The 52,813-nt window shown below is 53.3% G+C and overlaps 2 protein-coding genes and 1 non-coding gene across 15 annotated transcripts; 1 reads left to right on the top strand and 2 right to left on the bottom strand.

The window, feature by feature from the left end:
• Positions 1 to 3,711: 3,711 nt before the first annotated feature.
• TMEM63B (transmembrane protein 63B) lies at positions 3,712 to 29,043 on the bottom strand. 6 transcript variants are annotated; one of them, XM_010818208.4, is made up of 24 exons: positions 28,832 to 29,043; positions 22,417 to 22,739; positions 22,068 to 22,147; positions 21,745 to 21,783; positions 20,718 to 20,808; positions 19,041 to 19,078; positions 17,955 to 18,097; positions 17,805 to 17,856; positions 16,986 to 17,094; positions 16,342 to 16,412; positions 12,239 to 12,319; positions 11,653 to 11,776; positions 10,935 to 11,068; positions 10,717 to 10,854; positions 10,423 to 10,576; positions 9,057 to 9,163; positions 8,736 to 8,822; positions 8,497 to 8,562; positions 7,168 to 7,330; positions 6,476 to 6,581; positions 5,356 to 5,523; positions 5,016 to 5,131; positions 4,814 to 4,894; positions 3,712 to 4,525 (listed from the first exon to the last, which is right to left on the bottom strand). In XM_010818208.4, exons 2-24 carry the CDS (start codon positions 22,573 to 22,575, stop codon positions 4,340 to 4,342), a joined length of 2,493 nt encoding a protein of 830 aa, XP_010816510.1. In that variant the 5' UTR covers positions 22,576 to 22,739; positions 28,832 to 29,043; the 3' UTR covers positions 3,712 to 4,339. The 6 variants fall into 6 exon arrangements, with proteins under 6 accessions (XP_010816510.1, XP_005223518.1, NP_001157411.1 ...); XM_005223461.5 differs by having other exon boundaries at positions 22,417 to 22,599; NM_001163939.1 differs by lacking the exon at positions 28,832 to 29,043 and adding an exon at positions 28,226 to 28,336.
• MRPL14 (mitochondrial ribosomal protein L14) lies at positions 28,458 to 41,971 on the top strand. Of its 8 annotated transcripts, none has more exons than XM_059880428.1 (4): positions 28,458 to 28,571; positions 34,476 to 34,587; positions 38,616 to 38,707; positions 40,791 to 41,273. In XM_059880428.1, the coding sequence occupies exons 3-4, from the start codon at positions 38,637 to 38,639 to the stop codon at positions 41,155 to 41,157; spliced, it is 438 nt and encodes a 145-aa protein (XP_059736411.1). In that variant the 5' UTR covers positions 28,458 to 28,571; positions 34,476 to 34,587; positions 38,616 to 38,636; the 3' UTR covers positions 41,158 to 41,273.
• Positions 33,064 to 33,136, bottom strand: TRNAA-UGC (transfer RNA alanine (anticodon UGC)). Its single transcript has one exon. It is a non-coding gene; the product is annotated as a tRNA-Ala (tRNA).
• Positions 41,972 to 52,813: the final 10,842 nt, after the last annotated feature.

Below are 52,813 nucleotides of genomic sequence, written 5' to 3'. Positions count from 1 at the left end.
CTTTTATCTTGAAAGCCTCCTTGATTTCAGAAGCCACTGACATGGCATTCACCCTGTGCATCTGACTTCACGTGGCCTTCACTGTGCCTCTCTCCTGTTCTTATAAAGACACCAGTTGTACTGAATTAGGGACCCATCCTTTTCCAGCACGACCCCATCTTATCTAATTGTTTCTGCAATGACCCTATTTCCACATAAAGCCACATACTGAGGTATTGGGGATTAGGACTTCCATATATCTTTTGGGGGGATGACATTCAATCTGTAACATTCTTCTTGGCATGGTTAGGCCACTGGCATGCCTCTGAGCAGGCGACGGGGTGTTCCTGGCTTAACTCCATGACCCCTGGGGAAAGAGTCTGGTACCACGTCAGTCATTTTGGCCTATTTTGGGGTCCTTGACTAATTACTCTCCTTTCCATGTCAGTTTTCTCAGCTGAACTGTAAAAAGTTTGAATGAAGCAAGATATCCTGTCTTTAAGCTCCCATAGCATCCTAAGGTTTTTTTCATCCTGCCTTAGCTCCACTGTGTCCAGGTTGTGTTAGCTGGGGCAAGGGACATCCTGGCCATGGGCCTCACGCTTCTCGTCTATCAATTGGAATAGGGCTCCTCTGAGGACTCAATGACAGGTCCATCTCATTTCACTGAAGTTTGAAGATATTACATTTTTTACAAATTGAAAATTTGTGGCAACCTTGCTTTGGTCAAGCAAGTCTACCAGGGCCATTTTTCCAACAGCATTTACTCCTTCGGTGACTCTGTCATATTTTGGTATTTTGAACTTTCCACTAGCAAAAACATTACGACTTGTTGAAGGCTCACATGATGCCTAACATTTTTTAGCAAAAAAGTATTTTTAAATTAAGGTATGTAGATTTATTATTTTTTTTTTAGAAATAGTGCTATTGCACACTTAATAGACTACAATGTAAACGTAAGTTTTCTGTGCACTCAGTTCAGTCGCTCAGTCATGGCCGACTCTTTGCGACCCCCTGGACTGCAGCACGCCAGGCTTCCCTGTGCATCATCAACTCCTGGACCTTGCTCAAACTCAAGTCCATTGAGTCGGTGATGCCATCCAACCATCTCATCCTCTGTCATCCCCTTCTCCTCCTACCTTCGATCCTTCCCAGCATCACGGTCTTTTCCAATGAGTCAGTTCTTCACATCAGGTGGCCAAAGTATTGGAGTTTCAGCTTCAGCATCAGTCCTTCCAATGAATATTCAAGCCTTATTTCCTTTAGGATTGACTGATCTCCATGCAGTCCAAGGGACTCTGAAGAGTCTTATCCAACACCACAGTTCAAAAGCATCAGTTCTTTGGAGCTCAGCTTTCTTGTTGGTCCAGCTCTCACATCTGTACATGACAACTGGAAAAATCATAGCTTTGACTAGATGGACCTTTGTTGGCAAAGTAATGTCTGCTTTTTAATATGCTGTCTAGATTGGTCATAGTTTTTCTTCCAAGGAGCAAGTGTCTTAATTTCATGGCTGCAGTGATTTTGGAGCCCAAGAAAAGAAAGTCTGTCACTGTTTCTGTTGTTTCCCCATCTATTTGCCATGAAGTGATGGGACTGGATGCCATGATCTCAGTTTTTTGAATGTTGAGTTTTAAGCCAGCTTTTTCACTCTCCTCTTTCACTTTCATCAAGAGGCTCTTCAGTTCCTCTTCGCTTTCTGGCACAAGGGTGGTGTCATCTGTGTATCTGAGGTTATTGATATTTCTCACGGCAATCTTGATTCCAGCTTGGGCTTCATCCAGCCCTGGAATTTCTCATGATGCACTCTGCATATAAGTTAAATAAGCAGGGTGACAATATATAGCCTGTGCACGGGGAACCCAAATTTGTGACTTGATTTACTGTGATATTTGCTTTATTGTGGTGGCCTGGAACGGAACCCAGTTATCTCTGCGGTCACTCATAGAAAGTGCTAGAACAGTGCTAGACCTAGTGAGTGCTCCCATCTCTGTCTTGTCCTCTGGGTTGTGGATGCCCAGGAGGCAGCCTTGCCCTTCACTGTCACCGGTGCATAGTAGGTCCTCAGGATGGTGTGATGGAAGAATCAAGGGTGAGACGCCCTTTGCAGCCTCAGGGGACCACTGGAAACTGTGCCCCTGCTGGAAACTCAGCCAATTTCTGCTCATCCAGCAGCTGGCTGGTTGGTTTCCCCAAACCCTTGGCCCAGCAGCAGCTCCAGCCTCAGGACTTTGGGATACCCCTGGGGTATACATTTCCCAGGTTTGCAGGTCTGACAATCAGGACACACAGGGAGTCTTTATCAGGCTTTCCACTGTCTGCTGTCCTCGCTGTTGGCCATTTCTTGGTGACAGTCTGCAGGTCCTTGGGGTACTCATTTCTTCCTCCTTCTCCGCCTCCTCTGAGGTCTCCTCTCCCCTCTGGGAGTTCTTTGACTTGCTTTCTTGCTTTCTGGGTCCTGCTGGTGGGCAGTGGGTGGCAGGTGTGTAGGAGGATGCTTCAGGGCCTTTGGGGTCACCTGGTCATGCTCCCTGAGTTTACTGATGAGGAAACAGATTCAAAGAGGAGAGGCAGGTCCCCTGGGGACACACAGCGAGTGAGTGACAGAACCAGGACTGGAGTCCAGGTCCTCTGGCTCCTGTTGTATACGCTGTGCCCACTGTGGGCCTCTGGAGGGGGTGTGGAGCAGAATGCTCATGGGAACTTTGCTAGAGAAGGTGAATTTGAGTTGGATCTCAAATTCACCTCTAAGGTGAATGAATGAATGATTCACCCTCTAAGGAGGATGGATCAGCTTTGAACTGGAGGGTCTGTTGGGGGCACTACTGGGGAAGGGACGGATGGGCTGGGGCCCAGTTCACTGAGATGCTCAGGAGAACATTTCCAAGATCTCTCCCAGGCTGGTATCCTTGGGCAAACCCCACACCCTCTCTGCGCCTGCGTCCTTCCCTATAAAACAAGGAAAACCACACCTGCTTTGTAGGTCCTATTAATGAGCATAGTATTAATTACAGTTGACATTTATGGGGTGTTTACCTTGTGCCAGGCACTGGGCCAAGTGGGCACCTGACATATATTATCTCATACAACTCTCACAGCAAACCCACGGCTGACCTCACAGCAAGCTCTGAATAAATACTTTAAGAAGCATAGAACTCAGTTTAATTTCAGGCACATTAACCACCACTTGGTAAATGGCATCAACAATGACAAGTAAGAATGACAGTATCTGGTCCCTTCCCGTGGCCCTATTTTCTTACTTTTCCTCCACCAGAGCAGCCCGCTAAGAATCTCTGTTTGAAAGCAGCTGTCCTGGAATCTTCCTCCTCCAGGAAGACTTCCTGGACCAGCGTGGAATCTGTGGCTCTCCCTGGCCTTTCTCCCCTGAATTTCTGTCCTATTTGTGTGGGTCTTGGTGATTCAGAGTGTGGGCCTGGGTCCCTGTTCCCCAGTCTGAAAGGTCCCACAATCTCCTCAGGGCAGGTTGCAGAGGCAGGGTGGTGGTGAGGGGACATGGGTGCAAGGGGAGGGTGCTGGGGAGGTTGGCATGGTGAACACAGCATGCCCCTGCCACTACTTTCTCCTCTCCCTGATGGAGATGCCGAGACTACACACAGGAATCTCTTGCCCAGGTCATGTGGGGATGCTGATCTTGCAGGTCCTCCAGACCAAGAGAAGGTGGTTGGACCCCAGCCACGAGTCCAGGGCAGCAACACAAATCAGACACCCACCTCGGAGCTTTTCATTTTTATTTTAAAGGAAAAACAAAAAAACAAAAAAACCAGTGCAAAATCCCATTTTCCAGTGTCAGCCATGCCCACCCCCACCCCCAGGTCAGTCCCCCTGGCTCAGAGCTGGACTCTTTCCTCCCGCTCAGCACCCTCTCCCTTCTCATGCAACCCCCTAGGGGCTGGAGGCTCCAATTCCCTGGGGTGCTAGATCCCAGTGGGACTTGTGGGGAGGGGAGGTAAGAACTGGGGGGGGCAGCCCCTGGTCCGTCTGCCCCCACCAGGTCTCCAGCCATGGCACCAGGTATCCCTCTTGGCTCTCATTAACCCTTTCCTGATCATACTACTAGCCCAGGGGGGTACTGATCTGGGGGAACCCTGTCCACACCCCTCTTTGCCCCGGGGCCGGCTCGGGGCTCTCCTCACTGAGGTTGGGGGGGAGTTCCCACCCACCCTCCCTCCGTGGTGGGGGAGAGAGCGGTGAAGTCCCCAGGTTTAAATACCTTAATGAAAGCAGGGAATGGGGAAGGAAGGGGCTTTAGATCTAATAAATTATTAGCGTTTTGTTTTTAGTGTCCGTGGGGGGCCGGGCGGGCGGGGGCAGGGCGTGGCCGCCAGGGCCCTCCCTTCCCTTACTGGCGGATCTCGTTCTCTATGAGGCTGTCCTCACAAGACTGGAAGTCTGTGTCCGTGAGGCCGTCAGGCTGCATCAGCAGCTCCTCGTCTTGGGAGGAGGACGAGGGGGGCTCGTCCCCCGAGCTCCCGGGACCCCCGTCCCCGTCAACTTCTGAGTCCTGCAGCACCTGAGCGATGTATTTCTGAAGGGGGAGAAGGGGGCGGTGTGAGCGTGCCCTCGTGGGGAAGGGGGTGGGGGTGGGGGAATCTCCCGGCCCGTGGGGGGAGGGGCAGCAACTCTCCTTGGGCGGGGGGACATGGAGCAGAGCCCCCAGCTGGTGGAACCAGATTCCCACCCCATTCCCGGGCTCTGGGACAGGCTCCCCCTCTCCTGGATGACTGATAAGACACCCAGCTTCGTGGGGAAGCCATGCTTCCCCCACCCCGCGCCTGGCCATGGGTGGGGGGGGTGGGGGGGGCGGGGTACTCACCGCAGATTTGGGGACAGCGGCAGCATTGGGGGGCCGTCCATTGCTTCTGGGGTCCACGGAATCTGTCTCCGTGTGCTCAATCTTGAGGGGCCCGGAATGAATCAGTGGGTGAGGGGGGAGGCCCTTGCCCTCAGCTCCCCACCCCCCCACCCCCAGCGCGTGGGCTCCGCCCTGGGCCGCCTCCCTGCCCCCTCGCCCCTACCTTGTAGTTGTGGGCACTGAGGTATTTGAAGTGTCCGAAGCAGACGTGGCAGAGACAGACGACAATGGTGATCACCAGGACGACGAATGTGAACATGGACGTCGGGGCTAGAAACCCTGGGGTGGGGGGTGGAGAGGGCAGAGAAAGAGCTGCGGTCTCTCCTCCGGGCCCCCCTCCCAGGGGTTTCCTCCTGAACGCAGTCCCACGCTCCCATATGCTGCGGCTTCTCCCAGGCCCCCAGCCCGCGATCCCCCCGGGGCCTGCTCTGCCTGGACCCTGGCGGGAGTGTCCTCTGCCGCCAGCCCCTCCCTGGCCCCCAAGGGTGGGGGGCGGCCCTCACCCGTGCGCATGGTGGAGAAGAACAGCAGCCAGAAGAGGCAGAGGATGGGCGCGGCCACCACCTGGTTGACGGCGCCTGAGTGGATCTTCTTGTCCAGCTTGGCCGGCAGGTAGGCGTAGTAGAGATTGTACCTGTCTACCAGGTGCTTCAGCAGCATGTACATGAGCCCTGGGGGAAGCCACACCGGCCCTGACCTCGGAACCAGCGCTGTCGGGCCTACGTGTATCTGTCACGGTCTCTGGAGGGTTGGCCCCCTGCTTTTTCCGCCCCAGGCCCAGTAGAGAATAGAGCCCCAAGGCCCTCGCAGGACCACAGGACCCCAGCTTCCCCTGCTTCAACCCCTTCACTCTGCAGCCCCTCACCAGGAATTCACTGTTAGGAATCCACTGGCTTGGGTCAGCAAGCACCCTCCTGCATGTTGTTCTTTTCCTATCCCTGACCCTAAACAGAGGAGGGTAAGTCAGGCGGTAAGGTCTCTCTTCCTGGAGGTTGAGGGAACAGGACGTTTCAAATGGGGACAAGGTGGTTAGTTTGGGAGTCTGGAGCCTTCGATAACCAGGGAGGGTGGTGAACGGATTAGGGTGTTAGTGGGGGGGGAAAGGACAGATGGGGGAATGATGGGGGTGAAGAGAAACTTTGCTTAATTTTTTCAGAAAGAAGAGGGACTTGACGAGGTCACATGGTGCAGCTACAGCAGGTAAGGACCCAAACCCTCCCTGAAACCCAAAGGTCTTTCCTGAGTGTACAGGGCTGTGTACAAGTGTGCCTGTGGATCCTGTGTATGACTGTGTGTGCGTGTGGACTCCTCAGTGGGCATGTGATCTGTGTCCAAGTATACCCGCTTGCATGAAGGCACTGGTATGAGGGAATATGGCTGTGTTGGGGAGATGTGGCCCAGGGACCCAGCACACTGGCCGAAGCCAGCCTGAGCTGAGATGGCTTTACCCTCTGCCCCCCCAGGCCAAGCCCCAGACTGAGCCAGGGACCAGGCGGGAGGCCCGAGGGGCCGGTCTCCCAGCCAGGGCCCTGTCCACTCGGGTGGCCTGCCTTGCTAGAGTGGAGTGGGAGAGAACCTGGGTCCCCCCGAGCAGGGCCCAGGTCCCGGCGCGGCGGTGCCTACCGAAGGGCACGATGATGGGGCAGGTGATACTGTAGGTCATGACCACCGTGAAGACGCACATCATCCAAGCGTAGGCTGCGCCAAACTGGAACTCGTAGGCCTGATGCTGGGGGGGAGATGGGCAGGAGGGTCGCTCAGGGAGGGGAGGGGAGGGGAAGACTGGAGGGGCTCAGGCAGGTGGGAGGGAAAGGGACAGGAACTCTGGGGCCAGGAAAGAAGCTGGGGTTGGGAAGGGAACCCAGTGTCCAGGGCAGGGCAGGGCGAAGCTGATGGAGAGAGAGGGGCTGTGGCTGAGATGGAGGTCAGGGTGGGTACAGTGATGGGGCCTGGGGAGGGGCCTTCGAGGGATGAGGGTCTGGCGGGTTGGTGGGCCTGGGAATTGGATGCCCAGAGCCATCTGTGTGGGATTAGGGCAGAGGGACCCTGGGTCTAGATCCAGACCTCCCCCAGTTCCCATCACAGAACACTAGACTGTCAGAACTGGAGGGGCCTTCAGGGTTAAGCTACGCTATGTCACTGTACGCATGGGAAAACTGAGGCCCCAGACGGGAAGGGGAAGACTCAGGGCCACGCAACTCGGCTCCCCAGGTCCCGGCCCCTTGGGGCCCCCACACTCTAGCACGGCTGCTGCAGTTTCCGGTTGGGCCACCAGGGGGTGCTGTGCGGGCCGCGGCAGCCCCGGGCGGCCCTACCCGCTTCACGTTGCGCCTCTCGGCGGCCGAGCGCGCCAGGCAGAGCCGGATCATGTACATGAGCAGGCCAGGGATGCGCAGCAGGTCCATGGCGTTGCCGATAAAGGCGGAGGCAATGACGTAGTTCACGAAGAAGGCGCCGTTGTCCGGCAGGAACACGCACCTGCGGGCACCAAGTGCTCCAGCTCTGCACTCGGGGGACCCGGAGGCCCCCCTGCCCACTGCCAGCGTGCCAGCACCCCCAAGGTGCCTTTTTCCACATGGACCCTCCAGCTGAGCCCTCAAAGCACCCATGTCTCAGCGCCCCTTGAATGTGAACCCCCAGATGCCTCCAAAGTAAGCCGAAGATAACCTCAGTGTGTGTGAGCCCAGAGGCATCCCTAGAACTTGTGCCACATAAAGACCCCTGGAGAGAGTGCTCGAGACCCCTAAGGAGACCAGTGTTCAGGGGATGATTCTGGAGATCTCCACGGCCACCCCCCTCCCTGTGAGCCCCAGGAACACCCTGAAGGCTCCCTGCCTTAGATCTTAATTTAACCCAGAGTAACTCCCAGAGTATGAGCCTTCGACACCTCCAGAACTCAGCTCCAGAGACTCTCCCCCAGAAGTCTTCAGAGGCGGGGAGCCCAGGGACCTTTGTCAGTACCCATGACACCCCAAATATGAGCCCAAGGTGACTACAGATGGCCTAGAGCAAGACCCCTAGAGCCTGCTCCCACATAAACAGCCATGGCACGTGTCCCCAAGACCCCCTCACAGGGATTCCCAGGGAAGGGACCCCATAGAGAACTGCACAGTCATGCCTCTGGGTGACAGCCTGAGACTTCAGTGGTGTTCCCAGAGCTTGTGCCCCAGAAACACCCCAAGGTGTGAGCCCCCAGAATCCTCCGTGGTCATTCTGAGTGAGGTGTGAGCCCAAGAGCCTTCCAGAGAGACTCAAAGGGGTGGCACCTGAGACTTTCAGCACAACCAAGATCCGACTACAGACCTTTCCAAACACCCTGAGTGAAGCTCTAGCTCCCACGGTTAGTCCCAGGATACAAGCCCCAGAGCCCACCATAGAAACCCCCCTGAGTGTAGGCCCCAAAGCCCCAAATATACCCTAAGGGTGACCTCAGAATCCAGAGAGGTTCCCTACACAGACCCCTGGACATCCCATGTATGCACCCAAGACAGCCTGTTGCGGGGGGTGACCTTTGGGATGCCTGACCATGATATAAGCCCCTCTTCCTCTCCACCGCAGGGGTGGGGGCTTTGCTGCACCCTCCCATGGGGGAAATGCCCACCCCTCCAATCTGGTCTCCTTCCCTGGGGACCCTGGTCACTCACTCAAACCGGATAGCTGCCTCAGCCAAGAATTTCTTGTCAAAGAGCCAGCGGAAGAAGAGGTCCAGGCTGGGGAGGGGAGGAGAGGAGATAGAGGTGCTGGGGGCTGGAGTAGCCAGAACACCAGAGGGGAGAGAGTCCCATCCACGAGCTCTGAGGACGCGCCCCAGGCCTGGAGCCCCTGGCTGCTCCCCCTCTTGCCGTCCCCCACCCCAGCTCCCACCCCTCCCTCCGAAACCCACCTGCTCAGTCCCAGCGAGGGCAGGAGCAGCACCATGAAGAGGAGGAAGGTGTAGCACTTGTGCATGGTGGTCCTGTTCTCACCGGAGCTGGTGTGGGGGCACGGGGTGGGGCAGAGGTCAGGCAAGCCAGCCCCGTGCCTGCTCCCCCAAGCTCCTGCAGTCCCAGGAAGGTCCACTGGGAAGGAGGGGGCCTTCCCAAGGTGAGGATCCCAGTCACCATCCCTCCCCTGCCAGCCCTGGGACTGCCCAGGGCGTGGGGGGTCTGAAGGTGGAGGGCGTGCACCTAGGAGTGTCACTGTGTGGGTATAGGGGGTGTCTCACCGTGTCCAGTGGGCTTCAAAGAAGGCAGAGTAGTAGACGATGGTGGGGAGCAGGGCTGAGAAGCACCACAGCAGCAGGGTGGGGAAGAACTGGGTGATGATGGGGTTCTGCAGAGGGCAGTGGGGAGGATGGGTCAGGTAGGGGCGGTCTAGTGGGCCCAGCTGGCGTGGCTTACCTGCCCCCCTCCTCCACTGAGCCCTGGGCACCCCCCCAGCTCCCAGGGCCTCACTGGAAGTCCAGAACATTGGGACTTCCCTGGTGGGAAGTCCCACCATGCCTTGCAGTGCAGGGGTAGCAAGTTCAATCCCTGACTGGCGAACTAAGATCCCACATGCCTCAGAGGAACCAAAAGCCTGCATGCTCTGGAGAGCAAGGGCCACAACTAGAGAGTCCACATCCCGCAGCTACTGAGTCTCCTGCAGCACAACTCAAGAATCTGCGCACCGTAACGAAAGACCCGCGTGACGCAGTGAAGCTCCAGCATGCCTCAGCTAAGACCCGACGCAGCCAAATGAATAAATAAGCCCAGCACCTCTGGGGCAGGGCCACTGTACAATCCCTGCGTGAACTGTGTTAGTAGTTAGCATTTCTGAACACCTACTATGTGCCAAGCACTGATGATGGTCTTTTTTTTGATCATGTACTTTTCGTGTATTAATTCTTACAATAATGGTATTACCCCATTTTAAAAATGAGTAAATGGAGGCAAAATGAGATTCAATAAATGAGACAGTAAGAAGTATGGGTGGGGGGTGGATTTGAACCCAGGCAGCCTGGGTCTTATCTAGTATGCTCTTATCACCCAGTGATTTTCAAAGTGCCTTCTCATGAACTTTGAGGTTCCCAGGAGGCTTGGAGGCGGAGTGAGGACAGAGTAGCAGAAGCTCCCCCCTACCACCACCACTGCCATCTGAGCGACCTTGCTTTTCCACACTGAGTTTCATGTAAGATTTCTTTGGATAAAAGGCATCAGAATCCAAGTTTGGAGGCCAAGGATCTGGTCTGGCCCTTCACGCTTTGGCTGGAAAGATTGAGCGGAGAAGGACTTGGTTTGAGGTCACATGATTAATTAGGGACGGACCCAGGCTCTCTCTTCCTGGGGAGCCTCTCTAGGTGAGTGTGAACCGAGGGAGGCCTCTCCTGGTGAAAGGAGGCAGAGAGCCTGAGGACAGAGCACAGAGGGGTCTGCAGCCCACTGTCATGTGGGACCTTCTTAGCGGGGCTGGGCTGGAAAAGCAGGACAAGAGCTCGACTGGGCAGGAGGAAGACTGGTTCCACGCCCCTCACGGGCCCTTGGCCGGGGGGATCGGGGGCCTGGGGTCTGTGTCTTGGTGCACAGTGTTGGGGGCTGGGGTGTGGGCCTTACGTTGAGGTACTCCACAGGCTTGGTGACGTTGAACTTGTCCATGGTGGTGATGATGATGGCCGGGGTGGTGAGGAAGAAGAGCAGGATGAAGAGGACGACATTGATGACCAGGCAGCGGAGCCACCAGATGAAGCCGCGGATGGAGAGGTGCTCCCTGGGAGGGCAGAGGCGTCACTCTGGGGCTGGACACCTGACCGGACCCCAGAGATACCTAGGACCTCCGTCTCCTCCCAGCCCCACTGCGGCCCCTACTGGCCCCACAGAACCACCCCAGCGCCATCCCCCTCTGCTCACCAGTAGATGTTCTGGGGGTCGGGGGCGTAGGACACGGTCCAGTTGGAGATGTGTAGGGACTCGCTGCAGGACGAGGAGCGGGGCTCCCCGCGGCAGGTGCAGCCCTGGCACTTACACACGTTGAAGTCCTTCAGGATGCTGGGGGAGGGGGGCACGGTTACCGGGGACCCAGAGCCCCAGCCGGCCCCTCGGGGCTGGGGCGGGTGGGCAGGGCTCACATGGCCGTGATGGTCTCGTTGTGGAAGGTGACGAAGGCCATGCCGAGGGGCTTCTCGTTCACTTTCTCCTTCTCCCGCTTGTAATCCTCCTTCAGCTTCTGCTCCAGCTTCGTGTAGTACTCGATGGCCTCCACCTGCCAGGACGGACGGGTGAGGTGGGGCCTTGGTCAAGCCACCAGTCCCCTCCCTTCACCCAGAGGCCCCGCCCAGAGCCGACTGCAGCCTGGGCATGGCCTTAAGCTCTCCGTCACTCGCTTCTCCTCACAAGCACCCTGAGAGGTGGGTACAAGCGGCCCTGTGTTACAGATGAGGAAACTGAGGCACGGAGCGGTCCAGAAACTTGCCGAAAGCCACAGAGCTAGTAAATTCAGCAAGTTGGCCTCTTGGCTGACCTCTTCTGATTTGGGTTTTGAAAACTTGGTTGCTGTACGTATAGGGAACAGACCCAACAGCGGGACTAGGACGTCCAGGATGTAGGAACAGATGGGAGGGGTGCCCCTGCCGGTGGTCCTCACCCCAGCTCTGCTTCCTCTGGGACCTCTCGACCTTGGGGTATTTATGTGCAAGGCCTGCTTGTGTGTTTGGGTGTTCCTGAGATTGTGGGACGGGCCTAACTGGGAGATGCATCCGTCTCCGCTGTGACCTGCCTCCCCAGGACCTCCCACTCACCCTGGCCGGGGGGCCCTGAGACCTAAGCTGAGCCCAGGACGCCTCGTACCTGCTCGCAGCCGCGCACCACGCAGCAGCACAGATGACCACAGGGCTTGGGGTTGATCATGGTGGGGACATTGTCCTTGCTCTGGAGGTTTGTGAAGTAGAGTTTTCCCCGCTCGGCCTTCTTTCTGTGGGACCCAGGCGCCCGGTCACCCACCGCCCAGCTCGGTCTGCTGGAGGATGGGTAGGTGGCCCAGCTCGGGGTCATGCAGTCCACTCCCCGAGGACAAGAGCCACTGTGCTCTTGGGTTTGCTTAGGGTGCATGGTTCAGACATGTCCCCAGTCCAGGGTCTCCCCACCATCCCCTGAGGGCCAGAAGTTCTTCCCATAGCCTAAATTTCTCACACTGTAGTAGAGAAAGGGTACATCCTCAAATGGAGTTGGGGGGGGGACAGTGGAACCCCTTCCTCTAACCTCCAGGATTTGCTCTTTCCAGAGCTGAACTGACAAGCGCTCCAGGGGTAAATTAAAATCAGATGCCCTGGGAAACAGCTGGAAGGGGAGCCAGACTCCTGAGTGGCAGCCAAGATGCCCCCCACAGTGGGCAGGGGGCCCTCCAATGTTGCCCTCCCACCCCCAGCCCCACTACCTCTCTGCATCGAGGAACATCAGACGAGCCACGTTGTAACACGGGCGGGCTTCCAGAACCGTGCAGTTGGGGTAGGCCTCCCTGAAACATAGTCCAGCATCACCCTCGGCAGGGACCCCGCCCCCTGCTTGTCCCCAACTTTCCTCCATGACCCCATCACCTTCAAGACACACAGCCCCAGTTCAAGCCCCCTCTTTCTGAGTCTGCAAAGACGACAGCTCCCAAGAATAAAATTTTGGAATTGCTCCTCCTGTTCATCCGCGTCGGGGGAGTGTGCACAGCTAAGCCTGGGCACGGACGCAGATGAGAGCGCGTACTCACAGGGAGCTGGGGACACCACAGCTGTGGTCTGCTGCTTGTCTGGGGCTGGGGACGTTACGTGGACAGAAACTGCCTTTAGTCTTGGGTGTCCTCTTAACCCTGTTCCCAGGAGACCTGGTGACAGTTCAAGCCTTAGCCTTGACCATCAGCTGATCCTAACCAACCCACAGCCCCGGGCTACAGAATGGTCTCTGGTGCAAAAATGACCAGAGGTTGATCCTGAAACCTGACCTGAGATTGACCTCTTAACACTGACCAGAGACTGCTCCTTTATCCTGACCCAACTGACGCATAACCCAGACCCAAGACTGACCCTCTAACCATGAGCCCAGGTTGACTCCACCTTGACTTGAGACTGACCAGACTCTCAGTAGCTGGTACCCAGTAGGGCTTGAGGGAGGCTTACAGCCTGCGTGGAGGAACACTTCCGTTTTCATCCTGATCACACACTGCTCCTTGATCCTAATCCCTAATCTAGATAGAGGTCCTGCCTTTTTTTGGTTTGTTTAATATTTAAAGAAGGAAATACCAAGTGTTAAAGATGTGGAGACATGATTCTAATGTAACAAGATGGATCTCACAAACCCATGAGAATTTGGGAACTTAAATCTGGGATGGTGTCCTTGAAAGGCACTTCCTAGGAGGCTCTGGACTCTTCCCCTGACACTGGATATAGGATTAGAATAGTGGGTGCATGCTCAGTTGTGTCCGACACATTGCGACCCCATGGACTACAGTGTGTCAAGCTGCTCTGTCCATGGGATTTCCCAGCGAGAATACTGGAGTGAGCTGCCGTTCCCTTCTCCAGGGGAATCTTCCCCACCCAGGTATCGAACCCAAGTCTCTTGCATCTCCTGCACTGGCAGGCAGATTCTTTACCACTGCGCCACCTGGGAAGCCCCCTGATACTGCTGTTGCTCAAACCATTTTAGGTTCATCTTTGGAAGGGCTGTCAGCCCTGTGGCAGGCTAAGTCCTCATTTTCACCCAGCTAATCTCTAATCCCCTAATCCCTACCACGCAGGTTCCTTGATTTTGCACACAGGTTATCCCCTGATTCTTCTGGGATAGTCCTCCAATCCAGATAGACCCCAGGCCTGGAACCCAGACCCTGGCGGATACTGACAACTAGCAGGGCCTCCACAAGGATGAGGGCTGCCTCCTGCTCAGCACCATATACCCAGGTGCTGGGTCAACAGCCTTCACATAGTAGGTGCTCAATAAATACCCACTGTGCTGTGCTGAGTGGATGAGTCAATGAAATAATGCTCATCATGACACTAAAAACTCCAGTGAGGACTGCAGTCTCCCCAAACCCCCTGGTTATAGGCTGATCGCTAATTTTTTTACATTATTTTCATTTTTAATTTTTACATTATTTTTATTTATTTATTTGGCTGCATCGAGTCTTTGTTGCAGTGTAGTGTGAGGGCTCTCCAATTACGGTGCATGGGCTCAGTTGCCCCATAGCGTGTGGAACCTTAATTCCCCAGTGAGGGACTGAAGCTCCATCCCCTGAACTGGAAGGCAGATTCTTAACCTCTGGACCACCAGGGAGTCCCCCTGACTGTTAGTTTTACTTTATTTTTTAAAATAAATTTATTTATTTTAATGGGAGGATAATTAACTTTACAATATTGGGATGGTTTTGGCCAATCGGGCTGTTTCCTAAAGAATACAACAGACTGACCCCTGAAACAGGAATCTTGGACTGTGAGTTCCTCATGGACATGACTCAAGTCTGACTCTTCTTTGTCTCCCTGGGACAAACCACATAGTAAGTTTACGACAAACGTGTGCTGGATCCATGGATGCTCGACTCACAGGGTTCATTCCCTCAGTGCAGAGGGCTCTGCTTCAAGGCTACCCTGTCAGAGCCCTCGGTGCCCACCCCATCAGAGCCCCGGTGCCACCCCATCAGAAACAGCAACCCTCCATGACCCCGCCCTCTGTCCCTCTCCCTCCATGACCCTGCCCTCTGCCCCTCTCCCTCCATGACCCCCTCCTCTGCCCTCTCCCTCCATGACCCCTCCCTCTGCCCTCTCCCTCCATGACCCCGCCCTCTGCCCTCTCCCTCCATGACCCCTCCTTCTGCCCTCTCCCTCCATGACCCCTCCCTCTGCCCTCTCCCTCCATGACCCCGCCCTCTGCCCTCTCCCTCCATGACCCCTCCCTCTGCCCTCTCCCTCCATGACCCCGCCCTCTGTCCCTCTCCCTCCATGACCCCGCCCTCTGCCCCTCTCCCTCCATGACCCCGCCCTCCGCCCCTCTCCCTGCTCTGGTTTTCTTCTAAGCACCCACCCGGGCCTGCCAAGGTCATTTCTTTGCCATCTGGTTCTCCCTGTTAGAATATAGGCAGATGTGGGCAGGCTTCCTGCCATACCCCCAGGTTCCTGCTCCAGTGTGACACAAGATGCTCAAAAGAGACCTCTTATTGGGACTTCCCTGGTGGTCCAGTGGCTAAGACTCTGCGCTCCCAACGCGTGGAGCCCAGGTTTAATCCCTGGTCAGGGAACTAGATTCCACATACCACAACCAAGACCCCGTGCAACCGAATAAATACATAAATAAAAGAAAGGGTCAATTAAAAAAAAAGATACTTGTATAGACAAGTTACTAAAGGACTTGTCTATACAAGTTGACAGCTGACTCCATTTGGATGGTAACATTAAGATGTCACTTAATTCTCAGCACACGCTGTCCTTAATTTTGACCCAGGCTGCCCCCTAATGCTGAGTATAGCCTGAACTCCAGATGGGACCCCAAATTGTTCTCTCATACTGACCAATGATTGATGAGCTAATTATAGCTGTTGTTCTGTGGGAGGGCAGGACCTGTTTCTAATTGATTTATGTCTGGCACACAGAAGGTGACCAATAAATGCACGTTGAATAAAAAAGGGGATTCATTTGAAAACCCTGGTCACAAACCAGTCATTCTGTAACACAGGGGTCTGGGATCCGACTCCAATCCCATCCTGATCCAGGACAACAACTGACTGCTCATCCACGTCAACCGACCTCACTAAATCCTGATCCTCACCAGAGACCGAGCCCTGATCCAGACCACCAATGGCCCTAGTCAGGACCACCGGCCAACTCCTAATACTGTCCCCAGACCAATCTCTAAGCAGACCCTGGACTGGCCTCTAAAGCTGGCCGCCTCACTGTGTAGCCCTGAGAACTCAATGGTCTTGCACTCATTTCTGTAGTCCCCAGGCCACCACATGGACCTCAGCAGCACCTGAGAACAACTGCTGAGTGGACAGATGGACAGATGCTGTATACAGACTGTTCTGGCCACTGGCGGTGGATTTCCTTCACTTTACTAAGACAGACTTCTGGCTGAAAAGCACCTTAGAGAACATGCAGCCCAGCTCTCCTGGGCTCCCTGAGGATACACTGAAAACTGAGACCCTTCTCCCTGCCAGTCCGCGTGCACAGTCTCCAGAACACCACGCACAATTCTGAGAAGGCCACATCCTCAAGGGCCCGTGGACCTGGGGTCGACAAACCATGACCCAGTTCAAGCCAGGAAGAGGAAAGGCCCAGGGACTCACTTTTCAAGTATTTTTCCAGCTCTTTGAGGGACCTGAAGTCCAGCCCAACTGCTAGACCACCTTGGAGTCAGAGAATTCTTCCTTAGCATAACCCCTTACCCTGTACCACAGCCCCTGAGCCCCCCCGGAGAGAGAGGGGCCTCCAACGATGCTCTTGGAGCTGAAAGAAGGCAAAGAAGGGTCCATGGGTCCTGGGGTTGGGGACGGGGGGAGGAGCTACTCACTCAAAATGCTTCTTGATCTTCTCTGACTCTGCATATTTGGAGATTCCGTTGATGAAGAGCGTCCGCTTCACCTGGGGAGTGAAGGGGGCCAGTTTGTCTTCCTGAGGCTTGACTCTCAGAGAGGGGGTGGGGAATGGGGGAGCAGAGAGGGGCAGGTGGGTGGGAGCAGACCTCGGGATAAGCCAGGGGTGGTGTTTCTAATAGAAATCAGACAGTGAGCAGAGTGAAAGCCCCCTGGCCTCTTGCCCTCTGAGGGCTTATGGGGGCACGGAGTGGGTGCTACTTGCAAATCCTCAGACCCTGAGGCCCCAGCATGGTGGGTGGCATGGAGTGGGTGTTCAGTGCTGGTTTGCGGAATAAATATAGGAGAAGAGGGGCAATCACTCCACAGCCATTTCCTGCCCCAGGGCCTTCCATGCACGGCCTCACCTCATCCCCCACCCACTTTAGGAGAGGGACCGTTCTCACCTCCTACAGAGGAGGGGACTGAGCCTGAGGGAGGTGACTTAACCGGCAGGATGGGGGCTCCTGAGCCAGGAATCAAAAGCAGCTGGCCTCACCTGGGGGCTGACCACACCTTAGGACTCAGCAGGAGAGTCCCTGGAGGGTGGGCTGGGGGGCGGGCCTGGCTCTGCTGCACTCACCAGGTCGTCCTCCTTGTAGCGCATTTTCGAGGTGTGTCTGCGCATGCTGTAGACGGTGAGCAGTAGGTACAGGAAGGCGAAGGAGGTGTGCAGCCACAGCAGGTTGTTCCTGGTGGGACAGAGCGGTGAGTGGGGCCACCAGGGCTGGGAACACTCGCAAACACCCCCAAACCTGCCAGTGTTCATGAAACCCTGGTGGACTTCCCTGGTGGTCCAGTGGTGAAGAATCCGCCTGTCAGTGCAGGGGACACAGTTCGATCCCCGCTCTGGGGAGATTTCACAGGCTGTGGGCGCTGCAGGGCAATTGAGCCCATGCGCCACACCTACTGAGCCCACATTGTAGAGCCCATGCTCCGCAACAAGAGAAGCCAGCGCAGCACAACTGGAGTAGCCCTTGCTCGCCACTAGAGAAAGCCCGCACACAGCGGTGAACACCCAGCACAGTCAAAAATGAATAAGTATTAAAAACAACCACCCTGGTACAGCGCCCCTTTAGAGACTCGGGTCTTCTGACACCCTCCCAAGGCAGGCCCCACACCCCACATCCTGACCCCAAGACTGTCCCATTCCAACCACACTGTCCCCAGAGGTCACCTCTTCACGCCCTCCCTGCTGGGTGCACTGCCCTCTAGCCACCACCAGCCAGCCCTCCATGGGGTCCTCTCCTTCTGGCTCCAACCCAAGCCCTCAAGGCCCCACCGTCATCTCTGCAGCCTCAGTACCTCTTCCCCAAACACCCCCCTTTTTCCTCCGCTCCCCATTCCCGCCCAGACTCTGCCCACAGACCCAGGCCTTGCTTGACCAGCTTCCCACTCTTACCCTGATTTCAAGTTGGCGATGGTGGTTCTCCCGAAGCTGTAGGCATTGTTCTCTGGGGGGTGGGACGAGGGAGAGGATGACGGAGGGGTCAGGGCATGTCCCCTTATGTCCCCTCCTCTTCCCACCACACCGGTCCTGGCCCTTACTGACCCAGCAGGTCCCCTGAAAAGTTGACGGGCAGCACGATGCCTACAGAGAGGACACCCACGGCCACCAGCAGCCCGATGATGTGCCGCTGGAAGGACAGGTAGTGCACGGCGTCGCCTCCACATTTATCCCGGATCTCGTCATCCCTGCGGGCACCGGGGACAGGCGGATGCGGTGAGGACCAGTGCACCGGAGGGGCCACGGCTCATCTGCCCTGGCCCACCCCAGCCCATGTCCACCCTAGCCCTGGCTGATCTGGCAGCAGGATGGGGTTGAAAGAGGGGAGGTGGGGCTCTGGGTCCCCCATGTCCTGGGAGGGGAGGGAGGAGGAAGTGAGAGGGAAGGGGAGGGAGAAAAGGGAAGGATGCAGGGAGAAGGGGAGGGAAAGAGAAAAGAGAGGAGGAGGAGAGGGATATGGGGAGAGAGACAGAGAGAGAGAAGAAAAAGAAGGCAGACTGCAGAGAGGAAGAGCAGCAAGGGATGGGGAGAAATGGAGGTGAGAGAACAACCCGAGAAGGGCGGACAAGGATGGTGGCAGGAGGAGACAGAAGCGGGAGGGCAGAGGGAGGTCTGGGAAGCAGTGGTGCTCCCCCTTAGACTTGGGGAGCCCTGGGGCCCACGGGCCAGGACGGTGGTGGTGCTGACCTGTCCCGGCTTCCTGCCTCTCTCAAGGCTCACTGCCTGCCTGCCGCACTCTGGCTCCATCTCCTGACTTCTGCCTGCTGGATAATGGCTCCTGCCTGCAGCTGGCTGGCTGCCTCCAGCCTGCCTGTTGCCCCTACCCGCTGGCTGCACATGGCTCTGAGGTGGCAGCGCCAGCGCCTGCTTGCACAGGGCGGCAGGGGCGAGGAGAGCTGAGGGCAGAGCAGGCCTCCCAGGCGGGGGTTGGGGAGCACAGGAGACTGTTCGGGGGTCAAGTGAGACCAGCTCAGAGGAACAGCAGGGGCCTGGGCCCCCGGAGCAGGGAGGTGGGTGCTGGCTTGGCTAGGAGCACTAAGGCCCTCAGAGATGCCGGCCTCTGGACTTGGTAGGGAGACGACAGGTCTGCTGTTTCTCTTTTTCTTTAGAGCTTGAAGATCGTTCACTTACTTTATCCTGAAGATGGCTGTCAGCCAGGAACAGAAACCCTGTGGGGGCAGAGGACTGTCAGCTGGTGCCCCCATCCCACCACCCTCTGCCCCCCCGAGCCTCCCTTCCCCTCTAGCCTCCCTTCCACCCGACCCCAACCTCATGACCACCTCCAGGCCGTGGCTCACCTTGTCACAGCTCCCACAGCCCCCAGGGAAACCAGCTTGTCCCAGAGAGGGGCGATGGGGGTGCCCGCCCTCAGGGAGCAAGAAAGACCAAGGCCACAGGGGGTCACCTGTGGACTCCTGGGCTCAGAGTGCAGGTCCCCGCAAACACCCGAGGGCAGCGGAACCAGAGAAAAAGTCCTGCAGTTGTGTGGGCCAGGGTGGGGATCGGTGGGGTCCGGGGTCCGGGGAAGGGACCTCAGACCTGCAGCTTCTGCAATGTGGAGAGTCTGCAACGTGGCTGCCAAGAGCAGAGGAGTGGGCCATGCTGCCCAAGGTCCTGCCACCTACCTTCTGTGTGCTCAGTCATGTCTGACTCTCTCTGACCCCATGTACTCTCTGTCTATGGAATTTTCCCGGCAAGGATACTGGAGCGGGTTGCCATTTCCTTCTCCAGAGGATCTTCCCGACCCAGGGATCAAACCTGAATCCTTTGTGAATCCTGCATTGGCAGGCAGGTTCTGTACCCCTAGCAGCACCTGGGAAGCCCCAAGAACACCCCAGAGGGACCATCCCAGGGTCACTGTGAGCGGTGATCTCCTGCTCTCAAGCCCCCAGGCTTGTCTTCAGACAGAGACCCCACTCAGGGCAGGGTGGGGCTATGTGGGGAAGGGCTGGGCAGAGAGACCCTGACCCAACTTCCTACTGGGAGACTTCCAGGCATAACATGGGATGGGGGAGAGAGGTGCCCTCCAGCCAAGATACAGGACCGTAAGTCTGGGGACCATCTGGACAGCTCTGGCTGGGAGGGGTGACACCTCTGCTTTGTCACTTACCAGTATGAGTCCAACTCAGGAAGCTGACAGGCTTCTTCTGCTACGGGGGCTGCAGGAGCTGCTGCTCCCAAGGCCCCCAGCCTAAGCTGGACTGAGCAGGGCCACCCTACAGCCTGAGGATTAGAGTTCTGACCAGGGTGAGAGTTCTCACCCTGGCAGAATGACAGGTGGCCAGACAGGTAATGCCAGAGTGTTGGGTCTGATCTAAAGGGGCCTGGGGTCTGCTATGCCTCCCCAGGTACATGCCTTGTCTACAGGGGCCCCGCCCCTCAGCTCCAATCTACAAGCAGGTCAGCTGGCCCCAGATTGCCAGGGGCCACCAGCCTGCAACCTCTGAGCAGCACAATGGATTCTGCATGTTTTGCTAAGCAGGCCTGGAAGGCTCATGATTACTTCCAGGAAAATGTCTAAGGAAAAAGAGGTCCTTAGGATTGCTCACTGGAGAGGGGCACATAACTCTACTGCGGAAAATGACATTTATAAACCACAATGTTTAACCTGTGCTGGTTTGGAGGCTGCCATGGAAGACAGAGCCCAGAGTTCTGGGTCTGGGTGCTGTGGCTCTCAGACGAGCATCACCCTTGCTGGGCAGAAGGCCCCACTGCGTAGACCCCTGACCCCATATCACCTGAAGCCAAGGCTGCTGAACCCATGCCCCGGAGGAGCGGGTGCTGAGAAGCTGGGGGGAGGACACTCACATTGTCCCTTTGGTCAAAGTCGACGGAGCTGGAGACAGACGTGAGACGCTCATACCGGTCGTGACTGTCCCCGTGCATAGCTGAGGCCACACTGGGGGTGGGGAGACGAGAGATCAGAGAGTGGGTAAGTCTGAGTCCCTGGGGAGCCGGGTGGAGTGGGTGGCGTCCCACTCCAGAGCTCCAGACAAGGCACAGAAAGCACAGAGGCAGAAGCGCGCAAGAGTGACTGCCCTCTCCCTGCCTCCCTTGAACCCACACCTTCCCCTCAGGGGCCCTGGGGGGCACTGATGCTGGGGGAAGGATGGGAGGGTGAGTCTTCATCAGCACCCCATGACTGTTGAAGGAAGTCAGCGGGGCCCTGCAGTTCCGGAGCTGACCAGTGGGGGCTGGGGGAGCAGAGCCCACGCTGGGCACAGGGCAATGGTGAGGGGCGTGTGGTGATGGGGAAGGACACGCTGGACCAAGAGAGCCCCAGAAGGGCCAGGGGCTGGGGGGCTGGGAAGTGTCCCCCACCCTCCTCTTCCCTGACCCCAGCAGCTGCCGCAACTCCAATGCCAGGCCTATAGACAGAGATGGTGATGGACACAGAGGGCTGCGCTCAGAGCTTCTCTGGCCGCCCCCCTCCCAGGCCTCCAGAGCAGGTGAGCGGGGAACCCTGTAATAGGAAGAACTAGCTGTTAGGGGTGAGAAGCCACTGGAGACGCCCAGTCTTGTCTCTGCAACCAACAGGGTTACTGTCCTGTGGGTTCCCAAGGAAGATGGCTCCTCCACCCCAGCCAACTTGGGTGGCAGATGCCCGCACGCGCGGGGCGCACAGGGAGCCGGAGGGAGAGATGGGGGAGTATGGCAGAGACAAGCTGGGGAGCCCCCTGCTCTGCGAAGCACACCACCTGCGTTAATCCGAACACGAGCCTGCAGAGGAGAAAACGGAAAAGAGACACCGGCAATGTGGTAGGAAGAAAAGCATGAAAGAGAAGAAAAAGGAAAGCTGGTTTAGTGGGGGCGAGGGGGCTGCTGCCCCACATACTATTCCTGTTCCACTCGGTCTCTCTCCTGCCGCCGGCGCCTGGGGACAGAGAACAGACAGGGTTAGCGGGGGCTGGGATGGGTCTCCAGGGGCTGGCAAGGGACCAAGGCCCAGCTGTGGGCCCCTGTGCCCCATGCCCGCTCTGGGACCGGTCCCTCTTCATCCCCCGCCCCCACCGCCCCCACCAAAGAGGATGAGAGTGGGCTGACTCTCCTTCTATCCCTGAGGAGCGTGGACAAGGTGTATGTGCATGTGTGTGTGTGGGCGTGCAAGTGTGCACACCAGCCTGTGTGTAAGGGTAGGGGAGGGTCCCAGAGCCTTACCTGTCTGCATCTGTCACCAAGGCCAGCCGCCCGTAGTCCCAGGCCACCTTCCGGAGGATGGAGAACAAGAACAGCAGTGCCTGAGGAAGGAGGGGGTGGTTGGCAGGATGGGAGGCCATTCACCCCCTGGACTGGCTAGGAGGGCAGGGTAGAGGGGCAGGATTTTTGTCTGAGAAAAGGATAACTCTGGGTGGGATGAAGGTCCAAGGCTGAACTTGGGCTGGGTGATGGGGATTCCCACCTGCAGTCACACGTGGGGAGTCAGGGGGAGTGGTTAGAGTGGTGGGTGTGGGCCAGCTGTGATACAGGGTGTGGTGCCAAGGGTGGAGGGGGGCATGTGGGCACTCACAAGGAAGCACATGAAGTCCAGAGCCAGCACGGTGGGGACGCCCCCGAACGGCAGGCCCTGCAGGACGGTGCTGCGGATGCGGGCGCTGTAGCAGTAGTCCTTGGGGCTGCTGCTGTTGAGGGCCATGGTGCCCAGTGTGGCCAGCAGGAAGGGCAGCATGGCTGCTACTGCCGCATGGTCCTCCTGGGCAGGGGCGGAGCGGTCAGCCAGACCTGGCCCTTGCCCCCTTCACGGGCCTGCTTGAGGCTTCGGCAGGGTCGTCGTGGGGAGGGGACAGCGAGGACAGATCACCGGGCTGCCTGGGTGGGTGGAAGCTCTGGCCTCTGGAGATAAGGGCCCAGGAAGGGAGGGTTGAGTCACACAGACTTACTTTGCCTGGCTCTTGGGCTCTGGGTCTGGGGAACTCAGCCTGGGTCCGGACTGGGGCGACCGGTTTTTCTAAGCTGGAAGATGCTCTGAGTCTCTAGCAATTCACCTCCCACCACCTCCATATACACACATACACCCTTTCTCTCCAAACACAAACTGGCTCTCTCTGTCTCTGTATCTCTGTCTGTCTCAGGCAGGGGGCAGAGCTGAATCTGAGGGAAGATGGGGAGGGGTCTTAGGTCTGAAGATCCAAGACTAAGTGGAAGGGTCTCTAGGCCAGGGGAAGATGGGTCAGGAGCCAGTTACCTGACCCTGACTGTCTCTTCCTACCCCTGTTAGAACAATGGCATGGTTTCATCTGCTCAGTTTTCAACTCAGTTGACCACCTTCCCAGTATAGCTGGCTTCACAGTGAGATGTTCAACTTTAAAGTTGGCCATCTGTCCTCAGAGTAGGGGTCTGAGGATGGGGTCGGTGGGAAGTCCGTTAAAAAGCAGGACTTCTGCATTTGTGCCACCTGTCTCACTCAGCCCAGCCACACCTGTTTACCCTCCTTTTTCCTGGGCCACGGCAGGAGCTACACCTTTCTCTCCTCTGGTTTCCTCATCTCTTTCCAATTTCCTTTTCATCTGAGTTGTAAGGACTACAATTCCCAGCGTGCCCTGCTCCTGCCCCCAGAGCAGGGCAGGCTGGGAATGCCGTGCCCTGCAGCGAGCTTTTCCATTGATTGGCAAAGGAAGGAAGAATGAGCCTGGGGGCCTCTTAACCAGCCCAAGCTCCCTGTAGCCAGGGAAGTGCCTTCTGGCCTGCTTCCCTGACACTGCCAGGCTTTCAAGCCTTCAACGGTCCCAGTGGACGGGTGGGGAGGAGGAGGGAAAGGGCAGCTAGCCCTGATGCCTGGGTTCTGGAAGTGCCTGGGGACCAGCTGGGCAGGGCTCTGGGGAGGCTCTGGGGTGGAGGAGGTGTGTGGGTGCGGTGTTGTGGCCCCACCCCCCGTCCTATAGGAGGGCCCCTGGAGGCCCCTTCTGCTGACAACACTGAAGCTCTGCTTTGTTTGGGGGGGGGGAATCCCCAGGGAAGAAAGGAAACCAGACAAAGAAAGAGAACAACAAACCTAGGAAGGTTGACTGCAGCTCTGGGAGCAAGCAGCCCCCAGCCCCCTGGGTGGCTCAGAGAGCTTCCCCTGCCCACCTGCCAATCTCAGATTTCCCGCTGCCTCTTCCTAACATTTTGACTGCAGGGCAAGAGGCACCAGAGGAGAAGCTGGGGTTGTCTGTGTCTCACTTGGTTCCAGGGAGTCTCTGAAAAGCCTGGGTTAAGAAGGCTAAGGGAATAACTGCCCTGTGTTCTATGCCCTCCCTCTTCCTTTCCAGCCCATGTTGCCTTAAAAAAAAATTAATTCAGTAACTGTAGCAGGTGCCATGTATAGAGTGCCCACTGTTTCAAGAAAACATACATTTTTCATTTAATCATTAACACTTTGGAGTTGGAATGTCATTCCCATTTTAAGATGAAGGCACAGGACTCAGAGAAGTTAAGTAAGTTTCCCAAAGTCACACTGCTCATAAAATAATGGACTTGGGCATCAAACCTAGGTCAACTTCTTTTTTAAAGCCTGAACACTTTTCAGGGCACCTTGATGCTTTTCTGACATGTCTAGAACAGGATGCTGCAGAAGCTTTGTGAATGCTCATTATGTGTTCTCGGGCTAGGGAACACCAGAGCACTGAGAGAATGTGTGTGTTTAGGTGTGTAAACTTGTGTTGATATGTGTATCTGTGTGTGTGGAGGTGGGGAGCTGGGTGACTACATGGCTGTCCTTGGAAATGAAGAGAGTTGTTAGTGTCTAAGTGGAGGTGTGTATGCGGGTGTGTCTGGGAGCCCGGGTATGTACATATAAAAAGCCCCAGGAAAGGTTAAAGGTAGGTATAGGTATCTTAGGGCTGTAATAATTGGGGGGCCTCTATACTAGTCCCCCCACCTCTAACTCCCAACTCAAACACATTTCAGAAATCGGTCCAGCCCACACAGACTCCTTGCCTGTCTGTCTCTGAAATTCCAAGGCTCCACCAGGTCAGAGTGTAATGGGTACAAACCCCTGGAGTTACATGCCCCACCTCCCCCATTCTATCTTCTCCACTCGGAGGAAGGTGGAACATTCTGGGAGCTCCTACATAAGAGAACCCGGAGAGTAGTGAGGGTCAAGGTCTGTGCTTTAGTAACTGAAGTCACCATGTCCATCTGCCACCTCCCTCTTTACAGTCACAAAGACTCCCTCCTCAGTTACACTGCTCTTCCCACCTGCACCCTGAAGTAAGCAGGGCACACTCCCCATCAGCAGGGGAGGAAGCAGGGACCTGGGAGGAGAAGCCACTCATAGGGAGGTCACAGGGCAGGAAAGGGTGGAGCCAGGGCTGATGGCTCAGCTTGCCAGCTTGCCGACTGGGTTACTCCAAGCTCTTAATTGTGGAGGCGGGGTTGCTGGGCTGAATTTCACCCTGGGCAGCTGCTCTCAAAGCCTTCACAGAGAGCAGCTGAGAGAAGGGAAGAGACTGAGGCAGAATATTTGGGGGAGAGAGGGACATTTCATCCACTCTACAGGGTTGTCTGAGTCAGTGGTATCCTAGAATTTCTCTGGTCTGACACTGAGGCTTTAGCTGGAAAGGTGTAGGGAGAGTGATGGAGGGTTTTATTTCTAGCTCACTGAAGGTTATTTTATCATCAAGAAGTGTGTGTATGTGGGGGGTGGGTGGGAAGAAAGCTATAAATTAAAAGTTTTTTTCTTAAAGAGTTACTAGGGAAGATTTAATTTAGGACTTGGGATCATAGGAAGGCAGTGTGGTCTGTTGGGAGGAGATAAAGATGGAGACTAGCTCTGTTACTATGTAACCTGGGCCTCAGTCTTTCACTCTGTAACAAATAGATATTAATATCCTCACTCCATCCCTACTAACTTCTGAGAGATGAGCAAAAATGTATCCACAAGTGAGGATAAAAGTAGTAGGAAAAGAATGCATTTATCAAATACTTATTTAATCCTTATTTTATGCCAGCACTGTTCCAAGTGCTTTACAAATATCATCTCATTTACTCCTCATCACAACCTTAGGAGGACGATGAGGTTCAAAGAAGGTATATCACTTTCCCAATGACACACAGCTAGTCTGTGATAGATCTGGATACGGACTTAGGCAACCTGGCTCAAGTCTATGCTTTTAACTACAGCACTTTGCGGCCTCAGCTAACAGAGGAGTCACTTCCATCAGGAGGCTGGGGGCTGGGGATTGCCAGTTACAGCTCTGGAGAAATGCCACACCCTATTTCTACCTGTTTGCCTTCCCTCTTTCTTCCAGTTCCCTGGGTTTGTGATTTCGGGTTTTGAAGCAGGTAGAGGGGACAGGCAACAGAGCCTGGTGGCTAAGATCATGGGCTCTAGGATGAGATAGATAATGGCTTCTGACCTGAGCACATTACCTCACCACCCTGGGCCTTGGTTCCCTCAACTATAAATGGGGATAATAATTCAGTCACGTGGTTGTTTTGCAAATTACACAAGATGATTTAGGTGAAGCTCTTAGTACAGTTAAAGGCATAAATGGATTCTAAAAAAAATTTAGCAATTGTTATCAATAAAGTGTGGAATGAAAGGGATTGGTTTAGTGGAGAACTGGTACAAATCAAAATAAAACAGTACTTAGTATGCTAGAACTCCTCAGTCTAGATGGGCTTCTTGTCGAGACATAAGGGCTTAGACTGCTTTCAGGACTCAGCCAGTGAGTGACAGGGGAATGTTTCTAAACTCTTCAAACAAACTGATCCATCCCCAGCAGGCTGGCCGGGGTTGGGGGTGGGGGGAGCATGGGAGGGTGGTGATACACCAGGATGGGTCAGAAGTTCAGAGAGGAGAGCTCTTATTGATCAACTACCAGGCAGGGTGCCAGGCTCTTTACCTGTACTATCTAGATTTAATCTTGTAAGGAGGTGGCAGTGAGCATACTTTTTATATTGACACTAAGGTTCAGAGAAGTTAAGTAACTTGTCAAGGTCACACAGCTAAAGAATGGCAGAGCTGGAATTTGAACCCAGGTCTCCAAGACTGTTATAATTGGAGGGAATTTGTAAGATGTCTAAAAGGGGCTTCTTGGCTACTCACCACCTGCCTTCTGCCTTCCCACATCCCTCCCCTCCCAGAGGCCAAGACCCAACCGGCTGAGCCAACAGCAGGTCCCAGCATGTGCCACCTGGGGCATGCCAGGGCCTGGACCCTCTGGTACCCTGCAAGATAATCACGCTGCCAGTACATCCTCATTGGTAGCCCCCAGCTGGCAGGGCCACTCCCCTCCTCACACGCGCCTGGGAGGCAGGACTGGGGGCTCCTCCTCAGGAGGGGCTGGGGATGCAGACCCAGGGAGAGGCTGGAGAGTGGTCTTGGGAAGGAAGTCCTGGTCCTCCCAATTGTGCGGCCCCCAACCCCCTCACCCCCTTCCAGGAAAGTGGAGTGCTGAGCGGCCAGTCTTCCACCCAAGGGACCCAGGCAGGTGGCAGCACAGAGCCCCAAGGGCAGCCGGCCCCTCTGACCTCTCCTCTCCACTTCCCAAGGGTCCTTATCTTTTTGGGGAAGAAGGCGCCAAAGCTTTGGGACTGTCCTCCCTAGGAGGTTAAGGAGGGTTAGGGACAAAGCACGCCCCCTCCCCCCAACAGGGCCTTTGCCCCACTCCGGTTCCGCGAACCAATCCTTTCCCCACCGCACCCTCCAACGCAGGCCCGGGCGGCTCATGAATGAACTGCACTGTGTGAGGCGCAAGGAGAGGACACGCTCCCGGGTCCAGTCGCCTCCCCAGCCCTCCGACCAGTCCCCAGACCGGCCGAGGGCAGCGGCCGGCCTCGCGCCAGCTCTCGCAAACCCTGCCCTTGCCCGAGCCCAAACCCCCTGCCCCGGGCCGGCTTCGGGGGTACTCGGCCCCTGGAGCCGGGGAAAAGATAAAAAGACGCCGAGGACATTGGACTTGGCGACCCATGAATCCAGAACTCGGGGGCGGGGGCGGCAGATTCCCTACCGCGGCGGCGGGCTGATCGGGCGCAGCTGGGACCCTGGAGGGGCGCGGAGGGGACTCGCACCTGGACGGGTCAGGTGGGGAGAGTGGTGCTAGGGGACCGGGGGCGGAGGTCCCACCCCTTGGATCTCTCGAGGGGTGGGGACAGAGGCCAGAGTACCTCTGGACCCCAGGCAGGGGTCGGAGGACTCACACGATAGGCTCCGGATAGTGCCGGGGTTGGGGGCAGCGCGCGGCACCCCTGGGTCCCGCGGGCCCCGGGCACCTCTGGGTCCCGCAGGAGGTTGAAAGGGAGGGGACGCGCAGCTGAGATCGGGGTTTTTCTTTAAGGTGGTGGTGGGATCCTCAAAGAAAAGAGACGGGGCTGGGGAAGGGTCGCGTACTCACCCCCAGGCGCAGACTCGGCTCCTGCTCCGAGCCCCGGGTTGGGGCGGGGCGGGGCTGGGGGAGGGGGAGGGGGAGTCGCTGGGCGGCTGGAGCTCCGGGCTCCTGCGGCGGCCGCGGCAGTGTCTGGGGGAGGGGGAGTGGGAGAAGGGAGGGGGAACTGGAGGAGGGGGCGGGGCCGCGCAGGCCACACCCACACGCCAGGACACGCAAAGCGCGCGCGCACCCTCAGATTGCCTCCCTCCCGGCTGGGTCCGCCGCGCAGGCCCAGAGCGAGAGGCCGCGTGGGGGGGGAGGCGGCGCCCAGCCAGTGGGGCCCGCGGCGGGATATTCCTGGGCGGCGAAGGCGGTATGAAGTGTGTATGGGGGGAAGGGACGTCACGCTCCTGACTTTCTGCTTCCCGTCTTCCTTTCTTCCCGGCTGGAGCCGTGGCGCGCTCCCCCGGGGTGGGTGAGGAAGAGCCGGGTGCGGGGATCGTGGGCCTTCTAGGGGCAGAGGGTCCCGACGGGGAGGGAGGCCTCTGACCCGGACCCTGCTCCCTCCCATTCTTAGAGGACGGCTCCGCTCTCTGGGGCCTCTGAGACCCCGCGTCCCCGGCCCGCTCTCACCTGCTTTTTCTGGGGCTGGGGCGGGCTGCCGCCAGGCTTCACGAGGTGGCCTAGGCCGATCAGTCTGGCACGGCTCCTCCGGTTTGTCTTATTTCTCTCGTTCTCCCTTTCCTTTCCCTACTTGAGTCTTGAGATGACTTTGTGACTCTTTTGCCAGGCGCTTCTCTGGTGTGGAGAGTGAGTCCACCGCTTTCACAGTCATGCCGATGAGTGGCTCCCCTGGCTCCAGGGGGTTCCCTGGTTTCTCATTTCACCCGAGGCTGCATCTGCCAGGGATTAAGACTGGAAAGATGAGAGAGAGAGGGGGATGTGTGTGTGTGTCTGCGCGTGTGCGTAACTCCTGTGTGTTACCTACAAAATAGACGACAAAGGCATACAGAATACCAACTTGTTCGTTTAATTATGGGCTCATGGAAGGCTTTCTTCAAGCTTGAGAACAAGCTTGCGGACAGAAGGGAAATACTGCTTTACGTGGTGGACAGTAAATGAACTTTGCCACCCTAAGGGATTGATGGAATTTATAAAGAGGTTAATAAGACAGCATATGATGGAGTCACTTTGGGTTACTGGGGGAAAGCTGGAAGTTGGCAGATACTTGTGGGGTTGCTGGACAGAAAATGGGCACTGCCTATTTGGTTGTGGTTGGTTAGTGTGTCTTCTCTCTGCTGGGTTTTTCAAGGGCTCATTAGTAGCTTGTGGAAGGCACTGGTAAGGTTTACATGAAGTTCAAACTGAATTCCCATTCCAGCTGTGCCATTGGTTAGTTGGAAATCAATTTAGTGGATCATGGCCATCATTTAAGAAAAGTGAAGTAGAATAGAAAACATCAGTGCATTGTACTTAGGAAGGGTAAATATTGTTTCTGGACACCTGCTTCAAGTATACACATGTGAGTATATTAGGAGGTGTTATACAATGTGTTTCTGTGTGTCACAAAAGTTTGAAGCGCTTTGATTTCCTGTGTTTTCCTGTTTGTGGTCCTGCCTTCATCAGTCTGAGTTTTCAGTCATTTAAAATTGTCTTGTGAGGATGCAGTCAGGACAGCAGGGATATGTAGTAAGGAGGAGGGTAGGTTGGTTTTTTCAGGGAGGCTGTGCTAGAGGAAAATTCACTTTTCACTCATGGAATTATGTACAATGGAAGAAAGAGGATTTTGTTGGAGTAGGAAATGTTACTTAGGAAGGACAGAAAGGGAGATGGGGTTAAGCCATGTTTGGCAGACTGCCTGGTGGGAGGAGTCTTTGTAGGCTTGGATTCTGGGAGCTGTTTTGGGTAGGAGAAAGTAGTTTGGAGAAGGCAATGGCAACCCATTCCAGAACTCTTGCCTGGAAAATCCCATGGACGGAGGAGCCTGGTAGGCTGCAGTCCATGGGGTCGCTAAGAGTCAGACAGGACTGAGTGACTTCACTTTCACTTTTCACCTTCATGCATTGGAGAAGGAAATGGCAACCCATTCCAGGGTTCTTGCCTGGAGAATCCCAGAAACGGGGGAGCCTGGTGGCCTGCCGTCTATGGGGTCGCACAGAGTTGGACACGACTGAAGCAACTTAGCAGCAGCAGCAGCAAGCAGTTTGGATGACAAGGAATCTTCTCTTTGTGTTGTTGTTTTTCCCTTGTGTGGAATTGTCCATTTTACCCTTAGAGCTTCTTGGATGTGTATTTCCTATGGAACTTTTCACATATTGTGTTGATTTTATGGTTGTAGAGCTGGTGCAATCCCTTGCCGAGTAGCACTTGTAATGGGTATCTGGAAAGTGGAAGTGGAGCCCATGTTACCTGGTTTGGGGACCCCTGAGGATCACTAGAAGGTGTTCCTCATGTATTATTATCTTTTTACTAATGCAGTTAGGTATGTTAACATGTGGTGGATTCCCGATCGATTTCTGCCTGTGCCTAGTTAAGGGTCACCACATATTCAGAGGAAACATTTCAGAAAACCCGAAGTGAGAATTGAATTGAGTACACTGTGGAATACATGAAGGGACAACGGCCAAAATGTTTTATTATTGCCCCTGAGTATGAATGGTACAAACCTTCCCTGAAATTCATATTTCAGAAGGGAGCCTGTTGGGCACTGAACATAATTATTTAGACTCTCCGCAGTATTTAGCATCTTACATGATGCAAGAGTCCTTTGAAGCCTGTCTCACCCCACTCTTGTCTTGGTGTTATGACACCTGGACCCACATAAGATGGATTTTCCTATTATTACTGGAATAGTTTTTAAGGCCATGAAGGGGCTTGGGAGGGTCTCAGAAATCAGGTTACAATTGATCTTCCTTTTTAGAAGCTGACAGTTTGTTCTGGGTTGTGGCTCACCCTGGTGCAATTTTACACATGTGTTAACAATGACAACCAGCTGTGTGAGAAGGCTATGATTCAGATCCCAGAAACGTTGCTCTGGGTCAAGTAATATGCCCTCGTAAGAAAGGTGCCGGGGGACTTCCCTGGGGGTCCAGTGGTTGAGACTCTGCCTGCAATGCCTGAGACACTGGTTTCATCCCTGGTCTGGGAACTAGGATCGTGTGTGATGTATAACAACTAATTCCGTGTATGGTAACTATGCGTCCAGATAAATAATTAAAACAAAAAAAGGTGCCAGGTAGCCTATTATTCCCCAATGAAACACAACTCAGAATGGGAAAGTTTCCTTGTCAAAAGCGTAAAAAAAAATCAGCTATGTCATTAGAAAAGAGGGACCACTTTTCCATATCTACCTTTTAAAAAAAACTACTCATTTATTTGGTTGTGCTGGGTCTTGGTTGTTGCACGGGCTTTCTCTAGTTGTGGTAAGCGAGCTTCTCATGGTGGTGGCTTCTCTCGTTACGGAGCACAGGTTCTAGGGCACAAAGGCTTCTGTAGTTGGGGCTCGTGGGCTTAGTAGCTGTGGCTTCCAGGCTCTAGAGCACAGGCTCAGTAGTTGTGGCATGGTTCATGGGCTTAGTTGCTCCAAGGCATGTGGGATCTTCCCAGACCAGGGATGGAACCTGTATCTCCTGCATTGACAGGTGGATTCTTATCCACGGCTCCACCAGCAAAGCCCTTCTGTGTCTACCTTAAGCTGAAACACACTTTTAGGACTGAGTGATCTTTGATACCCATAATGTTGCCCTGAGAATCAGGAAGTGAGGCTGTTCTCACTGGTCAGAATCCAGAGAGGGATTCCCCTGCTTGAAAACAGTCCCTTTTGTGAGTGAAGCTAAAACACTTTGATTTCCATGCCTCCTTGCTCTTCCCAATGACCCTTGCTTGACAGAGTCACTGAGGCCTGGAGAAGTGGATTCCAAGGTCATAGACTTGGCAGGAGAAGAGGGGAGGCAGGGGTGGAGGAGATACCTTTTCTTTGGGCTTTTCATCCCACCCCAACCACCTCCCCCCCAACTTTGCCTGCCCATATGACATCTCCATAAACCTAGCTCCTTGCCACTGGCTTGGTAGAGGTGATTAAGTAGAATTTAACTTTGCCTTGTACAGTTTTTCCCAGTTTGACCATACCAAGAATGTTACAAACTTCTGGAAATACAGGTGTTTGCACACCTGTGAGGTGGGGATGGCAGGGGATCAAAGCTAGAATAGATTAAAACTTACATATTGAAAAACCAACTTGAATAATCAAGAGCTGTCAGATATTTTTAAGAACCATGATTTTAAATACTCCTGTAACAAAGTGGAACAAACAAATACACAAGTTAATAAACACATAAAGGTAAATAAACAGAGACAAGAACCCTGGAAATGTTTTGTTCTTTGTGAGTCAGCTTGAGAACTGGACGGAATCCCCTGGTGGCCCAGGGGTTAGGATGCCAAGCTCTCACTGCTGAGGGCCTGGGCTCAGTCCCTGGTCGGGGAACAGATCCCACAGGCTGTGCAACCTCATGGAAAAGAACATACCCCACACAGTCCAAGGACTCTTTCTCCTCTCTCAAAGCTGCCATGTAATCTTTTAAAATTCAAAACAGTTGTCTTTATTTTCAATAGCTACCTCCTGTACACACAGCACAGCCTAGGACCAACTCTGAAGCTGATTCTGATCCACCTGCAAAGGTGTGAGTGTTCACAGTTGCTACTATCAAGAAGCAAACATCCAGGATTTCCCCAAAAGGAAAAAAAAAATGGAGAGTTGGGGTCCTCATTGGTAGCCATGGTAGAAACAGCACATCGAGCTGTTGAGGGATGTTTGTTTCTTTTTTAAAAAATTTGTTGGCTAAGCTGCATGGCATGTAGGATCTCAGTTCCCCAGCCAGGGATCGAACCTGTGCCCCCTGCAGTGCAAGTGCAGAGTCCTAACCACTGGACCACCAGGGAAAGCCTGGATGTTTGCTCCTTGATAGTAGAAACTGAAAACTCACACCTTTGCAGGCGTATCAGAATCAGCTTGAGAGTTGGTCCTAGGCTGTGCTGTGTGTAGAGCAGATATCTATTGAAAAGATGGCTGTTTTGAGTTTTAAAAGATGATGTGGCAGCTTTGAGAAAGGAGAAAGAGTACTTGGGACTGTGTGGGGTATGTTCATTTCTGTAAAGTTTATTGGTGGTTAAAGCAGCACTTTACCTGCTCGGGTATTGTGCGGGGTGTAGTAGAGACAGCTTTCTACCCTTCCTCCATTCCTAGGACAAGTCACTTAGCAATTCTGACTTAATTTCTCCATCTACAAAACAGCACTCTGTTGAACCTTCAGAACTGTTCAGAAATCCTTAGTGGAATCAACCCTCCCCAAATGGTTGCTCTTTGTCATCTATCTTTGTGTTTCTGTTGGGTGCTCGGGAATGAAGTCAACCAAGAAAGTGATCTGTGTGAAAATACTTTGAGAATTGTGAGATGGTGTATAAACACAAAACTACTGAAAGAGACTCCTTCCCCAGCAAAACAGTAATGAGTATTTAAGCAACTTATTAAGAGTACTTTTTGGTCCAGAATGATTGGGGCGAAACCTGCAGGAGATGGGAGGAGCTGTCTGCATGACAGGATGAGGGTCCAAGAAGGTCTCTCTCTCTCTCTTTTTTTTTTTGATTTGTTGAAGCTGCCAGGCCTCAGTGTTTTCCTGCTTTAATGAAGAAGTACATTTATATCTTTATGCTAGGCAGAGTTTGTCTATTTTGTGGCCAGACCTTGCATTTAATTTCTCTTAGTGTTTCCCTTCTTCCACTCACTAACAGAATCTCCTTTAAACTGTCACTTGTGACTGTGCTGAACTCTGTTTTCCCTCTCTTCTTTAGAACCCAGACCTAAAGAGGGAAATTGGTAGGGTAGAAACAATGTATAAGTGTACATGGATCTGTGATACTAAGTACAATATTTTGCTGATCCTAAAGCTCACATAGGCTTCCCCTGTGGCGCTAGTAGTAAAGAACCCACCTGCCATTAGAGGAGACGGAAGAGACACTGGTTCGATCCCTGGGTCAGGAAGATCTCCTGGATGGGGGCATGGCAACCCTCTCCAGTATTCTTCCCTGGAGAATCCCATGGACAGAGGAGCCTGGTGGGCTACAATCCATGGGGTTGCAAAGAGTCGGATACGACTTAAGTGAATTATCACGCACACATGCAAAGCTCAAGTAATGGTACTTTCTAGCTTTCTACAAAGCATCCCTCTGCTTTTTTAGTTCAGTCTGTCTGTATTAAAATTAGCTAAAAATGAGCTCTCAGTTTCTAGGAAGCTCCCCCAAGCCAGTGGAAGGCTGAATAAAGGGCACAGGAAAGACCACCAACTCTCCGATATTGAGTCTTTCTAGATCTGGACGGTGAATTGGAATTGCAGGTAAATAGTATTCATTTAACAGATACTCACTGAGCTCCATTTGTGTGCCCAGCACTGTTGTACATCCTGAGCAGGCAGCTCTGGACAGGGCAGGCACCATTCCTGCCCTCACAGAGTCCAGTGGGACCCACCCTAACCTGAAGTGAAGCCAAGTGAAAAACTCACCTATGTGACCCTGAAATTTGCAGTCCTCCTTGACCTCCACAACTGAAAGGAGAGCTTAAACCAGGATGGAAAATAAGCACGACTCTTGGGTTTTATTAAGTAATTTCTCTGTCTCTCTCATCTTCTTCCTCTTGCCCTCCCCATTCCCCCACCACGAGCGGTTGTGATTCATGTGCTAAACCTGGAGGACAGTACTCCACGCTAACCAGGAAGCGGCCTGAAAAGCCATCTCTGGCACCATAGTCTTCCAAATACTTAGCCTCCTCTGAGTGAGAGTGTAGAGGAGGAAATACCATTGGAGTTAGCTTCCTGTGCAAACACAGGGCTCAGAATAACGTTGTTTGTGAAACAGAGCAGTATATATAGTCTGATCTGAAGTGGATCAGGGCCTGTGTCTACAGGATGGATTTATCCTAAGAAATAACATCAAGGTCAGTCAGAGTTGCTGTGAAGTAAATTACTGCCTCCATCACTCCTCCCTGATCTGAACCAGTTGTTCAGTGGTGGGATGAGGTGTTTTTCCACAGTGGCAGTGATGGCGCCAAGCCCAGGAGATGATTCCAGGGGCCTTTAGACGTAGCATGGGCTCATCCTCCCACGACTAGCACCATGGGTCTCCTAAAGCCTGTTTGCATGTGATGTGTGGGTTCCTGATAAACAGATAAGATTTCCCTGTGTGGAGCCATGGGTGGGGGAATCTGTCTATTGGCTACCTCATTTATTTTATTCATTAAATATTTATTGCATTCCCAGTCTGTGAGGACCTGCTGGGATCCTTTGCTGGGGTGGCTGTGGAGGGGACCACAGCTTTTTTTTTTTAATATACAAATATATTTGGTTCTTTTATGCTTTCAGGTGTGTAGGAATGCTTACTGCTGTCCACTGGATGTCTTTAAGTCCTTTGGGTCTGGAGGTCACTATCAGATCCACCAAAGACCTAGTGAAAAGTCTCTGAATTGGGCCTTAAATGGAGGTGCTCCCTGGAGATGGGAATGTGTTACTCTTGTGTTTGAGGGCAGTACAAATGATCCTCTGTGTGTGTGTGTGTGTGTGTGTGTGAGTCCTGAATTCTTGTGGAGAGTTCAGATACCATATTGTCAAGATCTCTGTGGTCTCTGAGTTTTGGATAGTGAGTAGCAAGAACTGGAATGTTAAGGGATATCAGCCTTATCTAAAAAAAAAAAAAAATCCAAATTTATTCCACGTCTGAGTTTGGTGATGAAAGTTGGAGCCGTGGAGTTCCTTGGCACAGACACCCAGATGTCCTTGGTGTGCAGGAGGGGCGGCAGTGGACGCTGCAGCCTCATACAGAGCGGCTTGGAGGAGGTGTGTTTGGAGCCAGGGCTGCTGAGTTGGGCAGAGGTGAGCCCAGAGGGTGGGGGTGGCTTTGAGCAAGGCACAGAGAGGCGGGCCGGGGTGTAATTTGTGTACAGACTGCCCTACAGGCTTCTGGGAGGTGCCTTGAATGGGAGAGTTGTTCCCAAGGCAGGGAAAGTTCTGGGCAGCCCGTAGGCTCCTCTGCACTTGTTGGACTCCCATGAGTACCGTGGAGGAAATGGTGCCGAGTGGAGAGGCTGGGTGTTGCAATCCTCAGGAGAGGGAATGTGGGTGCCACCGGGCTCGCTTGGGGGTTCTGAGGAGCCTCTTTTCTCCCAGGAGAGCAAGCAGGGGCCCCAGAGTGAGATGGGGAGGCTTGGCTGAGACTGAACATAGCGGCAACCTGGGCCAGGAGGACTGCTTTTCAGAGCTCTTTTTTAAAAAAATGCCAATTTTCCATTATTGTTCAGTGTGTGGAGCTCTTCTTGCCACCTACACTACAAATTGTCTTCAAAACCTAAATGGATAAAAGCGAATAAGTTTCACCTGCTGTTTGTCTACGTTTCAGTTGACTCAGCAAGCACTGAGTTGGTTGGGGCGGAGTAAAACATGCCTGTGATAACAGTATTCCTGATGGAACAAAAATGATCTAATGATTGGAAAAATACTAACATTTAAATTGAAGTTACCATGTTAACTCCACTGAATAAGAGAGTGTGGGTTTGGGAAGCCAACTACTGCCATTCAGATTTCAGCTTTTGTCACTCCTGGCTGTGCAACTTGGGCAGATTATCTAACCTTTCTGGACCTCATTTCCTCAAGTATAAAATAGGGTGAATAATAGTGCCCATTTCATAGTTTTGGGGAAACTTAAATGAGATGATAATGGAAAGCGCTGAGACACAGTGTAAGTGCTCTACCGAATCCATTTTCATAAAGGAAGCAGCAGAAAAAGACCAGGTGACCCCCAAAGCTGTTCCTCGGCCCGAGCCCCACTGTGAAGTGGGCTTTGTACAGAGAGTGAGGACACCCCGTGTAGAGGGAAGACCCGTGGGCAAAAGCTGGGTCCACTTCTGGTTCTGCTTGTGCCCTTGGCTAGTTATGGGGCAAGTCCCCGTCTCTCTCTCTCATCTCAGCTTCCTCATTTTCAAAGTGGATGTGATATGATGATGGAGAGGGCTGATAGGTATTGAGTGTGGACATTGGGCTCCATGCTTTGCGTGGTTTACCTTGCCACTGCCCTGTGAGCAGGTGTTACTGGTGGGGAAACCCTGAGTTGGGGAAGCCGAAGCTGATAATTCCTTGTCCAGGGCCACGGAGCTGTGAAGGTAAAGCTGGCGTCATCTGGTAGTCTTTGGTTCTGTGTCATTTGTTAATAGTTCTATAAGTTGACCATCTTCTTTTGCATGTAATTTTCTGATCATTTGGGCCACTCCTCCTTGGGTTGTCTTAAGGAAACACTGGCAAATAAGCTTGAGGTTTGAGGTTAAATCATAGTTAATAAGCATTTCTGGAGTGTTTAGGTATTTCTGTGAAAGTAAATAGTGAGTTTTCCCCACCTTTACTAAATAAAATCTTATCTAAGGTGCTTTGAACTTGGGCAAGGCAGAGCTATGTGTAAATACAGTGGTAGAGGCTTTCTCAGCAGAGCTCTTGAATGAGGCCCTCTGTGGCCAAACATTTGGGTGGAAAACAGGCATGTTTTGCAGCTGGAATTACCAGTCAGTTGTAGATTTTTCTTAAACATTTCCCCTCACTGACACCCGGGCATTGCGGAAACCTGGGGATGGGCCCAAGTTTTTGGTGCCAGGGAGCCTCGGGGTGGAGGTTCTGCAAGCTGGAGTTACCAGTGTTGGACTGGTGTTTACTCTTTTATCCCCACCTTGTTCTCCCGAGCCCCACTTGCAGCTGCCGTGTGGGGTAGGTAGTTTCCCTGATCCAAATAGAGACCGAGGTCACTGACTTGGCGAGGGCGTCCTTTGCACTGCTTTGCTAACCCTGAGCTGTCCAGGTGTCTGGCTCTTACCTTTGAGGGAAAGGTGATGTGGTGGCGGACAACCTGCGTGGTTCCTCCAGGTAATCTGCTCTCCTCCAAGGAGTGGAAGTTCTGGTTTCAAGAGGCACTTGAGTGTCAACAAGGGGCCAGTGTCCTCCGTGGAGGATGTGGGAAGTGGTCACTGCCTGGCTGTGTCCCATGGGATTCCTTTTTTCCTCCTGCCCGTGGAAGTGATGTAATGGTGAAGGCACTCACTGTGCTCTTGTGTTACCCACAGCAAGAACTGCTGTGGCCATTCCAGCCCTCTGACCCCAGTTAGAATATGAATCAGCAAAACTGTCGCTGGAGTTCATCTAATCATCTGCCTATCTTTTAACCACTAAGATTTATATTTAGTGACTAATGATCTTGTGCTCGAAGTGCCATCTCCCACACAAGTCCCCAGTAGTCTTTCAAAAAAAACAAAACAAAAACCAAATATACCAAACTATTGGCTCTGAGTGAGGACACTGACTTAGAAATAAATCCTTGCCCCTCTCTTTCCCTGCAGGAGTTGCCATCTTGGGATCCCATGGCTTTTTCTAGCGGGCTCTGGGGCCCCTGTGTCCACATGAGCAGAGCATTCAGCCAGCGCTGTTTCAGGTAACTTTTCCTAATGAGGTCTTCAAGCTGTGTTTTTGAGTAAGCCTCCCACCAGGACTGGGTGTTGTGATTAGAGTGGCAGTGGACACTCAGGGAGGTGGGCTGGGGGTCCAGGGAGACTAGAGGAACAGATGGGGCTGGGGTTTGGGCAGCCCAGGTTGGGGAGGGGGGCAGGTAAAGGGGCGATGGTGCTGTTGGGGGCGGGACTGGGAATGGACCTGGAGGAAGATGAAACCTCCATGCCTACCAGACTCTTCCAGTGAAAATGCTGTCTCTTGACCCTGTTGTTCCCTAAGTGCGTTAAAACCTTCTCTTTTAAGAATAAATATCTATGTATTTATGTGTATAACTGAATAACTTTGCTGTGCATGTGAAATTAACACATTGTACTTCAGTTTAAAACATATATATAAGTGAATAAAAGTAGAGGGCAAAACTCTTTTAAAAATGGAATATATGTATTTTTACATCACAGGCTTATGACCACTCAAGCATGATGAAAGTGTGGCAGCCTCCCCCTTCCCGTTTAGATGCTAAGCCAGGGCAGAGAGTGCAGGTTGCATTCCTGTTGGCAAACATGCCTTTTGGCCCTGTTCATGCACTCATTCCGCAAGCGTTTACTGAGCCCTGTGCCTGGGTTTGGTCATAGAGAGATGAATAAGACTTGCTTCCTGCCCTGGCAGAGTTCTCACAGTTGGCCATGGGAGCAAAGTTGGAAACAAATAACTCTAAGAAAAATGTGACCAGTTTAATAATAGAGGCTTGTACAGTTCTTTGGAAGGCTCAAGACAGGGGCTGCTAATAGAAGAGGAAGAGGGGGGAAGGGGGAGGAGGCGGACAGAGGCCGCCTTCCTGGAAGGGAAGTGGGGGCAGGCCCTGTCCCAGCCCCCAGAGAGGGCCATGAGGCTGGGCAGGCTTGGAGAGCTCCAGGGGTTCCCGGCCCTGGGGCTCAGAGCAGATGTGTGAGTGGCAGGAGGTGGAGGACCTGAGGAGACAGGTATGTTAGGACCAGGTTGTTGACAGTGTAGTCAAGGGGAACCACTGAACAGTCCCCAGCAAGGGAGTGGCCTCCACTTTATATTCTAAAAAGAGGTCTTGTTCGGCAGAGTGAGGTGCTCAGGGAGCCGGTTAGGACACAAAACATAATGGTTTGGTGTAAAAGTGTGAGCTGCTGGATGAAGGAATTTGTTGATGGGGTGGAGGGGAGGGTCAGAGGTGTTCAGGAGGTGGTGCCAGTAGAGGTTGGATGGAGAGAGGTTTATGGCTCGCGAGCTAGAGTTTCTGGAGAAGCTGCTGTCTAGGCAGAAAGCCCACCAGCCGGAGGAGGCTTGCGGGGAAGGCGATGAGGTCACTGTGGAACCGACCGACACATGAGGAGCTTGGAGTGGAACTGCAGGACTGGAAGATAGGCAAGGCCTGGGGCTGGAGATGGAGTTCACTAGGTGGGAACAACAGGAATAGGTGACATCGCCCAGGGCAGGCAGGTAGAACGAGAGAAGAGGACCGCGGGTCACCCCAGAGAATCAGCACTAGGGTCCTAGTGGCAGAGGAAACTAGAATTCCACTGTCATCAGGTGGCTCAATAGTAGCTCATTTGCCTTTAATAGTACTCTTTCTAGTGGGGGGAAATCAAAAGATTATTAGCTTATTTTCAGTTTCTGCTGTGCTGTGTTATGGGACTCCCTAGGCAGACATACCCACTCGGATCTAATGGTTCCCAGCACCATGTAGATGGGACATCTGGGAGTCAGTGTTTTCAGGGGGAGCAGGTTTTGCAGGCTCGACAGGGGCAAGGCCTGGCCTGTAAGGTATTCCCTTAATCCTCCAAGGCCTGTTGGAAACCAGAGGCTTTAAATTAGGGCTGCCATGCCACTCACTGTAACAGAATATTGGGTTCCCTCTAGAGCCCACCCAGATCAAGGTCCTGACCCGGCAGCAGAAGCTGTAAGGAACTTCTTAGAGTGAGGACACCGCCGGTGTCAGGGCCCTGCTGATGTGCACGCTGCCAAGCCGGGCCTGGCAGAGGCCGCTGCGCCCTGACCGGCAGAGCTGCAGGCCTTAGACTTTCCTCCTCTTCCACCAGCACCACCGGCAGCCTTGGCGCAATTCAGAAGATGACGCGGGTGCGTGTGGTGGACAACAGCGCCCTGGGAAACACTCCTTACCATCGCCCTCCTCGCTGCATCCACGTCTATAACAAGAACGGCGTGGGCAAGGTGGGTGACCGGATCCTGCTGGCCATCAAGGGGCAGAAGAAAAAGGCGCTCATCGTGGGGCATCGCATGCCTGGCCCCACAATGACCCCCAGGTTTGACTCCAACAACGTGGTCCTCATCGAGGACAACGGGAACCCGGTGGGGACCCGAATCAAGACACCCATCCCCACCAGCCTCCGCCAGAGGGAAGGCGAGTTTTCCAAGGTGCTGGCCATCGCTCAGAACTTCGTGTGAGCGGAGCCCAGGCGCTGGCCACGGGGGCTCGTGAATGGAGCCGTTCTGAGAACTGCGCCTCTGCTGAGGGGGAGCCCGGGAACGGTGTCCTGTGGGAAAATAAACGCTTCCATGTACATCTCTTCTGAGCTTTCTGGCTGTGGCCATGGGGTAAATGGCACTGGAACGGCTAAAAGATGCCACTCAGGACGGTTGGTCTTTGCCCTCAGTAGCCTGTGAGCTCACCCGGGATTATCAGGTGCTGGAAAATTGAAGTACAAGCTGAATGCCAATTTGTAGATAAACAGTAGAACCTCACTTTCTAGCCAGGCAGACTACTTACTTGCCTTCCAGAATGTCATCTCCCTGCGTCAGAGGGCTGGAGGTGCTCAGTAAAGGTGACTGGATTACTGGGTGAGTGTGAGTGAAGCAGGGGACCGATTCTTCCAGCGGACCATGGGCTCCCCACTCTGGGAGAGCCCGCCCAGCCTTCCTTCCTCCACCACAGGTTGCCCTCTGCTAGGCCCCCACTAATGCTCTGGGCCCAGAGATGACAGCTGCCCGCCCTCGCCGCAGGAAGTTGCGCTAGCCCCGGTGTTTGCAGAGCACCTAGTGGTGGAGCTGTGCAGGGGATTCACTGATAGTTTATCTCCCATTTTTTTTGCTGGTCTCCTTGTGGAGGTTTGGGCGGGGCTCCTTCCATCCCTTCACATGGAATCTCTTCCATTCATTTCTACAGTCACTCTGCACTCCCATTGCAGAGGAACTAAGATGCTGCATCCCCACGACATGCCTCAAAAATAAAAAATAAAGTCACTCCTTTATTCATTCAAAATGTCCTGGGCACTTCTCGTTTATTAAACATTCCAGTGGCCTCTAGGGGCAGAATAGCCTGATGATTAAGAACACAACACTCTGTTCCTGACTCCACCACTTGCACTTAATGCCTTTAGGCAGATTATTTCACTTCTCAGTCCCTCAGTTTCCTTGCCTGTCAAGTGGGGATATGACAATGGTATATGCTTGATGGGGTTGATGTCAGACTTCAGTGAGTTAGCACCTCTGAGTGCCTGGCAGTCGTAAGCACGTGATAGGCATCAGCTGTTTTCCATCATCGTTGCTTTGCAGCTGCCAGTGCTGGGAAGCAGGGTGAGGGTAAGCAGAGGTCCCTGATCTCCTGGGCAGATCGACCCCGGTCACCTAACGACTCCGACACGCGCAGGTCCCCAGGTGTAACAAGTGCCTGTGATGGTGGGGAGAGACTTTTTCAGTGGGACCGGAGGCAGCTTCCCCGAGGAATGGTTGCACTGGCTGCCTTCTGAACGAAGGGGCGTTGTGATAAAAGTCAGAACAGCGGTCACTGGGGGTGGAGGGGTCGGGGAGGAGCGTAGACTGCCAAGGTCACAAGGCAGCCTTACAGTATTGGGGACGTTCTAAATCTAGATCTGGGTGGGAGTCACATGAATGTACACATCTGTAAATAATTGCTGAGCTATGTATTTCAGTGCACTGTATGTACTTTATACCTTAGGAAGAATAAGTGGACAGGCATTAGCTTAGTGAGAGGAGGGGAAAGTGGTCCAGACAGAGGGAAGAGGATGTGCAAAACCCCTGTGGCAGAAGGGGCTGGGTAAGTCCCAGGGACTCGAAGGAAAAGCGAGTGTGGCTGCCGCAGGTGAGCAGGAGGGACTGTGGGGAAGGATGGGGCTGGAAAAGGCAGGGCTGGCTGGGCCTGAGAAGTCTGCCGCATCCTGAGGGTGCTGGGATACTGGTGTAGGGTATTTAGCAAGCAGGGTTGGGGTGGTGGGAAGGAAGATACAGGGAGACTGACTGGAGGGGCGCTGGGGGAGGCACGCATGCACCATGATGTGCTGTAGGCCTAGGGTGGAGGAGGGGCGCGGAAGCCTTTAGTAGGCGCAGTTGACTGGGCTTGGTGATGCGCTCGGATGCTGGGGAAGGGCCAGTGGTCCCTGGTGTCTGGCTCCCTTTGCTGGAGGGTTGGTCCTGCAGAACCCTGAACTGGGTGCTCGGGGAGAGGCCCAAGGGTGGGGGAGGAGGAACTTTGGGGGATCCGCACGGAGGCGCCTCTGAGGGGTGTCGGGCAGGTAGCTGGATGTAAACAGTCTCTTCAGTTGGAATAGCACTTAGGGTGTGTCCTGAAAGCATTTATATGGATGTGCATTTTTTGATTTCCTCATGGTCCTTAGGTTTGGTACCCCCTCATCCTGTGTTTTCCACAAGGATTTGCCTTTCAGAGGTAACGTGATTCCTCAGGGTGATTCTTGCAACTAGTAGCTGATCTCAAGGGCAGATCCTATCAGTGACTTCAGCTCAGGGGGTCCTCCCATGACATCGTGGGTCTTTCGTGGTTGGGGAGTCCTTGCCGTCTTGAGCAGAGTCTCACCGGCTGTGAGTCTAGGCGATGACTGGTCTTCCGAGATTCAGTGGCTTCACTTGGAGCCTCACCAGCTCCGCCTTGACTGCTTGGAAGCGGAGGTTCTTTATTTCCATCTTCCTGGTTGAGGTGTGCACGGTTGCCAGGGCTCCTCTGACCAAGCCTGATTCAAGGGCCTCCGGGTATTTTAGGAGTAACCGCCCTCTTCCTTGGGCCCTCTGGAGGGGCTGGGAGACTGGCTGAGGTCTCTGCCCCACACTGGGGCCTGCTTGCCCAGTGGGGAGGGTCTCTGCTGCAGCAGCTGCTACTCGGCAAGCCCTTAAGGCCTCTGCTTTCTGGGCTGCTTCCCAAGGGCTGCAGGAGAGAGAGACCCCTGTCCTGAGGGAAAGGAATGGCGGGCTTGTCCTTCTCAGCCTGGCACCACCTGCTCCGGGCATCGCCTTTGCTCTGACCAGGGCAGCTTGACCAGAGCTGTCCTCTAGCTTGGAAGGGCACTTGCTTTCTGGGGTCGGGCTCACTTCTCCCCCCACCCTTAGTCAGCAGAATGCGTGTCCATCCTTTCATGGGTCTGCAGGGCACCGGCCCGCCTCCCTGCTGTTGAAGTTTGCCCTAGTCATTCAAATGACCGTCCTGCCACCCACTCCCCGCCCCCACCTCCCCGCCATGACTGCCTCCCAAGGTGTTCTGTGCTGACCGTGGGAAGGCTGTGGTTTCCAGGGGCCGGGGGCCAGAGCCCGCTCCCTGACTGTGACCGTGACGCAGGGCCTCCGGCTCACAGCCCAGAATAGCCTAGGCTGTGCTCTATCCCAGCTGCCCTATCACTTTGCAAACTGGAATCTAATTTGCTGTCCACCCTCCCCACCCCAGTCTCTCAGTCCGTACCGCTTTCTTTGCTCATGAAATATTTATAATCACAGATTATGTTTCCCTATGAGTATAAACTTGCTTTTGTTTTTTTCCCTCCTCCGCCCTTAAGAAGCTGCCTCTGACAAGTCAAAGAGCCTCATCTCTCTGGGTTCATAGACCTCATCCACGAGTCTGCTGCAGCCTCCGGCTCCACCCTCGGGTTGACTCCCTCTGCTGCCCCACCGCCAGACAGACCTTGAACATCGGGGCTTGTGGTTGGGAGACTGGCTTCCAGTCAGGCCTGTGCGGTGACCACTTCGGGGAGCTGGCTCCTCCACTGGTGGGCGTGCCTCCGGGGTCACCAGGCATGGCCCTCGCCCCAGCCACCTGGAAGGGTGTGCCCTTGGCGGCAGATGGGGACCTGGCCAAAGAATGTGCAGAATCAGCCTGTGGCCGTGAACACTCCTGGAAAAATAACCCAAAGCCAACCACCTCTAGCAGGGATGGTGAGGCCACATCACTGCCTGGATGGCAGGCAGTCCCTCGCCCAGCCTTGCTTTAGTGAAGTAGGGGGATGTGGGGGGCACTGGTGGGCAGGACCTGCCAGAGGCCGGCCTCCTCCCTCTGCAGGGGTGGGGCCAGGGCGTGGCTGGGCCTCAGCTGATCACAACCTCCTTGGCTTCTCTGCTCCATCCTCCTCTTGCCTTTCTTGGCCTCTTATGTCCTCTCTCGGCTGCTGAGAATTCTTGTTTTTGATGAAAATTGCATAATACTGGAATCAGATGCTTAACTGAAATTCAAATCTGTCCAAACAGCTGCTTTTCTTTCCTTCCCCTAATTTTGTAATTCAGTCTCTTAACAAAAAAAAAAAAAAAAATTTCAGGATTTCATTTTATTCTTTCCCATCTGCAGGTCGGTTCCCCTCAGATTTTGGACATTTGCTGAATTGTTTTTGCCAAATGCTAGTAATTTCCCAAATTAGTTGGACTTCCTAGGCTCAAAGTAAAAATGAGTTCGCTTCTCCATTTTTACCATCAAGCCAGTTTCTTTATGATTTCTTAAAGCCAGTGGTTTCCAGTCAGATTCAGTGATAACCAGCTGTCACTTGCTTGATATAGGCTATCTCGTAAGACATACCACTAGCTTTTAAAAATTTTATTTTTATTTTGTTAGCCACACTGTGCAGCGTGTGGAATCTTAGCTCCCTGACCAGGGATCGAACCTGTGCCTCATGTCTTGGAAACGTGGAGTTTCAATTCCTGGACAGCCAGGGAAGTCCCTTTTTTTTTTTTTTTAAAGGAAGTGAATTTAAACTTATTTTGAGAATTTCATCAGAGCCCTTGGATAATTGGGATACCCCTGGGTATTATGAAACTGTGACTGGCAGTTGATTTTAGGCCAAATAATTACATGACAAATAGAGGCAACTCTCGGTCAGTTGAGACTGATGATCTGGTGGGCGGGCGATCAGAGCCACCCTCCTGGCTCCCTGCTCTGGGCGCCTTGTTGATTTGTCTCTCTCCTGAGGAAGAGGAAAGAGACCTTCCTTCTCTCCCAGTGCTGGCCTTTCCTGGGGATGCTGTGCCGGGCCTGCCAGGATTTCCCAGGCTGGGAGTGGGCGGTGCTGCCCTAGCCCCACAGGCTCACCCAGTGCCCTGCCCAGCTGGCACGTGTCCATGTGCCGTACTGGCACTGTCCTTACCCACTTACATTGACTCATTGGTTTGCTGCCGGTTCTGGTTAAAGGTTTGCTCATGAAGAAGAATGAAACCCTTGCTTGAAATGAGATTTTAGAGTTCTCTGCGAATTTTGTTTCTCCAGGCAGGGTCCCCACAATAGACAAATGATTAAGAATTCCTTGCATGGGTGCTCGCTTTGCAGCACATATACTAAAATTGGAACAAGACACAGATGTAGAGGGTAAAGTTGTGGTGCATAGACACAAATGGATACCAAGGGGAGAAGGGGGAAGTGGGAGGAATGGGGAGATTAAGACTGACATGTGCACACTGCTGTGTATAAAATAGTTAACTGTTGAGAACCTACTTTACAGCACAGGGAACTCTGCTCAGTGCTCTATGGTGACCTAAATGGGAAGGAAATCTAAAAAAGAGGGGGGATATATACACACACACATATATATATGTATATATATACCAGGGAAGCATATGTATATATACGCTTCCCTGGTAGCTCAGCTGGTAAAGAATCCACCTGTAAAGCAGGAGACCTTGGTTTGATTCCTGGGTCAGGAAGGTCCCCTGGAGAAGGGATAGGCTACCCACTCCAGTGTTCTTAGGCTTCTCCGGTGGCTCAGCTGGTAAAGAATCCACCTGTAATGTGGGAGACCTGGGTTTGACCCTTGGGTCAGGAAGACCCCCGGGAGGAGGGCATGGCAACCCATTGCGGTATTCTTGCCTGGAGAACCCCCATGGGCAGAGGAGCCTCGTGGGCGACAGCCCACGGGCCACAGAAAGTTGGACACAACTGAGCGACTAAGCGCAGCACAGTGTATATGTATATATGCTGATATATATATGTGTATATATATATACTGATTACTTTTCTGTATAGTATAACATTGTAAAGCAACTATACTCTAATAAAAATTAAAAAAAAATACTTACATGGTTATCCATTTATTTGAACAGTGTTTGCTGCAGATCTGCTGTCCCATAGGCTTCCCTTTGTAATGAATTAAATTGCTTTTTAGTAGGTAACTGCTTGCAGAGTGATAGCCCACTTACGTGTATTTTTTCTTTTGTTACACATAAAAATTGATTTTAGTCTTACCCATTCCCTTTATTTATAAGATGTATTTATGGTTTTAAAAAGTCTGATACTGAAGCAATGTCGGTGCTTCAAGATATCTGAATCATGATATCTGATATCAGTGTCATGATACCTGAAAGAAATTACCAATCGACATATCTAAATGAGCATATGTCGATTCTACTATTTTTTCACGTTTTCAAAAATGCTAGGGATAAAAGAGATAAAAAGGAATGACTTAAAAAAAAACAACTGAAGTCTAGGGACTTCCTTGGTGGTCCAGTGGTTAAGAATCGGCCTTCCAATGCAGTGGGACACAGGTTTGATCCCTGGTTGGGGAACTAAGATCCCACAGGCCTTAGGTAACTAAGCCCTCTCGCTACAGCTACTGAGCCCACGTGCTCTGGAGCCCTGGCGCCACAACTAGAGAGAAGCCTGTGTGCCGCAACCATGACGCAACACAGCCAAAAATAAATACTTTGAAAAAATTTTGGGAGGAGGAATCAAGATGGCAGAACAGAAGGACATGGAGATCACCCTCTCCCACACACACACAATTCTGATGAACACCAAACCTGTGTTCCAAATGTGTTCGCATTAGCTGGGACCCTGGCTGGCCCTGAGCTGTGGCTCTCTGCTGGCCCATGGGGATGGGATGGTCCTGGCAGCAGGAGCTGTGGCCACCAAATCCACTCACAGCTGCCCACATGCCAGCTGCTAGCCTGGCCAGTCCCACCTCCCTCCCTGCCCTTGGGCTAGGGCTCAGGTTGTATTCTGTACGAATATGGCTATAGTATTTCTTTTGTTTTTCCTCTTAAAAATTTTTTTTTAATAATTAATTTTAATTGGAGGATGATTACAATATCGTGGTGGTTTTTGCCATATATTCACATGAATCAGCCATGGGTGTACATGTGTCCCCCATCCCGAACCCCCCTCCCACCTCCCTCCCCATCCCACCCCTCTGGGCTGCCCCAGTGCACTGGCTTTGAGTGCCCTGTTTCATGCATCGAACTTGGACTAGTCATCTATTTCACATATGGTGATATTCATGTTTCAGTGCTACTCTGTCAAATCATCCCACCCTCGCCTTCTCCCACAGAGTCCAAAAGTCTGTTCTTTGTGTCTCTTTTGCTGTCTCGTGTATAGGGTCATTGTTACCATCTTTCTAAATTCCATATATATGCATTAATATACTGTATTGGTGCTTTTCTTGCTGACTTACTTCACTCTGTATAATAGGCTCTAGTTTCATCCACCTCATTAGAACTGATTCAGATGTATTCTTTTTAATGGCCAAGTAATATTCCATTGTGTATATGTACCACAACTTTCTTATCCATTCGTCTGCCAACGGACATCTAGGTTGCTTCCATGTCCTACCTATTGTAAACAGTGCTGAGATGAACACTGGGGTACACGTGTCTCTTTCAATTCTGATCTTGTTCTTCCTCTTTTTAAAAAATATTTATTTGGCTGCACTGGGAGTTAGTTGTGTCATAGATAAGATCTTGCCTTGGCATGTGGGATCTTAGTTCCCCGACTAGAAATTGAACCCGCATCCCCTGCATTGCAAGGTGGATTCTTAACTACTGGACCACCAGATAAGTCCTGCTATAGTATTTCTCTTAACTCTGTATTTCCAGCACCTGGCACATAGTAGATGTGCAGTAAATGTCAAACTAATAGATTCTCTGTGTTCAAGTTGGTGGTGAGTATTTAAAGGAGAGGAGAGCTTTGTGTTTCCTAAGCGTCACTGCTGGTTGATGTGTAGTTTGTTTTGGGGAAGGCGTAGGGTACCTCTCACCAAGGACACGTCACAGCTAACCCAGATGTGGCCTGAGTTCATTTCCAAACATGTGGGGGAACTCCCACCCATGTGGTTTGAGCATTTCACTATGACTCTGTCAATCTGGGGGCTAAGGATTTCATTTCACAGAGGAAAGCAGCAGATTCAATCGGAGCTGGGGCCCAGTCCAGTTCTTTTCACCTCACAGCATGACTGAATACTTTCTTTCACCACACAGTTTAGAGACATGATGAACTTGCTGAAAAATACATTTGCCTGGGGCCTTAAGGTACCCAGCCCGCAGGGGTAGGAAGCCACATTGCTTCTGAGAAGCTTGGAGGATTGGGGTTCCCCAGTGACTGTGATTTTTCCTGAGGCATGGTGTGCAGTGGTGATGGGATCAGAAGGAAGCAGGTTTGTGTTGCTGTGGTCTGAAACCTCCCCTCTGACCCTTCATATACTCACTGGGTCTCAGGGCTTCAGAGGCCCCCTCGCGGCCCTCTCCTCCTCCCCCTGGATAGCCAGGAGCTTCCTCACTGGGGTCAGTGTGATCTCTGAACTTCACTGAGGGCAAACCTCTACTTCTGCAGTCCTTTTGCTGTACAGATGTCTCTTCTGTTGTGATCTCACCTCGTGCCTACTGCAAAGGCTTCCTGCAGCCTCGATGATGACGCTGGGTGGCAGGCGGGGCTGAGGTCCCTATTATATACATGGAGTAAGTGCACAGTGGAGTTGAGCCCAGCATCCCTTCTTATTACTCTATGAGGCCTCTGCTAAGCCTGGTACCAATCCCCCAACCCCAGCACAGTGCTGCCACATCTCTTTGTAACTGATAACCGCCCCCCCCAGCCCCCGGGCTCAGAAACAGCATCCGTCTTGTTCAGGGCTGTGTCTCTGGTGCTCCGTAAATGCACACAAAAAATATTGAGAGCTCAAAGGTTAAAATTTGGATTCTCAATTTAGGAGTCAGTACAGATGTCTAGTATAGGAGTCGGCAGACATTGGCATTTATGATATATTTCCAGGGACTGGTACAGGACAGGGTTGCATGCATGCATGCTAAGCCGCTTCAGTTGTGTCTGGCAGCTTGCAACCCTGTGGACTGTGGCCCGCCAGGCTCCCTCTGTCCATGGAATTTCCCAGGCAAGAATACTGGAGTGGGTTGCCATGCCCTCCTCCAGGGTTTCTTCCTGACCCAGGGATCAAACGGGTTCTTTACTACTAGCACCACCTGGGAAATCCACAGCGTTGCATATCTGCATGGAGATCCTTCCCCAGTGGACTTCGCCCACACTGGCTGGATGCCCAGCGATTCCTGCTCATAGGCTCTCTTCCCATGCCAAGTCTGGACTGATATCCCTGTTAAGCTGGAGTTCATGTTTGCATCCAAAGAATCTATGTGTGCTTTTCTGGAGAAAACCCATAATGAAACGTGACTTTTGGTCGTAACTTGGATATATCTTACCAGGATTAGCCAGGCATGAACAAGGAACCCTTAACTGGAATTTGTTTTCTTTCTTTTCCGAATATAGAATATTCCTAAATTTGCTTTCAATCACACACACACAAATTTTAAATATCTTCAAACATTTAGAAAACAATAAAGATAGTTACGAAGCAGTTTATGAGGCTGCGGTTTCTACAGGGTTCAGAGGGCAGCCATCATTTCAGACGGGTGAATGGGAATTATCGTGAAACATTGGTTCCTAAATAGCAGTGTAGATTTGTAGGAATGAAACCCACATAGAACTCGTGCAGCTCTGCACTTGATTTCTGTTTATTGGCCCATTGCCCTGATTAAGCCCTAGCGGTAGAGCAGGTGATGGAGAATCTAGAAGGCTGCAGCTTGTTAAACGGTTGAGATACTAGAGCAGCAAGTCAAGGCCATCAGAGCACTGGGTCCTTTGGCTCACAGAGTGCAGATGGAGGGACTCAGTCCACACGAGACACTCTGGGCTGGGGGTCAAGGTCAGCTGCTTGTGGGGTTGCCCGAAGGTTGGGTCACTTTCGTTTAGTCACTAAGTCATGTCTGACTCTTTGTGACCCCATGGACTACATGTAGGCTGCACCAGGCTCCTCTGTCCATAGGGTTCTCCAGGCAAGAATAATGGAGTGGGTTGCCATTTCCTTCTCCATGGGTTACCTTGGTGAGTCACTTTTCCCAGAGTTTTGCAACCCCACTCATTCCCCATGACTGTCCTAGCAGTAACCTTCCTACCTTACAAACTCACAACTTTGGGGTCACTTTGGGGTTTGTCCCTCTGTTCCCTGTCCAGTTTTATTGATAGTGTTCACAAAGTGCTGCCTATTCTCTTATAGCACAGTGGCCTTTCACCCCCGTCCCATCCCAGGGCCCCAGCCCAGGCTAGGCAGGCTGCTACACAGCTCCTGTCAGTGTCCAGCCGCTCCCCCTGCAGAAGCAGCTCTTGGTGTACACACTCCATCTCTTCATCCGTCACCCCATCTAGAGGCCTGGGGTCTCTAGCACACGGTAACAGGAGCAGAGACCCCAGTGTATTAAGAAAGCAATGTATTAGGGGCTTACTTGGTGCCAGTTTGTGCCAGGCAATTGACAGATTCTATCCCAAGCAGTCCTCACAGTGACACTGTGGTCACTGTGCCTGAGACATGGCTGAGAAAACCTAGCTGAGAAGGGTCAGGGGAGAGGGGGTCAGGTGTGGGCTAGGGTTTGAAGTCAGTGCATCTGATCTCATAGCTCCTGCTCTTTCTGCAGCACTGACTCTGGTGGAAATATTTTTTGGTTACGTGCCCTCGCTCAGCTATTAAAATTGTCTTCCGGAAGCGCCAGCTGCATGAGCTCTGCGGACACTGGCAGTCACTTCCAGTCACCTCCTAGGCCAGCTCCCTCCAGCCGGCCAAGGGCAGCTCTTCCCGCTGGAGGCCAGCTATCTGCAGTTTCCTGTCCGTTGCAGCCCCCGGGGGCTACGCTGGCCGGGGAAAGGAGGAAACGGGTCTCTGCCTTTCATTGCGTTTGCCCAGCTGCCTGCGGGCTCCTTGGCAGTGCCCTGTCTCACGGTGCAGTCCTTGGCACCCAGTCCTGAATGGGTTCCCAGACAGAGAGTGTGGGTCCTTCCCCACCCCCCACCAGCCCCCTCCTACACCCGAGGAAAGGCTGTCTCTGCTTCTCCAAACCCATCCCTCAGTTGGAACACCCAGGCAAAGCCAGTGGGGTGGGAGGTGAGGAACGGGGCAAGGGAACTTCTTCAAGAGGAGAGGTGGGCTATAGCTAGAGGGTGCCCCCAAGGAGCTTTTTGTTTATTAATTTGTTTTTATTTGGAGGATAATTGCTCGACAATATTGTATTAGCTTCTGCTGTACAACATGAATCAGCCTTAACTGTGTTATATGCCCTCTCTCCTGCACCCACCCCTGCCCCCATCCTACCTGTCTAGGTCATCACAGAGCATCAAGCTGAGTTCCCTGAGTCACAGCTGCTTCCCAAGGAGTTCTTGAGGTTGGAGAGACCCAAGCACCTCTTTGCAGACATATGGGTTCTCCCCTTACTGTGCTGGGTCTTTGGTAAGAAGATGTTAGCGAGGTGAGTACCAGGAGGTCACCTTAGCAGCAGGAGAAGACCCACGTGTGTGGGCCTCCAAGGATGCCCAGGCTTCAGGAAGTTGACTCCCACCCCTCATAGCAGAGCGGCACAAAACTGCCTGGGGGCAAGGTGGGGCTCTGGGGGAAGACCCCAGGAGGGAAGGATTTAGGGGTTTATCTGACTTAGACTGAAAGATGACTCGAGGAGAGCAAGCCATCACTTGGTGCCATGCCCTGGTCTTTGCATCCCTGATCACCCAGTGATCATTCAGTGGTGCCTTCGTGCCCTTCAGATGCTGGGGGTGTGCCCAGGGGCC

The sequence above is a fragment of the Bos taurus genome, chromosome 23 (genome assembly GCF_002263795.3).
Source record: "Bos taurus isolate L1 Dominette 01449 registration number 42190680 breed Hereford chromosome 23, ARS-UCD2.0, whole genome shotgun sequence".
NCBI lineage: Eukaryota > Metazoa > Chordata > Mammalia > Artiodactyla > Bovidae > Bos > Bos taurus.
The sequence above is the reverse complement of the archived record's forward strand: the minus strand, read 5'-3'. Positions and strand labels throughout refer to the sequence as shown.

What these genes read in the sequence shown, in the direction of transcription:
- MRPL14 (XM_024983716.2), top strand. Translation starts at nt 35,971, where the DNA reads ATGAAAGTTGGAGCCGTGGAGTTCCTTGGCACAGACACCCAGATGTCC. An exon ending in GGCTGCTGAGTTGGGCAGAG is followed by an intron (nt 36,115 to 38,615) that starts GTGAGCCCAGAG and finishes CTTTCCCTGCAG; the next exon opens with GAGTTGCCATCTTGGGATCC. An exon ending in TTCAGCCAGCGCTGTTTCAG is followed by an intron (nt 38,708 to 40,790) that starts GTAACTTTTCCT and finishes CTCTTCCACCAG; the next exon opens with CACCACCGGCAGCCTTGGCG.
- TMEM63B (XM_010818208.4), bottom strand. Translation starts at nt 22,575, where the DNA reads ATGCTGCCCTTCCTGCTGGCCACACTGGGCACCATGGCCCTCAACAGC. An exon ending in ACTTTGACCAAAGGGACAAT is followed by an intron (nt 19,079 to 20,717) that starts GTGAGTGTCCTC and finishes CTGCCCCCACAG; the next exon opens with GGTTTCTGTTCCTGGCTGAC. An exon ending in CCCTCGCTGGGACTGAGCAG is followed by an intron (nt 8,563 to 8,735) that starts GTGGGTTTCGGA and finishes TCCCCTCCCCAG; the next exon opens with CCTGGACCTCTTCTTCCGCT.